Below are 72089 nucleotides of genomic sequence, written 5' to 3'. Positions count from 1 at the left end.
TTCAAACTCTCAGACCTGAATCCGCATGGTCTTTCTATTCAAAGAGACTGACTGGGCTGGCTTTTTTTAAAGTAACTCTTTAAAAATTAAAACTGGAACACTAATTGTTGACAGAGAGGAAAGAGGGAGTGGAGAAGACTTAAGCAGGTGGTGCAATTATCATGAAGCCCTAGAAATTAGCAGTAAAAAGGATAATTTTGCTGCACATAACTTGCCTGTCGCTGGGACTGTAAGAGGCCAAACCATCGTGGATGGCCGTGATGCAACTCAGACTTCTCCTTCAAGGAGCTTTACTCAGTGATTTTGCAGCTCAGCACTGAACTTCCTCATACCGGGCCTTTTCACAGCTGAAGAGGTGGATTTTTTGGGGGCGTTTCATTGTTCTTCTTATAGTGTAAGCTAGTCGGTACCTTAGTGGTTTGCCTCTTTCTGTTTTTCCCCCTCCCTGCCCTTTTCCTGGTCAAGGTGTCAAGAGGAGACTTGCTGTAAGTGTTAAATATGGAATACCTATTTGAATTGAAAGTGGAAGAAGGACATCAGACGTGAATTAGCCCCAAACTGCTTTTGCCTTGCGCTTCTGCGGTAGCAGATTTAAGAAAGCTGCTGCTACGCTAGGCACTGAAGGTGGACATGCATGACGTGTGCGTGTGTAAAAACGAAAGAGACAAAAACCGAAAAAGGACAGAGCCAAACGCACATTTTTACGATGAGCGTTTTGCATGGGGAGCGGTTTGGCGGGGAGCCCCTCAGGGGGTGGTTACTGCCTGCTGGTGGTGTCGAGGTGCTCAGTGCGAGGAGGACACCGTCTCTTTGGCGGCCCGGCTCAGTTTCCGCGCGTAGTTAAAGGAGCAGCGTGAGTTAGAAGTGCAGCAAGGGCACGAGAAGAAACAAGGCGATGCCCCCTCTTGTTCCGGTAACTTAATCCCTGACTGAGGCATCGCCTTTCCTTTGGGATAGAGGCCAGGTCTCGCACGCTGCGCACGTCGATGTGAACGCGGTCGCTTTGGGCCGGCGGCCCCTGAGCGTTGGCCGAGGGCCGCTCGTATCCCCCCGGCCACGGCAGCTCGTGCCTGCGGCCCCGGGCTTGCGTCGGTGTCCCAGGGAAGCGCCGTTCTGCAGCCTTCAAATTTAGCCCTGGAGCGACCTGTGCTTTCCCCTAGTAACTAACTGCAAGGAGAAATGTGACACTTGTGTCGTTAGGGGCCACAGTCTACTCGGTTTTTGTCGAAGGTCATTTGATATACTGCTAGAGCATGTTGTTAGTCGTTCACGTTTCATCAAACGTGGTAAAGCTTGCTTTTTGATTAAATGTTAATTTTTACTGAAAGTTTTCTTAATTATGAAAAAACTAAAGCTTTTTTTTGGTTTTAAGCCCTGCATTTTAAACTTGTTCTTGTGATGAATTTTGACTGCCTTAATGGCAACAAAAATATACTCTTGATATTGTTTGTGGAAAATTGTTTTTCTACCGCTTCTGGTGACTGCGTTTTAGTCCGAACAGTCTGCTGCGAGCAGCCAAGGCGCTCTGCAAGCAGTGAGAATCACAAGTTCTGCCTGTATCTGCTTACTCCTTTTTTTCTCTCTCACAAAATCATCTTTGATCGAACTATCTTTTGGAAAAACAGCCTCCCAGCCCATCTTTTCTTTAATGCCTCTCGTGCTAAACCACCGCATAAAAACAGCTTTGCGACTAGAGAACCAGCCTTGGTCGTCCAACCACCGCTACCATGTTGTTTAACCATTATCAGGAACGCAGAAAATACGACGTCGGTGGTTTGTTTTTAACAAGCGAACGGCACAAGCTCGGAAGTTACCCCTAATCCCGCTCAGACCGCGCAGCCCAGGTGCTCTGCCAGCCCAGAGCTAGGTAAGCCTGAAGGCAGAGGGAGCCGATGCCGAATGCTTGGAGCAGCACAACGCTGTGGCACTCGAGGCCGGACAGGCTGATGTTGCTGTAGGTAGAGTCACCTTTGCCACCACCACCAACTCAACCAGGTTGTCCAGATATGAAAAGGCGACCTTCTGTAGCTTACGTTTAAAGACAGCTGCAACAAATGCCCGTACTTTGAACCAGGCACAGCCAGGGATGCGTGGCGCGCTCAGATAGCAGTGTGTTACAGATGCTTAGATTTGTATTCATAAACAGGCCCCAGCCGGGCTTCTGAAGTTACAGTCCCCGGCCGGTGTCTGCTAACAGCCGTCCTGCTACAAAGTGTAAGTGCAGTGCACAAATGTGACACCGGCCTGCCTGGGTCACCAGTTTGCAGACATTACCAGCACTGGGTTGGAAACTGTATGCGAATTCAGGGTTCCCTTCTCAAAAATGAGGAGATGGATATTAAAACAGTATTTTGCATGTTATAATTATCAAGATCAATACATATGCATTATGTATAATAGCAAAAGCAGGTTGTAACAGCAGATGGCAACTGGCATCCTCTGTCACATCGGTCACATTTTGTTTTTGCTGTACGTTTGGGCTGATATATTTTCTAGATAACCAGGACACACTTTTTTAGCTAGGATGTAATTTTTGCAATACCTTTCTCAGTATGATCTGTGTATGGTGCCCTTTTTATCTTTACCTTCATCATGGTTCTTCTCTCCAGAAGTGCTCTCTAAGGTTTGTATTTACACATGATACAAGATCAATGGGCTAATAATTAAAGCAGTAGTGTGATGCTATTTCTGGGCTATTGCCTGTTTATCTCAAACAGTTATATGTGGATGCAAACTGCATGATACAGAGGTTGCCATGGTTAAAAACCCTGTTTACTGAGTGCTCGGTAAATAGTTGCACAACTTTCTATGTAAATGCCAGATAGCACATTAGAGTTTCTCCTGGGCAGTTTCACTCAGGCGCAAGCCTTTTCCCCAGTTCCTATAACCATACTGATTTTGTTGGCTTGTGTGTAGTCACACGGAGTGAGATGGGGAAAGAAATGCGCCACTGAGAAAGGACTGAATTTGTGTTTGGTTCAGAGAGATGAAGACTGAGAGGGTATGTGAGACCAGTCTTCACAGACACAAAAGGCCACGGCAAAGGGGCTGGGAATAATCTCTTACTCACATCTCTGGTGGCTGGGAGAGGAAGCAGTGGTCTTAAATTGCCGCCAGGAGGAATCAAGTTAGGTGTTAAGGAAAAACTTTGTAATGATAATGATGGTGAGGCAGCAGCCTGCGTAGGTTGTCAAACCTCATTTGCTGAGGATCCCTAAGAGCAGATTAGATAAATCTCTGGCAGAGATGATATACTATAACTAATCCAGTCTTAAATCAAGGAAACGGGCTAGATGACCTCTTGAAGTGTTTCATAGCCTGTAAGTCTATTTATTCCACTAGTATTTGGGAGCAGAGTCTGATTAAATCATGGACTAGGCCAAGGACTGCAGCAACTTCTGTTTCCTTCATCTTTAATTTTGTAAGAGGAGACTTATCGGAACGATGTGTGAAATGGCTTGGCCCCGAGGAGGGCAACATCGCTGCGCAGGTCTTGACTGCGCTCTTCAGAAGTGGCTGACGGCCAGAGGGGGCCGCTTGTCTCTCCCCTCGCGGCCTTCGGTGCCCAGTGAGGGATCTCGCCGGCTTCACGCGGAGCGTACAGAAATCACGGGGCTGCGCTAAACCCCTTTACGGGGCTCTGGGTCCTGGCCGGTGCCAACAGCGCGGTCGTGCTCTTGCCCTCTCGGGTGGCTTTCGGAGGGCCCTTCGTCCTGCTTCACGTCCTCACCTCCTGCACGCCTAAGGAGGAGTCAGTGAAAAGCTGGCATGCCTCATGCCTGTTCTTCCCCATGCCCAGATGTGGGGATTTATTTTAAATAACAAAATATCAGCAATAACACGTTAAAAAATAAGTCTTTCTCCCATTCCCAGCAGCATGTGCTTTCACTTCCAGGCGTGTCTCGCTTGCGCTCGGGTCTCCAGATGTAAAGGAGACCCATGGGGTCAGGCAGTACAGGTTTTCTATTTTTCACATCACTGCACCCACAGAATGGCAGAATTCCTATATCATTAACATTATGTGGGGGGAAAAAGCCCTGCTATTCATTCAATTTTCAAGCGTGTAGACTTTTCTTGCAGTAATACTAAGGAAAAAAATCTTTTCTGCTGTAGGCCGAGATGCCACAGTGGATTATGAATGAACACACTTCCTAGTAACGTGTTCTCCTCTGTAAAACAGAGGAAACATGTGAAAGACAAAAGCAATCTGGAAAGAGTGCATGCTGTAAAGTAGATTAGCAGATATATGACTTCTTGAAATGGAAAGTGCTCGTTTTTCACTGGGGCCTGGATTTGCTTATCTGCCGTGCAACTGCTTGCATAATAATAGCTAATCTGTACATGATAAACGAATAAAACAGATTTAAGTGTGGAGGAAGTAAAAAAAAAAAAAAAAAATCTAGATATTCAGGCTACTTTTATCCACCTAGGTTGAAAACATTTGTGGGGGATCTGCGAAGAAGTTAATAAAATTTACCGGAAGAGAGGTTTGTGCATGGGTGACGGATTCCCAAATTCTTTCTGCAGCAGATGCATTTTACCTATGTATTTCCTGAGACGAGAGACAGTCCTGCTCGCGGTGCTTTGCAGAGCTGGCTTTCTGTGCAGCCTCCTTCCTTTCAAAATAATAATCCCAAGCTTACATAGCTGCAAATAAAAATGCAACCAGCGTAAGCCAGGGGAGAAATTTTTACTGAGTCCACAGATGACCAAAATGATAGCGGTGGGGAGGATTATTTCAGCTCGTTCCAGTCAGCAGTTAGTCTAATGCTTAATTACTGCAGCGTGAAAGAGTTTGGGAAGACGGGCCCAGGGAGAGGGATGAGCCGACTGACGCCGGGGGTGAGCGGGGCGCTGGGGCAGCCGGCGGCGGCTGGGGAAGCTCCCGCGCGGTTTTGTGTCCGTGCCTTCCCCGCTCTTGATATGGCAGCCGCTGCTGCCAGGTCGAGCTTTTAATATCGCCGGCCTGTGCCCCCGCCCTCACGCTAGCTACCGCAGCAACCGGCGGTAGTGCCGGGTCGCTTCCCAGGTGCCTTCCCCCCTCCTCCAGTGGGTTTTGGAGCCCTTTTGGGGGGGGTCCTGGCCGCCGTGCCTGCCGGGGCTGCCAAGAGCATCGCTGCTCCCTGAGCTGGCGGGGTGCATCCGCCGCGGAGACGGCCGGGGAGGGCGCGCAGCCGGCTCGTTTCAAGAGGGCGCGAGCCGCCGCGCTTTGCACCAGGTCTCCCGCCGTCGAGAAAAACGCGTCAAAATGTGAGTCTTTCATCGGCAGATCTCGAAAGAGGTAACATTAATTACGTAGCCTTCGCATCAGCCCTGTGCAGCCTTGCCTTTGTAGCAAAACAGAACGGAAGCACAAAGAAGCGAGGGCTTGCTTTTCTTCCTCTTCTTCCTTTTCTTCCTGTTTTTCTCTTTTCTTTTCCTCCTCCTTCTTCCAGAGTCATACCGCTAGTACGTGTCCCAGGCTGGCCTGATGGCCCTGACTGAGAACGAGGTTTTGTTGTGAGAGGCTGAGAAGCTCTAGCTCAGGCGACGAAGGTCTGGGAAGTCAAGCAGAGAGAGGCAAGCACGCAGCACAGGGGGGAAAAAGTCCTAGCAATTAATTCTTGCTGTAAATATCTGTACTTGAAAAAGCTAGGCTTATCCAGTCGAGGAACTGACAAATCGGGCGAACTCTGTGCCCAAGGAAAAACCAGCTCCGTTTTTAATATCAAATACTCCAAGCGGTAATCACAGGGAGCAGCTCGCCAGCAGCTCAGTCTGGAATATGTTTGCATTGCCTGTCAGATGATTTTGAGCGGTGGACACATTCGTGGAAACAGCGATCTGTTTTGGGACAGTTCGCAAGCAGGAAAAAAGGACCAAATTCAATTAACTGATTCTTCGCTGTGAACAGTTCACCCAGAACAAGTTCCTCCTGATAAAGCACAACGCGTTTCTCACTGCAAACCCCGACAAAAACTTGCTGCTGTGTGAGTGCAGTGTTTGTCGCCGAGCATTTTGGCTTCATAAATACTGAACCGCGGAACTGAGGTTACGTACAACTTTCTGCACGCGGGAAAACGAATCCTTCAAGCCCTGGCGCTGCCGTTGCCCTTGGGCGGCACGCTGCCCGGGCTGCCTGCATCGAGGTGGCTGCTGCCCTGAGTTTCCCCTTCGCTGTAACGCCGTGCCACAATTATATTTTTTTGCAAATTCACAGCGTTTTGAAAGGCGCAGGGGCAGAGCAGGGTGGGATTTCTGCCCCAGGGTGCCCACTGCCTCCATCATGTCATCGTTGGCACCCCAGCGTTACCAGACAGCAGCTGTTAGCCACACGCTTGGTCTGGGTTAGTCTTTCCCCAAGTCTAGAAGCAAAAATGTGTTTCACAGAAGTGGTTATGCGCGTAGCGGCTCTTCTCGTTGGGGTCACCTGGTACGTAGTGACTTGCGTCCCTGTGAACCCAGTGGGCTTTCCTGTTTACCCTGGCGTTTGGGCTTCAATTTACGGAGTAAGATCATTTATTAGAGGGGAGCCAAGGCGTATTTGCAATGGGCGAGAGGCAGCACGTGGATTTTTGGGAAAGTGTTGCTGGGCTCAGTTGGGTCTGGCCAAAAGTGTGAAGAACAGCTGTTTCCAGCAGCTTCCTTTCCGGTAGAGCTCGACGAGGGCAAAAGACAAAGCCACTGAAAGCATGTCGCTGCGAAGGGGGGAGAGCGAGCTCCAAACTCAGCAGTCGAAAGAAACTGGTACGTCCCTGACTCTTCCCTCCTTTGCAGACTGTGACATCCCGGAGGCCCCTTCCGAACCCCAGTGCCACTTTTGAAAGCGCTCACATATCTCCGCAATCATTGCTGGGGCCTGGGTTTTTTTCTTTTCTTTCTTGGCTCTTGGAATGTACTGAAGTGTCATTAAGACAAATGGCAAGCATTTCTCCTGTTCTTACATCTGTCAAAACTTCAAAATCTACTTTCATGGCATTTCACACAGGATTTTTTTTGCGCGCCATTCAAAGGACATAGCATCCTAATGAGCCTTGCTTTCCTGGTTTTAATCTGCGGTGTGCTGCTGCCCTTGTAAAATAAATTAACCAAAGGGAAGGGGGGGGGGGGAACAAGCGATATCAAGAGATATGGGGTGGGAGGAGAGGGGAGGAAAATGAGGTCGGTACCCACACAGGAGTTGGCGACACTCTTTGAATGAGGAATCAACCTCTTACAGAGGGGGTGTTTGTGCCGGCGCACCTCCGCGGCGCGCTTTTGCAACCTGCGCCCCACGGGCAACGCCACTGAGCTTCTTGATGGTAAATAAACTGGAATTGCCAAGGGAAAACCCCGTAAGACTTGCGTCTAGCTTGGTATTTCCAGTGTGAGCCACGTGTCAGAAATCAAAAACAAAAAAAACAAAAAAACCCCAAACCCTTCATTTTTGGCCTTTCATTTTAAAACTAATTTGTTTTTTGTACAGTCACAGACTTGGCCAGAAAAATGTTAACTGACGTGCTTACTTTTACTGCCTGTAAATGTATTCTCTGCTATGTAATAGTTTCTAGTAGGAGAATGAGAACGCTATTTTTTCTCGTCAAAAACAGAAGGAAAATGTACCAAAAATTGCTTAAGTGCATCCTTTATGGAGGAAAAAAGCGGGCAGCCATTTCTCTTAATCCCAGGCTAGGAAGCTGCTGGTGCTGCTTGCTCAGGTTCTCCCCTGTTAGCTATTACAGGACAAAGAGCAGCTCCTTCCTCGCCACCGCCCGAGCAGGGAAAAGGGATGCTCAAACGGCCTGGCCTGGAGCAGGCTCGCTGGCAGCAGGGTGGTTGCCAGGCGGACGCTGGGCAAACCCCAACCAGTTTGTTAAGCCAGGGTGTCCCTAAGCAAAAGCCCTGGTTTCCTCAAGAGCGACGCTGAGGAACGGCGCTGGCAGCAGCTGTCTGGAAGCGCCCCAGAATTAGGTAGCCCTCCGCCACCGGGAGGGAGTATTTTTGCCTTGACTACAGGATCCCAGCAGCTACGGTCGCGGTGGCACGCTTGGTTTTCCATCTTCAGGACACTAGCCTTTCTGCCTGGAGATCTTCTGTGCGGAGCAGGGTGCGTGGGGTTGATGCTACGCAAATAAACAAAAATAAACAAGGTGGTAGCGGTTATTGTCAGGAGAGAGCGCAGGATCATGGAAATGCCTGAGGATTTGGGCCTTAGGCATTGGTAGGACGCGCAGAGCTTCTGGTTTAGAGCAGAAGTGCTCTCAGAAAAACTAGAAATACCCCCACTGTCCCTGTCTCGCATATACGACAGTGCTACCACCGTGGCCAGTAAAGAAAACGAGCTTTCTGACGTTCGTTCCAACCGATTTTAGTTTCAACCTGGCGCGTCGGACCCCAGAGGCGGGAGCTGGTTTGTCTGGTCCCACCACGGACCACGGGAAGACGCGGGACCATGGGGAGGAGCGTCCCAGAAGTGGAAAGTGCGTTCTGGAGGAAGCTCCGGCTTTCTGAAAGAGGTTGACGCGCCGGCGTGTCTCTGCGCGTGCGTAGGCGTAGGAAGGAGCATGGGCGGGTGGCGGTGTACGCGCGCGGACGCGTGCTTTGGGCTCGGCTGTGGCCGGCGGGGGCTGATGTGACGGGGCCCTGGCTGTTGCCGGGCGCGAGAAAAGGGCGCGACGGAAACTGCCGTCGGGAGACGCGGCGCGGCGCGCGGAGCGAGTTGCCTGCCCCGATGCCCGAGGGCAGGTTTCTCCAGCAGCGTCGGCCGCCGGGGCCCCAGCTACGACAGCCTGGCGCAGCACAGGTCGACGCAGCGAAACGCCCGCGTGCCTCGATACGACGCCCGGCACGATTTTCTCCCATAGCTGGTCGAAAATTCGACTTCCCCTGGAGTAGGGGGCAGCGAAGAGGAAGGTGGGTTAATACGCGTCTGAGCAGAAGATCCTTGAGGAGGAGGGTTTATAGGCCATCGTCTGCCCTACTTCTGCCTTGCGCGTTTGGCGTCACCTTTTACTAAACTGCCCAGATTTTCATTCACATTAACAGGACCGTCAGAGCACTCAAACTTCAGGAAATCAGCATGTGTTCGGGGGCCTAAATCTGAATTTAGGAGAATACTTTTGTCTTTTTTTTCATAATACTGGCAAAATGTAAATCTCATTGGTGCAATGTTCAGTCATTATCACTGAATCAAAGAACAGTCTAAAATAGGATAAAAAAAAGATAAGAAAAAAATGTCTTCCTGTTACAGACATACCTTGCTATATGAATGGGTGATGTTGCCTCGATGCTCATGTCCCACATTCGTGTGGATTCACTGCCCCGTTTTAGGACTGCTTATATTAAGCAGTTTGTTAGTAAAATCATTAGCGTGCATACAAAAGTAGAGCTTTACCTCAAGAGCTAAACATACAAAACGTATGATTCAAACCATAAAGGTTTACAGAGATGGGGAAACCCATATGAAATAGGAGAGACACCATAGTGTGAGGCAGAGGAGCTTCACTGGGGGTAAACTGCAGGGCTGAAGTGCTTAAGTAAAAATAATCAGAAGTCCTGTGTTAAGTGACACTGGTTTATTCTGGCTGCCCCATTAGGCCACGCAGGGCTATGCTTCTTCTGAGAAAGCTCTTTAATTGTAGTTGCTTGAGCCTAAAAATCACAGAAGTCGATTGTGATAGAGGCGGGTGCCGTCTGAGCAACGCGCACCATGTTGCCGAAGACGCGGTAGAAGCTGGAAGTTCACATACTCGATAATTTAGCGAGACTTATCGTGATATCAAATTGCCTATCGGTCTATCTAAGCCCAACAGTGGGAAGATCTAAAGGGGGTCTGATAATTGAAGTTGTTATCCGTTATTTTTCTTTTCTCATGCTTGTGTGGTAACTCGCTTTTGTTTTTGCCGAGGAGGCAGGGGTGAGGGTCGCCGGGAGGTTTGGCCGGGAGTGGGATGGACCCATGTCAGACGTCCGCCGCGGTTTAACACGTGAAGATGAGCGTGGCCGTTTCCTCCTCTCCCTGTCGCAGCCGTCAGAAAGCGGCTCCATCCCTTCAGGCCGATTCTCCAGGGACGGGCTGCGTTAGAGACACCCCGCGCTCAGATACGGCTGAACGGGGAAAGTTAGCAAGCCGAAACTTCCTTCCTGATTGGAGTTAGAAAATTTTGCCTGCAGCTGTCTGAGAGTCCTGGAGACCCATGTCCTCGCTTGCGTTGCAAGCTGCTAGCCTAGCTATTTAAGCTAAAAATACTTCTTTCCTTGAGAGCTTTTCTCCCACCGCTTTCTTTTCAGGAGCTGGCACTGAATAAAGTAGCTTAAGAAAAAATACAAAATGGGGCAGAGCTCCGAGCAGCAAAACCGCGAAGCCCTCCTGCGCCGCGGCCACGTGCCGCCGCGGGCTCTCGGCTGCCCCGCGGCTCCTCTTGCCCTAGCTTTGCTGCTTGTTTTACTGTAGGTATTTCTTTCCTTTAAACAGGACTGATCCATTCGCCCATAGATCTTTGAAGAATGAATTTAGTGCCGATATCATCTCAGCCAGTAGTTTTATTTTATTTTTTTAATACCCTTTTATGCGCTTTTCCTGTGCCAGATGTTACTGAGGGTTTATTGGTGTAAGGCTAGGAGCGGCTCCCTGTTTGCCAAAAGTGCTTTGGTCGCTCACAGCCCTCTGCAGAAATCCCCTGGCCACACGGCCCTCCTCGGCTGCCTCCGTAATTGTCACTTAATTATTTTAGTTCCACCATTTTTCTTTGAAAATACAGAAGAGCTGACTGACCTCTGTGTAGCGGAGCGCTAAAAATTCACTGCGGTTTCAGAGAATACCCAAATTACCCCAGTCTTTGGCAAAGCTTGTAGTCTGCTGAGGAAAGTTCAAGGGCTGGATGGCTGGATTTAGAACTGAGATAAGTTTAGCAATTATGACAAAATCTATAAACATCACACAATTGATGATTTGGCAAGCAAAAAAAAAAAAAAAAAGGCAGCCATGTTTCTCAGATAAGAGATTAACAACAAAAATCTGTGGTCAACTCAAATATTTATTAAGGGAAAACCATGAATTAAAAAATGAAAAATTGCCAAACTAAAATGTTTTCTTGACAGATCTGCATGAAGAGTTTTAAAAAATGGTGACATTAGTGCCAAAGTATTAGAAATGAAAAAAATTTTTTTAACCAGAAATAAGATATTGAAAAATATGTGAAGGGAAAATGCTTTTCAGGATCCCAGTGCCCGACCACATTCCCTGCAAGCACAGGATGTTTGTCAAAGGCCTTGACTTTAAGTTCTCAGTAAGAGCTGGATATCTCTGCCATAATTTACTATTAAGGAAGAAGAATGTGGTATTTCAAGTGTGTTATGATAAGTGGATGTAGATATTTGAAAACTGCATTGCAGCTATTTGAAATAAAAGGAATGACCCCCTCCGTCACCACCCGAAAGGTAGTGTAACTTAACTACTCGTCCCTATTTGGTTTATTCCTTACCATTACGTTAATACCCGCTTCTTTGTGGTTTCAGATTTTCAGATGAGGCACTTCTTGTGTGGATAGGGAAAAAGCCAATGCTCTTCCCTAAATGTATGCTCTCATAAAGTTTATGCTTTGCTTGTCACCCGGTGAGAGCTGTCAAAAATCCAGGAGAACTATTTGTGGATGATCGGCATCCCGGGATCCACCTACACGAGGGGCTCTGTGATCAACGTAGGCTGGTTTTTAGGTGTAAACCTTCTCTGTGTCCGCACTCGGAGTCGTGTGCAGCAGAGAAAAGCACATGAATGGCGTCTCTCCTGGAAAACCAACAGTTCATTTTAGCTGGGAAAACTGGAGCCTTGCAGAAGGGCTTGTGCTTGCTTGGTCGGTCTCTCTCTCTCTCTCTTTCTCTCTCTCTTTTTCTTTTTTTTTTTTTAATATCTTTTGCTTGGATAGTGCCAAAGAAAAATGGAAAAATTCAGTCAGAGCAGAGTCTCTGCACGAAATACAAGTGGTTTTCTCGAGGCCCCTGCTGTGCAGGAGAGAAGCATCAGCTGATTGATCCACCATGTCGCTTTACCTTTTCCCAAGATTTCACAGCGTTGAACGTCTTTGTCTGTAAAGATCCCAAAGCAGGTGTAAATATGATTGAGGCTTTACAGTGGAAAAGAAAATCAAATGTAAGCTTTAAGGGGGGAGAAGGAGGGGGAGGGCAATAGCTGGATTCATAGTTGTTGTTTCTGAATCTAAGAACATACTTGCACTTTGGGATTTTGGAGACCTGGGAGCAGAAATCTTTGAACATGCTCCCTTCTCCTCCTAATGAGTCTCAATTTACCGAGTTTATATCATTTTTATTTGGAGGAAAGCTCGCTGCTGTGTGCCGCGTGCTAGTACCACACCGGATCATTAGAGCAGCAGTCCTTTGTGCTCGGTGTTTTCCGATGGATGGCTTTGTCCATCGTGCATCACTGCCGTGACAGCCGACGGATGATCTACAGCTCGGAGCACGGTAACTCTGATGGCATGGCTGTGGCTAGAGCAATAACGTGGGCCTACTCCAGGGAGAGCAAGGCTGCATGGGTTTTTTTAAAGGTGAAGCGAAAGGCTTAAATCCCCTCTCGTTTCCTGTCTCCCTCCCTCCCCAAAGCTGCTTCAGGTCCCAGATTGGGAGGGGAAAAAGAGATTAGTCTATCTTTGACAGAAACATCTGAAGGGGCGACAGAGATCATTGACTTTAGATGCTAGATGGGATATCAAAAAATCAAGCTTTGTAAATGAAGAGTTTCCAGATATGCAAAGGGACATCCAACTTTCAGATCTTTAACATGGAAATATTGTGATAACGGGAGCAGCATGAATTTGTCTTCCATACAGCTTCAGTTTGATCGATTCTTAGGGTCGTCTTTACCTCTTTCTAAAGCAGTGGCACCGGCCCCGGCTGGAGGCCTCCGGCAGCTTACGCCATTCGGGCTCCCTCCAGCATCTCTTGGTGCGCGCACGCACACTGGCGTTTTGGATTACAGCAAAGCCACACAGATGAGTAAAGGTCCTCAGTTACGTGTTTGACTCCCAGTTGCACGTACGGCAGCAGGGAACAGACCTACCCTGGTCAGTAGGCACCACTTATATGAGAAGGTTGCTCTTATGCCCCGTGCATGAGCCTGCTTGCTAAATTGCTATACTAATGTAGTGCAGAAAAAGCAGAGGATGGGGTTTATTAATACATGGGATGCAAACTGCCTCTTGTTGTAATAACTTATTATTTTAACAGATAGGGAGCATTCGCCAAACGCCTCTTGCTTTGCCAGGTTACTTATGGTCAAGAGGAAAAATGCCCTGTTGTGTGCTGGACCCCAAGGGGTCGGCTTGCCTCTGATCCAGCTGTTTTGCAGTCCCAAGACTGCCTCCCTGTTCCTCGCAGCTGGCAGACACCAAGCCTTGTCCCAAATGTCCTAAGAGAATAACTGGCAGCTATGGTGGTGCCTGCTGCTTGGGATTTACAGAGGTCTTTTTATTCCCTGGCTCGTTTCCCTGTGTCATTCTTGGACAGCCCAAAAGGGCTGGGAAGTGCCTGTATCTAGGCTGGCAGACGGTCCCCTCATAGGCAAGGTAGAGCAGTCCCAAGGCTATCCCTGTCCATCCCTGGAGAGGAAACCCAGTGCAGACCCCAGCACAGAGAAGCTTGATGGTTCCCATCGCTGCTGACCCAGCTGTAGCAAAACTCTGCCCCATCGCTGAGAGCATCTTATCTCAATAGTTTCTAGCCTTCGCACCTAGTCTGCTCTCTCTGGGGTGTCTTCTCCTGCCCGCGAAGCTTTGGGGTCAGGAGAGACCCCCAGCGGGTCAGCCACGACCTCCGATGCAGCCGCTAGCGCATTGCTCTGCTCATTTCCCCGCCATCCCTGGGAGCCTGATTTCTGGTCTCTCCGAGCATCTCGGCAGTGACAGCCACTTCCCAGTCTCCCTTGACAGGTTGCTCCATTACCTACTTGATCTTGGAGTTATGTTTTCCCTAATATTCAACCTAATTTTCCCTCCTGCAGTTTAAACCTATTAGTTCTTGTTCTGTCCTCACCGACTAATGAGAATGGGTCCCAATCCTCTTTATAATGTCCCTTAACATGTTTGTAGACAGTTACATGTCCCTCCAGTCCTCTCTTCTCCAGACTGAACGTGCCCAGTTCTCTTTGCCTTTTCCTCGCCGGTCTTATTTCCAAATCTTTAATCCCTTCTGTTACGTTCCTGTGAGCTCTTCCCGATTTATCGTTTAAGAAACGTGCCGCCCCACGCTGCACGCGGTGCTCCGTTGCCTGTTACTGAGGAAGAGCAGCACAGTTATCTTGCCTGGTTTTCCCACGGCGCTGCTATTAGCTGTGTTACTTCGGGGGCATCCTCTCTCGCTCGCATACGAATCCAGCGCGTGCAAACCTCCCTTGCGCAAGCTGGCTTGGCTTTTGAGCGGCCGGTAACTCTGCAGGGGGTTACGTGCCCGGCAGCGCGCGCTGTTGAATATTGCATCTAGCCCGCAGCGGCGCTGCTGACCCGCATCGCTTTTACGATTTTGGCTGTGACCTCCAGATCCTGTAGCGAAATAATACCGTTCCCAGCATTTTCTGTTACCACGTTACAGTTGTGCATTTCATTACTTTCTGTTCTGCAGACCCCTTTGCTTGAGTTGGCTGAATCTCAGTACGTTTCCTTAATTTGTCTGCCAAACGCCGCAGTGTACCGTCATCCCGTCCTTCGAGGTATTTGCGTATCCCCCCGGTTTATGTGGTATCTAAGCATGGGCTTGCTCTTAAAGGCGCCGACGGCTAGATCTGCACGCCTGGCTGTGCCGAGAGCTCCCAGCGCCGGCAACGGTGAGCGCCGGGGAATAAACTCACCACCTGTGGAGCCTTGTTTGCCGTCCTCGTTCAGCCTAATAAGGAATCGTTCCTGTTTAATCGCTACATTTGATTGTTTAATTACAGTTATTTTACATGCTGTCTTGTAGTTCTGTCTTGGCTTCAGACACTATCTGCTACCTTACCCTTTCTGAATAGCGAATTATGCTATAATAGGAAATTATGTTAGCAAAAGAATTAGAACCAGGCCTTTAAATTGTAATCAGGATTATTTTTTTAAAGTCTGTTCATAAAACCCTTTTTACTTGACATTGCTGTATAAATTCAAATCCAGACTTTTTTCTGGGTAAGAAGAATTATGTGAATAACTCCCTCAAATGCCCTTGTAAGGCCAAGATATGGGTAGCCTCATCGTGTCTCACTGAAATTTTAGCAAATTAAGTTTACTTTGTTTAAATTCCAATTTATTTTAACCACAGCAAGATTTTTTGTAGACGCTTAACTTGGCATAAAATTAGTTTATTGCAGGTTCACTTAGTTTGGTAACGTGCCGACTTTAAATCAATACAAATCTGTCTTAAACATCCGTGTGACGGTCTGCTTGCAAACCTGGCACCTGTTTAACTAAACGGGTTGAGAGCAAGCCAGGAAAGCTCCCGTTTTTCTTTAACTGGGCCCTTTTCGGTGTTCCCTGCCTGCAATTGCGGAGGGGAGGCGCTGCCTCCAGGGCAGCGCTCTTGCCTTGGTTTCCCTTTGCGGACAGGCTTCCCGGGGCCTGAGTGCTGGGGCAGAGCGGCATAATTTTTTTATCCCCAAACCCCACATATTTGTGCCGTGCTCACCTCCCTTCTGTGTCCAAAAACAAAATACCAGGGGGGCGGTTAAGTACCACGCCTGGTATCTTGCTTTGCCTGTGGCTGCCTCACCAGGAAGCAAACTTTTGGGGGCTTGGCACCCCTCTTAGAAGAGTAGAGACAAGCTTACGTACCGGAGCGTCGGCGACGGCAAGGGCTGCGCCGCGCGTCGCGGGGTTTCTCGGCTCAGGCGGGAAAGGCGTGCGGCGGCGCGGGGGAACGCGCCTCGCGGAGGTGGCGGCTCTGCATTTCTGCAGTTCGGCCTCCTAACTTCGGGCGCCGGAGCAACTCCTCTACTTGCGCCGTTTCTGTGTGAGCAGTATAGTTAGAGGAAGAGGAGGAAGGCCTCCGTTTTATCCCTGTTTCTGCTTCCCTCATGCCTCCATCTGTCTCCGAGCTGGTTGCCCAGGTGCCCTGCGCACCCAGAAGAGAGGTGACTTTCTGAGACCTGTCTCTAACTAAGTTTTTTTAATATGAGAAAGCTTTAGGGTGCCTAGAACTGGTGCCTAGAATTTAGAGAAAAAGAATATGGAAAGGGCGTTTATCAAATAATATGAAGAATGAATAAATTCAGGTCGCTGCAGCCTGTGCAAGGGTTTTCCATAAGAAAGAAAGAAAAGTCAGCTGAAGGACAGTTTAGTGCTAGTTATTTACCTTCTTGGAAGCCCTAAGGGACTCCCCCCGGGACCTATCTTGAGCTCATTCCCAGCAAATTCTTTCTTTGCCTTTACCGCTGTCTTGCTTTTCCCCTTTCCACCTCTCACTGCCAAGAAATGACCTACTACCCAGGTGCATTTTTTCAGGATGATTTCAGCTACTTCTTGCTCACTTAAGATTTTTGAGATCAGACTTGTGTACTCAAATCAGTTTAAGGTGCTTTGAAGGAATATGGCACAAGAATACTAAATCATTATTCATCATTTGACCAGATATAAAAATAATCTGCGCTCATGACTAGTTTCTTAAAATGGCCAGTGTAGGTTTTTTATATGTAGAATAACAAAGTAGGAAGCTACTAGTATTTCTGCAGACAAGGTGCATCTTACTGAGACAAAGATACAGTGACAGCAGGCAATTTTCAGCTCTTTTTCAGTAAGCTTTCTATATCCTTTCTTGCCTTTGCACTCACAGAAAGCCAATTTTCCATGTCCCCACCATGCAGAAAATGGGGCAAGATTTTAAAAATACAGCTCCACTCCATTTGGCTGCAACCGACTAAAAGAAAAATGAAGTTCAGCACTTAACTGATCCCTTTACAATATCTAAGGCTAAATTAAAAATCAAAATGTCAAGAGGTTTGATATGTCAGTGGGCCTTTTGACAGACCAGCCACTTTGAAGCCTAAATGGGAGCCGTGCTCTTTTTAAAAACCAAAACCAACCGTGTGTGGCTGCTGCTCTATTTTGAAATTCTGGCCCTTCATCTTTGTATTTTTTACGTAATAAGATCAGTAAAATATTCTGGATGCTGTTCCTCTCGTTCTCCGAGCGGAAAGCCTCCATTTCATAGCATAGTTATCTATTTATTAGGATAGCTATTTTTCATTATCTGCATTAAGGTAAAGCCCAGGAATCTCGCAGTCTGCCTTCTCCTGCCGCACAAGCCCCATGTTTGCTGCCGCCAGTGCGTTTATCTTGCCTGGCCCTCAGCAAATCATTTTTTGCTTTGCATCTCAGTTAGTGTTTGTAAAACAGGGGCGATAATAAATGGGGGCATTACTTACCTTTTCCGCAGAGATGCGGGGAAGATTAATTAGCGTGTGTTTGTACACAGATTGGCAGCAGCAATGTGCCGGTTTGCACAGCCCCACACTGACGGCGATCGCTGCCGCCGCCGCGCTCGACGAAGGAGCGCAATCAAGGACAGGAGCTGCTGCCGCTGCGGCCACTTACGGATGGATGATGCACGTGGCCTTGAAGAAAATCCCCCCAAAACCTTGTGCATCTTGCGCCTAGGAAATGAAGACAGCTCTGAATTTACGCTGGCGAGGCTGAGCAACCTGAATTGCTTGTTCAGTACCCTCCCAGCCAGCGTTAAATCGTTTCCTCCGAAACTTTGCCCTGGATGCAATGATGGGATTAACCTCTCCTGCTCGCAGCCGTCTCCAGCGCGAGCTGTTGCATGCGTGTGTTGTGCTGCAGCAAATTGGCACCTTCCGCGAGCCGCCTGCCACGTTGGTTAGATACGCGCAGGTTGTCCCACCAGCAGGTCAGACGATTTTCACAGCGGCGCTGCCGCGGCGAAAGGTGTTTTTCCCCGCAGCTGCCCAATTTGTCCTCGCGGAGGCTTTGAACGCTGCCGGCTCTCGGAGGCTTCCCGCAATGCGCGGGAGACGTGACGTGCTGAGACGGGGTGACGCAGCGCATGGCAAACTGCCCGCCAGCAAGGCGAGCGGAGCGGTCCCGCAGCGCGCCCGCCGGGCCCGGGCAAGCCGTCCGGTCATTGCCGGCTCCCGGGTCGGGTGCTCGGTCCGTCCTCGGGCGATGGGGGATCACAGGGTCCCTTCCTTGCCCTGAACGCAAAGATCTTCATCTGCGCCGCTTTTGCTCCTAACCCCGACTGCCTTGCTACGTGATGCCCTTCAGCAGTCTGCTTGCTGCTCTGTTAGCCTTGGGTCTTGACTCCGACGAGCATGTCACCAGGTCCCGACTAGAGCGGTTTAGCGGAAAACCCAGCTGGAAACCAGCACTTCTCAAACTGCCTCGTTTTGTAAAGATATAATTTTCCAGCAAACTTTTTTAACAGCAAAGGCTCAGTGACGGCAGCAGACATTTATGCCATTAAGGCCGAGCTCTACAGAGGGCAGAGAGGCGTGGGTAAGCGTGAGTGTGCATTTGCTAGAAACCTCTGTGAATTTTCTCGCCAGTTTTGCAGGCGGGATTGTGCATGGCCAGTTCAGGCCATGTGATTTCAGGCTGTTGACATCCATTTAGTCGTGTGAGCTTAAAGGAAGGCTGAATTTGGTCCAATTTGCATTGCAAAGTGCACACAGGTGACAGTGCAATATGACAAGAGATTGCTATTACCGAGATGAGATTTTACACTTACAGCCTAAATTGGGATCTTATTTGTCTGAGAAATGACGGTGCAATGAAAAAAATTACTAAACAGCCAATAATTTAATATTGATTGTGTCTGGTAAATATCTCTTTAGTTTCCTATTTCCAGTTAAGATTAATTTTCTGATCAAACTGCACAGACGGTGTGATAGCCACGGTGTTACATGGCTTGAGGATGTGTGTGTTATATCTTTAAATCTCTACAGTAAAGCCAGTCGGGAGGGGAAGGTGATGGCTTTTGGTAGAAGCTCTATAAGAAATAATAACCCTTCTTTTGTTTTGGAAAAGTTATTTTTACGTAATTCTCTACCACTGTCAATCAGAGAAGTTCTTTCCTCATTTTTAAAGTACAGGCGGTATTTTGTGTCTCTAAAACCCTCAGGATGCTTTTGGTTGAATTCTAGGCTAATTACAACTATTACTGTCTTGATTTCTTAACGAAGTCCAGTAGAGACACTGCCACATCAGCTGCTTTAACAAGATTAATCTCTGTCCCGCCACGTCGCTGCCTTGATCATCCTCTTCTCCTTCCTCCTGCAACTTCCACCGATTCCCACTGCAGCAGCTTTTCTCACAGGGCTGGCGGGGAAGGAGAGGGCCGGCGTCGGCGGGGCCGCCCGCGGGGACGGGGACGGGGACGGGGACGGGGTGGCCCCGCGGAGGGGCCCGGCAGCCAGGCTCGGTGGCCAAGGTGGCTCCCAACCACGCCAGGCCTCCAGGCTGGCAATGGGAAGGGGGATCTATCTGCTGGGGACAGGGAGGAATTTCCTGCCGATAGTCCTTAAAACACCTCGAGCGGGCTCAGCAGCAGGCGCTGAGCGTCTCGTCCATGCAAGCCCTTCATGCTCTCTGCCCAGCCCGTCGCTGCTCATTCTGCAATATTGCTGTTCCTCGCCCTTCTTCTGCCATCGTATGAAATAGTCACTGCTTCCCAGGGTCCCCTAACTGGGTGGTTTGTTGCTCTGCCTGGAGACATCTTACGCCGAGTATCCCCAGCACCATCTGCCGCCTTTCTTTATTTGAATTTCTAGAAAGGGTTTTGCTGATATCCAGGAAGCAGGGGAGGAATCTGGACAGAGTTGACACAGATCCCAGAAAACATGTGTCTGTTTGTCCCACGCGTTGATTAGTGTAGGCTTGGTCAAAAGTGTTCTGAACTTTTATTTATTTATTTTACTCATTTCTATAGCATCTATCACCATGACAGCGACGTGCTACAATTACAGGAAATTAAAACACATAGCGCAAGCAGCTAATCAAATGCAGAAGCAAACAGGGGAATCCTGCACAGAGCCCCCAGTGTCACTGTGGTCCTGCTTTGACGGGCACTAGAGTTTCTCTTTCTGCAGGAAAAAAAAATAAAAAGCTTGTATGATCGTGGCACTGTTTTGGGCTTCTGGTGTTTAGATAAGTGCATGGTTTAGAATTACTGTTTTAAAAGAAAGGTCTACTGGAAAAAGTACTAAAAAAAAAAAATTCAAATAAGCAATGCAGAGAACCTGGAAAAGTAGTAATGAGATTATTTGGGGCTCCTTTTAACCTTGACAATGATTTAAGCTCTTTCCATAAGGTATTGAATATGTCAGTCACAGTTTCAGCCCTTTTTATTCAATTAGAGACCTGCTAACTTCCCTTGAACTCTTTCATCAAATCATCATCTTGTACTAGAGTCTTTAGAAGATTTTTTTTTTTTTCTGAGTGCCAGAATTTGCCAAAAATAACATTTGTAGTATTCTCTTTGCACCTAAATTTGTTTTCATTTATCTTCTTCGGGTCAGCAGCTCAAACACCTATGCACACCTACTGAAGAGCATCCTGAAATGCAGCAGTGGACTGCTTTCCTATTCAGCTTTCGTTAGTATCGAAAACTGGAATGCATTTTTCTCGATTAGCACTGATAAAACGCCTGCCACATGAGTAAGGGATCGCACAAAGCAGGATACCTTCCCCGAGTCCGGCGGGTCTGTGCGGACGGGGAGAGCTTTTCTGGTTTGCTCCCGCAAGCTGCACCTGGATTGCACTGAGTCACTGAGGAACTCATCTCATAAACCCATACAGTAACATTAGCACCCTCACTCCTCTTAAAATAGTTATTCCTTCCACCTCCAACCGTAAACTTCGGTGTGTTGTTAAACAGCTGTTGTGCTCCGCTCTCAAAACGCCCAGACTGATTCAGGGTGCGAAGCAACCTGGTCTTCTCCCGGGTGAACCACACGCCACCAACCTAAGATACTCATTATTTGCTCATCCGTCTAGATATGTATGTATAGGATAAATTCATTCGCAGCAAGTAATTTATTTGTGGGGATTTTTCGTCAATAAGTTACACTAATGAATGCATTAGTCTCTTTTAGCTCTCTATCCAGCTGTTTAAGTTATTTATTTGGTATTAATTACTGAAAAGCACACACTGTTTTGTGGAGCCCTTGTAAACAAGCAGTGTTTTTCTTGCCATAAGAGCGCAGCAAGGGTAATATAAGGAGCTCACCTTGATGCGATTTTGCAGAGATTTTGGCCATGTGGAGGCACGGAAGGGTCTGAGGCTGTTGGAAACGGTAATCAGAAGGGTGAGCTGCTTGTCTCTGCTTGTCGCGTCTCTGCCTTTGAGTAGCAACTCTACCAGCTGTTTCATCCAGTAATGTCTTGGCAAAACTTTCGTTTTGTCTGTGTAACTAGGCAGTCTCTGCTTGCTTTGAAAACTGATTTTATTTCATGGCCTTCTTCTCTGCTTTGTTTCCCATACTTTGTAGATGCCAATCTAGAGGCTGCTATTTTTAGATTTTCTTTTTTCCTTGCTTGCTTGTTTTAAAACAATTTGTCGGTCTTGAGTATGATGTGTTTTAAATGGCTAAAATAGAGCACACGGTGTGTAGATTCAATATAAAATGATTTGAGACTGCAGCAACCCTGGGCCCTTCATATACTAAAAAGAGGAGATAGCGCATGTTAGCACCTGAGTAAAACTCCCTACATGCCAGGTTCAGAATACAGCCTATTTCGAGTTTTTAAAAATATGTTGTAAGCTGTTCTCTGAGCTGCAGATATTTAGTTTTCTGTGCTTGGAAACAAACCTGAGTTTGTTTTCCAGTCATCTGAGGAGACTAACTTTGCAAACCCCATAGTGAATATTGTTTTGAACCTGCATGACCATAATTGCACAGCACTTTTGAAAAAGGAAACTAACCCCAAAAAGGCTTTTGCTGCATCAGGAATGGGTGGAGCTGACAAGTGCCTGCTAAGGGTAATAGGCTCTAAATGTCAGCGCTGTTCTCCGATCCACAGGGGCAATTCCTCTTAACCTGATCCCAAAGTCTGCAGCAAACTATTGTAGTTAAGAGCCCTTGGGAGAGTATTTCATAGAATGGAGATTAGAAAGCAAGAACTGAAAACTGAAAAGTGCTTCATGGTGTCTCTTTAACAGCTTAGGATTGATTCATTTTAGTATTTGTGTCTGGGTCTTATTCACTGCTGCCTCATAGATCAATGGCACAACGGAGTCCCCGCTCTTGTTGATGCAGCGTATGGGAGCGGGATCCATTATCTTTAGTTCCCAGGACTATAAAACGTCTAATAAACTCGGCAGCGAGAGCGCCAGGTTTGTGCGGCACTGCCAGCTGCTGTAGCCTTGTTGTCTGTTAAGCCGTGTTTTTAGTTTCATTATTGACGGGGAATGTCGATAGTCTAGCCAATAATGTTGCTTGCAGATTTGAGGCCCTTTTCTAAAGCGCCTGGGAGGTTGGCGGGTTGAAAGGGGACGATGGCTGCGAGCGGTGAAAGAAAACCGGGGAGAAAACAGCCCCCGGCCCGCACGGCATGAAGGCATGCTTCGTCTGGTTTAGCGCTCCTTCGGAAAGCGGGAGGCCTCCGGAAGCGTACCTGTGGGATTTGTGTGCGAGCGCTGGCTCAGGAGACGAGGGAAAACAGCCGCTGTGCCCACCAGAGCAAGGAGCAGAGCTGGCTCCGCAAGCCCAGCGCTCCCGGCAGGAGCGGATCCCTACGGAGAAACCCTGCCGGCCCCGGCGCTCCCCCGGCCGGGCTCTGTCTTGCCTCCTCCTCCTCTTTTCTCTTCCGCCACGCAGGCTCTGCGTCCAAAAACCAGGGAGACCCCCAGCTTACCCCCAGCTAACGCAGACCCGCTCTTTATCTCATAGGCTGCCTCTCCCGCGGCAGCACGGCTCGTGGAGGGACTTCAGCTCCCAGCCCGCCTCTCGCGGTGAGGGAGGGAGGGAGGGAACGATTCCCGCTGCCGTGGGAAATCAGTTCAAATTAACACGGGCACAGCCAGTCCTTCGTCGTGTCAGGAAACCCCCTGGCTGGCTACAGGAATCTGAGTAGGAAGCTCAAACGCCTCATCCTCAAGTATCCGTCACGTAACGCCGAACCCTGAACAGGGTTTCCTTGAGTGTCAGCTTGCTGGTCCGGCCGTTTTTTCAGTGTCTTCCCTAGCTGACTCCACTATGATTTGACTCCCTGCTGTTTTCCCACCCAGAGCTCTGTGGTTCTGGCTGCACCTTGGGAATAAACTCCATAACTGCTCTGAAAATAGTGCAAAACATGACCTTGCATATTGAAGTTGCTATGGGGTGGGGGGAGCAGCTTCCCACTCCATTTTACTTGTTCCCTGTGCGTTGCCACTGGAGGTACTTTGCAGTCCCTGTCCCGTCTTGGGTTTTAGTGCTTCCTTCATTCCTCTGGGATGTGAAGCTCAAGCACAGCTATGGGAAGTCAGGCAACATTTTCTATCATCTCCAGTGTCTTTAGTTTCGGCACTTCAAAATCCGTAGCCCGCACTCAAATGGAAGTAAGTCAGTACGAGCCAGCATCCACACCGCCCATTTAATCCACTGCGTATTGATGCCTTTGAACAATCCCCGGGTGTGATTTAGGTGCTTGCACATTTGGATTCATACTGAACCATAGGCGTCTGCTCTTGAAAAGAGACTCCTAAATCCCAAGAGCAGGATCTGTTTCTGTTCTCGGACATCTATGCAGCTTCTTTGGACTAGACAAACGAAGACAAAATTTGGAGTATTAATGCTGATATAAATGCAGAAGGAAATATTCCCTTGGGTCTCACCTGGGCTAAGGTCTGCAAGGGTGGTGATCAGAGTAGCTCTTACCTGCATTTGTAGTTAGACTTCTCCCAGTTCTTAAGTCTGCTGTCACTGCCCAGTGCCCACTGGCTCTGGACAGCCTTCCCGGGGAATTTCCAGTCTCTCAGTCTTTGCCATCAATAGCAGCAGCACTGGAAAAAATCTGTTAAATGTTGGTCTGTCTCTGCCAGCTTTTCTCCAAGGAGCAGAAAGAAAGAAGCTTATGTTCTAGGAGGAGTTTCTTTCAAAGAACATGGATCAGAGGCTTGGGGCAAATGACCTTTAAAAATTATTTAAAATCTGCTAAAATATCAGAATATTCTTCTATTTTTCACTTACCTTTAGCTCCATATAGATTCCCTACCATTATAAATTCTAAATGCCGACATTCATGAAGTAAGGGAGATGGCAATGACTTGTTTGACAAAAACATGACTTCTGCTTCGTGAAGTTGTATATCTTGATTAGAAGACACCAAGAGACAGAGGGTTCATTACTTCCATTGATAATTTGTTCAGAGCTTTTCACCCTTCTTCTTAAAAACGTATTCCTACCATCTCAAATTCGTCTGTCTCTCAGCTTCCAGCTACTGGTTCCTGTTATCTACCGCATTAAAGAACTTTATAGTTCCGACTATTTTCTTTCCGTGAAGGTAATAGTACATCGTAATCAAGCCACCTCTAAATCTTCTTTTTGATAAGCTAAACAGATTGTGCTCTTTATGGTTCTCACTGTAAAGCACTTTCTTCAGCTCTTAAATCATTTCTGTGGCTCTTTTCTGTGCAGTCACCAATTTTGTTACATCCTTATAGAAAAATGAACCCTAGAGCTGAGCACATTGTCAGGCACTGGCCTCATCCAGCCTGTATACACCCTAAAAAGTCTGTGCCTAAATCTGCTCGCATTCCTCTCTTTCTATATACAGGGATTATTTTACCTCTTTTGGGGATGGCTTTGCCCCGGCACCTTATGTTCAGTGGCTTGTCCAGGAGGACGTGAAACCCTTTGCAGTTATTGCAGGTTTTCCCACTGCCCGTTTCCAGGACGTGGCTTGCATCCCACAGGCCTAGGCTTCACGTCTGCCTGTGTTTAAATGCAATTTGTTCGAGCAAGCCTGTCTAACCGAACGTGGCACCGTCCTCCACCTGATTCACAGCTCCGCTGACGGCTTTGTGGTAGGACCGCTTGGCACCTCACGTGGCCGGTGATCTGGTGCCGCCGTCCCAGCTCCACAGTAGCCGTGCCATAGAAAAGGCCCATGGTCCATGGGAGATCGTGCAACGAATCTCCCAGGCCGGTCCCCTTCAGGCAATAAAAAGGGGGGGGGGGAAGAAGTCCAGGGACATATCTGATGCTGTCTGTTGCCGTTCATGCTACAGCCCTGTTGTTACCTGTCACATCCCCAAATTGGCAGAGTTTTAGATTTCATCAATAGTCCTGAGTGCAAAATGTTTCCTGCAGGAGAAACATCTCTGAATTCCCACTGAAAAATAGTGCGTGAAATCCATCAGTTCTTCATCCGTTTAATGGGTTCTTTACTGATATTTGTTAATCACCAGGTGGCACTGAGTCAAGAGGCCGACAAATGGAAGGAGGCTATCACCAAATCTGCAGTCAAAAAGAGAGAGGGTTTGGGGCTTTTTTTGAGACAAGGTTTCTATTTATAATAATCCTGACTGACGTTAATCATCACGTAAAATCTATATCAGCGCTCCCATTTGGCACAGGAACGATGCCAGGAAGCTGCTCCAGCAGGAAGAAAAACGTCCCGCGTCCGAGGTAGGTCCCCAGCAGGCGTCACATTGCCCGCGGCTACCTGCTGGTGTTGCTCCAGGCGGGAAACAGAGGGTATTTTGGACTTCCTTGTTTTGCCCCTTGCGTTTGCAGTCTCAGGGCTTGGCTTTGCTGCTCTGCTCCACTTTTGGGGTGTGGAAGGGTGATTTATTACCGACCCCAGGCTGGAGATGCAAGGGCTGGAGCAAGCTGGGCAGCCCCCGGCCGCCACGAAGCAGCTATTTGTACCGCGCGTGCCGGCAGGGCGTGCAGGAAGGCGCTCATCCATTAAAATGCTTTCAGCGCTTGTCCTTATGACTTTAAAAAAAAAAAAAAAAAAGGGCTTTTGGTTTTCCAGGCGACGGCTTTAGAGATGTCCATCTCTTCATTGGTTTTTTGTCCTTTGCGTGTTGTTATCGTTTCCATTTCTCGAAGCTCGGCAGATCGTAAGTCTGGCTCGCCGTGCTGGCATGCTGTTAAATGATTTATAGAGGGTCCTGCAAATCATGCTGCAGAGAGCGCAGCCCCTTCCCCCACGGCAACAGTCATCGTTTTAAAGCAGCGCAGTCTTCAAGGGAGCTAAGCTGGCCTTTCCCTGCTGAGATTTAGGGAGCCAGAGAGCAAAATGCAGCTAAAAGTGAGCATAAACACGCCTCAATAACAATCTGGCATTTGAGTTTCAGCAGGGCTTAAAGTGGCCTCGGAGAAGCTCTTGTTTATCACTGGGACTATGCTATAACATTAACTGGCCTCTGCATATTGTTTTAATGGTTTTTTTCAGATGCAAAAAACCAACCAACCAAACAAAAGAGGAACACGTAAGGGTGTCAGCAAGGCGTTACAATGACTCCGAGGATTAAAAGGCGGGCAGAAGGAGGGCTTTGAGTATGTCTGAGGATGGAGATGCCGCAGCCTCCGTGGGCTCCTGTTCTGGCGCTAGACTGCGCTTACTGGGGGGAAAAAAATGTGCCAGTATCTAATGAGATTTCCTGCACACCAGCATGGGGCCGCCGTCCCTCCGCACCGCTGCTGAGTCCGGCTCAGGCTTTTCTTTGCCTTCCCCTTAGGTAGTTGGTTCAGGACAAAAAAACGCAGAGCCCCCACACCTTAGCAGCTTTACTGATTTTAGAGCTAAAGGCTGCTCTCCAAAGAGTTAGGGCAGTAAAGTGGTACAAGGAACCGAGCTCTCGTGCCTAGGGAGGAGCAATTTGCCGGGCAGCAAAACAGCTGGATTGACAGATTGTGATTTCGACAAAATATTTTACCAAGGAAGTTGCCAAACCGTAGAATTGAAAAGATTTTTGGTTTTTGCTAAATTAAAAGCCCCTCTGAGGCTGAGAGGAGGCCGATTATCAATGAGCTACGACGTCTTAAAAACGCTGAAAACATCGCTGGGGCTAGGGGCTCATGTCTCGGCAAGCTGCACGGTGTCCTTAACGGAAAAGTGACTTCCAGCCGCCGTGCTGCCCCCCAGTGAGCTGTGATGGGGTGGAATAAAGTGGTTTATTGCACTGAAGTGAACCACACTGTGAGTGTTGGCGACATGGTTAATGCCAGTACAGGGCAATTACACAGTGTCTGTTTTGACTTTGCGATTTCCTCTCACGGACGCGCAGCCGACAGCCCGGACGCTCGCCCAGTTTTATTCCCTTCCATTTTCTCAAATTGTTAGCTACGCTTTTTTCCACTAAAGTAGCTGGCAGCCGCAGGCTCATTCACAAACCCGGCGTTTACGGCTGGGAATTTAAAGGGCCAGTACCGCGAGCTTGTCGTCCTTGACTTCAGCCTCTCTTTTTTTTTAAACCCCACGTTAGCCCTTTTAACCTGCTAACTGGTGTCACCTGCGCTCTGGAAAACTGCGGGAAACCCAGCAAAACGGGCGCCTCCACGCGTCGTCCTGTGCGAGCGTTCCGTTGCTTCGGCGCTCGTCCTCTGCCTGCTGCTGCCGCCGCTGCTCTTCTCTCCCTCTCAGGTAGCTCCCTGCGCGGGTGCCTCATTGGTACCCGCCGCGCGTCGCACCAGCGCCGGCACCGGCTCCTGGCAGCGCTTCTGCTGGGGGAGAGCCGGGGCAGCGCCGGGCGGAAAGGCTGCTGCGGGCGGGGGGCCAGGAAAATCCCTGCAGGGAAGCGCCGCCCCGGGGGGATTCGATTAGAGGGCCCGCGAGTAGTGCTTTAGACGAACGCTGTTCTATTTGGGTACTGCCGTGTCTGATCTGGCGTGCGATTCCCTTTCTTGTTTGCTTTTCCAGTGGGCTACCTGGGACAAACATGTCCGAGGGGGTAGGGGGCTATCGGGGTAAACCCTTGGGTCCAAGTGAAATGCTTGCAAATTTTACATATTGTGTAAAAGTTACTTGTATATAAACATACAATATACATCCATGTTTGCACACATATATCTCCACATATCTTTCCAAAGGGACTGCTTTGTAGCAGAGCCTCTTTTCCTGCCACCCGTCGCGTTTCGCCCCACGGACCCTCCCGTCTCTGCCGGTTTATTTATTTGGAGAATTATTTATTGTGCTGAATTCGGAGCCGGTGCGAGATACTCCACTCTGCCATAGAAATCTCTCTTCGTCAGCCGGGACTGTTTTCCCCCCCACTGCTGCTCAGCTGGGCTTGTTGTGCTGAGCTGAGTTATCGTAACGCTCCGACTTCACGTTTGCCTCGGTCTCGTCCAGGCAACGAAGAACCGCATGCAAAAACAGTCTCCAAGGAAAACTGACCGTGGAAAATTCAGCTCGAGGAGCAATGACAGAATTTGCCGCTGCTGCTGCCGCCGCCACACAGGAGCCAGCAGGAGGATTTCCGTCCCTCGCGGGAAGCCCCCTCTGAGGAGCGTCCATCCCGGGCAGCGGGGAGCGCGGCTCTGCGCAGGCCAGCCGTGAGCCTCCCCGCGGTACGGCAGGCGCTGCCCGACGCGGCCCCGGCCCCGGCCCCGGCCCCGGCCCCGGCCCCAGCCCCAGCCCCGGCCCCGGCCCCAGCCCCAGCCGAGGTCCCGGCTTGGCGCGCGCCCGGGAGTTAGGCAGGTGAGCTGGGCTGGCGCGGCAGCGGGGAGGGCTACCGGTGGGGTTTTTCGGGAGAAGCTTTCCCGAGAAGGTTAAGTGCATATGCACCGCTCTGAGAGTCTCGGGCGTTTATAAAGCGCTTGGAGAGCTGGGCAAGGGCAGGAAGCCGCGCGCAGTGCTAAATAGTTATCGCTTGTTATTGCTGGGACGAAGGCACTCCAGGGCCTTGACAGGTTTGCAAACCAGCACCTTTTCCTGAGAGCCGTTTCTCCAAAGTCTTTGTAATTTTTGTTTCGGGCTTTTTTTTTTTTTTTAATCTCGCGTTCTTTTTCCTGCTTCACGTCATGCTTTCCATTTTAGAGATGTCAGACGATCTGTGATAAACTGACAGTATGTGCAGGAGCAGAGAGGAGACGAGGTCCATTTTAATGAGACTGGCTCTGCCGGGTAGTGAAAACTGCGCCTTGACAAACGCCTAGATCTTGTTTCTCTTTGCAAAGCATCTTAATGTCGTAAAACGGATTTTTTGCACAAATTGGGAAATGCAATTCCCAAAGCAGATTTCCTTCCGTAGCCACTGAAATGGAAACCTACCACTGAGGATTATACGGTCCCCTGACGAGGGAAGCATGGCCGGAAACCAGCGTTCTCCTGGCTCCTGAAAACCGATTGAAATTTGTCTGAATAAAAAGTTTGTTTGGAGTTCACCATCCACGCAGCAGTCCCTGCAAGCACCATGCTTTTTCTCAGCGGTGATCTCTAGGAGTTTGGTTGACCGAAAGGAGAGGGGTGGGGGGAGAGCAAGAGCAGAAGAGGGCACGAGGGAGGACCAAGCAGTAAGGGGAACCTTGCAAATAGGTAGAGAAATAAGCGTTCGTTATTACCATGCATTTATCATGCACGTGCACTGTTGCTACATCTCTTGAGACGGTTACTCGTACAACTCCTGCCCACGGGAATAGAGATTTAATCCCACGTATGGACAGTCTTACCCAGCGCTGGCTAAAGATGACTCGTTCCTTCAGTGAAACAGGAGTTTGGATGCTCGCAAGGTCATTAGTGAGGCAGTAAGAGGGGAGATGCACAGCAGAGCTCAAGGTAAACCGCCCTCCACTCCTTTGCCGTTTCTGAAAAGGACTTAGGTGCCTTTCATCACCTACGCAGCATCTTTATTCTTTGTGGACAACCAAGATGAAAGCTTTCTGTGCTGTTGCCATTTTATAACTAGCATGCTGGTAGGCAACTGAATGCAAAGGCAATCTGACATGCGTTTCAATGCCATATTCATTTTCTGACTCCCCGTGGAAATTTCTGGTCGTTCTTACCGCTAAGGTAGACTCGTGCACCACTGCACTGATGCTAATCTCCACGGCTAACTCGCTAGTCTTTCAGGCAGGCTGGGCTCGTACTTCATGCTGGTTGCTAACACAGTCTGGGTGGATTTTGGAGAGGTAATCATAGTTCAGATAGCATCAGCTGTACAAGGCCAAGGCATCTTGATGGGTTTTCTGCTGTTTGCTGTGGCCAGGAATGCTTGCGACATCTATTTTGATTCAGATTCCTGAAAGAACCAGAAAGCCATCTTTACTTAGGCAGATCTTTACTCAGGGGATTCCTTAACATAGAATAGAGGCTTGAACTGCAACATGGTTATGTGCAACCCTTCAGCGGTTCAGTAATATGAAAAAGCATCTAGACATACCAGCACCAACAAAATGCAAAAATACAGCTAGTCCTGGTCAGAGTTGCAAATAAAAGCTTTCTTTCAAAGGTTATCTATTTTTAACCTAGGCACCATTAGCTTAATATGCTCTGAAGCATCTACAAAGAATATTTTTATGGAAGATATATTTTTTAATCTTGCTTTCTGGGGAAGTACTTTTTTATCCAGTACTCTTCATAAGCTATTTTTAGACTCCAAGGCATGAGTTCTAACATTTTCTGGGCAACTAAGGGAAAAAGAGAATAGATGAACAGAGGATGCAAAATACTCCAGACTTTATAAGAGTTATGCAGTCCAGTTTGGCTGTTCTCTACTGAAATGTGGTATTTTGTGATGATTTGTTCAAGCCTGCAGGAATTTTAATTTAGCTATGTATTTTAAAAAAAAGATCTAGTGTTCTGATGTTAAGTTGTACCTCTGACTACAAATGACTCTTGTATTTTTTCAGGTAGGTCTGCAATATGTTGCCAGTAGAACAAAGATCTAGTCTTGAGTTTGCCCTTTATTTGTAAAAATCAGATTTATTTAAATAGATTTGGGAAATTCCATGTAACCAGTGATGAATGATGTTAACCAATTTTTAAAGGCCTGGTCAGAACAGCTACAGAAAAGAGGTCAATATAAACTTGACTGTTGTTCCAAGTGTTAATTTTGTCTTCAGTAATGTTAGATACTGAAATGGGTTTCCAGGTAAGAATTGTAAATCTTACATTTAGGAGAAAAGAAAGCATGATCCTAGAAAACAGATGCAGAGTTCTCCAGATCTCTGTGAGTGTCCAATCTTTACACATCTGATCAATGGCTTTAGCAGTGGGGCATACATGTGATTTAGTCCCTTTCAGATCTTTCTAAAGAAGGCAACAAAACAATATTAAAATCTCCTGGTGCCAGTCAGCGAGTAGATGGTATTCACAGCAGGAAGAGCAGTGACGCTGGCTTGCAAAACGCCCAGATGGCTGTGGCTGCAGGTATCTTTTTAGGGTAAGGTGAACGGAGGAAGATGACAAAGAAAGCTTTGATTTCCATCAACCACGGCGGCAAACAAACCAAACAGTTGGAGCAGGTGAATGCCCAGAACTGAAGCCAAAACGCACAGGGGGAATATCAGCCGCTATAACGCTGGCCTCACACAGCGTTAAAGACCTACCCGGGGTAATGGAAGAGGGATAGACCATTACTGAGGTGCTCCACCAGTGCCTATAGACCTTGCCCTCTTCTCTCCTGACAGCCAGTGTAGGTAGCTGTGATTAGTGTTTTTGCTGCACTAAGGGATCTCTTAGTGCTTCTTCCAGGGATCCTAACCATTGCTAGCAGCAGCTTGGGGGCAAAAAAGCCCAGGGCCGTTGGGTACTGCACATCTCATCTACAGCCTTGAAACAGCAAGGAAATGCCAGAGGCCGTGTGGAATATAGTCTATAGCAATTACTGTCTGGTCCCCTAAAAATGACTCTAAAAAAAGAGCTAACAGGATCCCAGCAAATGCCTGCTTGTGCTTTCTCTGTCTCATTGCGAGGCCACTGCATCTGTCTTTTTGCTGCTTTTTACAACTAGGCATCAGAAGCTACGGTAAAAAGTTACTTGTGACCCTCTTGAAGCCAATGTGCCAGTGCCCTGTCTCGCCTCCGCAGCACCACAGGTAGGTCCCAGCTCCCCGGGCTTTCCTCCCCATCTCGAGGGAGCCTACACCCTGGGGCCCCACACTGATGAGGTATACAAAAAACTCTAGGAGCATAAAGATTACAAAGATGCATCAAAAAGCTTCCCTGTCTGTCTATCTGTACTATGGACGTGGTGAATCTTTGATGGGTTTGAAGCCCTAAAAGGAGCTCTCTGTGTTCCAGTATTGCTTGAGCTTCTACAAAGGAGATGAAAAGGAGAAATAAAACATCTGAACAGCCCAATCTGGTCTGAACTGCATGCATTCATTACTGCAAAGATGGATTTCTCCTGGTTCCTCCTCCGTATCCTCCTCCTCAGTGATGGCAGCAAGAATCTTGACACTCCAATTACAGGATATTCATGTTAAACAGAAAAGAAGGACAGCAAGTCTGTGGCAAACGTTCAGGATATGGCATCCAAGGATCCATGCAGCTAGCAGAAACCTGGAGGAACAGATTGTCATATAGGCTTAAACTACTCTAATGGCCCCGTTCCTCACAGTTCTTCAGGATATGCTTAAATTAGCTTGCAGAAGTCAATGTTACCCATGAATTAAATCAGGCCCCAAATGTAGTGATTACATTCACCAAAGCTCCTGTGAAATGAGGCCGGTGTCCTGGGGCCAGAACGGATCCCCTCTCACTGGGTTGCTCTTGCGGCACCATTTGTTCAACTCGGCTGCACCACAACGAAGCGTTTGCCATGTCTTTTACCACCTTCTTTGCCCCAGGTTTGTTGCTTGGTTGTACCCTGGCTCTGAGCCTCGGCGCCCAGTGGCAATGGCCTGAAGTGTTGCTTGCTCCCTTTACAAAGCAGCACAGCTGAAATCTGGTCAAACGCTTGTGCAAAAGTATGTGATGTTTGTGGCTTAGACACCACTTTGCCCTGTCAAACTTCCAGAAGCTTTGTCTTTTTTTTTTATTTCCTCAAATGGAAATGATAGCGTAGCCTAAGACTAATGTCATTAATAATACAAGCTGGGGGCCTTTGGGAGAAAATTCTGGTTTTGAAAAGTGACTGTCATGCATGAATATGTCATGCTCTCAGAAGTTTAGCTGAACGTTCTTGACTCTTCACGTATGCATATAATCTCTCTTCTGTCACCTGGTCCTTTTCCTTTAATTAATTAGGGTATGATTATAAGTGTATACCTAAAGCAGAAGAAAAAAAAAGAGAGATTCATCCATTCAGTAGGCATTTTTCTTGGAAAAGAAATGTTCTTCTTCAGATTTTGGTTGTCCTCTTTTTTTTTTTTTTTTTTTTGTCTCTCTTTTTAATTTAAAGATACTTATCTTATGTTTTATTCACTTGTTTTCATTAGGTAAAGGAATGCTGTGGCATGAGAACCTGTCCTGAATCCACTGCCTGCCTGACAAATACAAACAAAGACTTGACACATGAGAGGAAAAGGAGATGGTTGCAAAAAGCCCACAAAACAAAAACCCCTCTAAACAAAAGAATTAGATCCAGCATATTGGCATGTATTAATACCGTGCAACTGTCATTCCACGCGTTGATTCCTCAGAGTGATGCACAACATCTTGCTTGGCAGGATAAAACTGACAGACCTCAAATATGAATCTCTCCTGCCTTCTAAAAAGGTAGGACTGGCCTTTTTATCTCTAGATTGATCATGACCGGTTTACTGCAAGTAGCTACTGCTTGAATTTCAAATACTGAGTGCTGGTACCTGCGATTGGTCATACCCTGTAAATCACATGCTAATGCTCCTCTGTCTTGACTGGATGAGAATAAACTTAATAATCAGGAGAAGGCCTTGAAGAAGCCACTGTGGCTTTAAATCTCTCAGGGAGCCGCAGCAGTTTAGGGAGAAGCGACCGATAAAGCAGATTAGGGAATTCTAGAAAATTGAAAGCCTGTTCCTTCCTGGGCCACACAGGCACTGCCCAAGGCGTCTTTCCTAGGAAAATTAGGCTGCTGTGAAATTTATTGCCCGGGGGCAGAATTTATATTTCACTTTCTCTTGCCAGGGTCCTGTCTGGCCGTGGGCCAAGGCGGTGGGTGCGCCCGGGTCCCGCTGGGTGCCGCAACGGCGTCTGCGTAGCCCTGCAGGCAGAGAGGTGCTGGGCACCGATCCCCAGCCCTGGCCGGCGCCCCGCTCAGCTCCCCGCCTGCTCCCCCGCTTCACCTCTGCTTTCGAGGCCGTGCTAAGACGATTGAAAACTGGTCTTTGTCCGTGAGATTTTACAGGGGTTATTTATTGCCTTTTGTTATAGTGTTGCCCTCATGGCCAAGCAAGAGCTTATGTTCTGTTCCTTACAAACTCCTTTCAGGAGCAGAAATGTGAGATGCAGTTGAATATTTTTCTTTATCAGTAAATTCTTCCCAGTGGTCCACCTGAGCAGAGGCAGGCGCAAGCTAAGGCCAGGCGATGGCCTTCTGTGAATTTGTGGGAAAGGAACCGTTTTCCTTTTGCAGGACTCAGCTGGGCTCCGCTCTTCTCTCCGGCCACATGCGCCGTCCTGGCCAAGGCAACGCTGAGCTGCGTCCCCGACTAGAGGGAAAACTTGCTGTTCCCACCCCTTCGCGCCTTGTTGATATTGCCCTCCTTGCCAGTGGGGTCACTAGCAGGAAGGCTGGCAGAAATGATGATCAGTAGGTCAGTATTCATAAGCAGCAATAGTTGTTTCGGACATGATTTCCAGAGCCCTGCTGGTTGCAGGGCAGGAACAGGCTGTATTAACTCGAGCCTGAACAGAACCAGCCAAAAGAGTTTGCAACCTGCAGTGTGAGCCTTTGTGGAAGAATCTAAGACCTAACATTAATGTTGTGACTAGCTGAAATTGTGCTTAAATTTGGGGGAGAAAAAGAAAAAAAGACTTCTTCAGAGGTGTTTTGCAACTAGAAATGCAGCATAACTTGGACAATCTATGAACTATGATGAACTGTTAATAGCATTTTAGTTATGCTTGCTTGAGAAAGTCAGGGGGGCTCTAGCCCCCGATTAGCTAGGGTTATTCTATCTATATTGATATTTTTATTGTTATTTGGGGTTTATTCTATTTTGTCCTGCACAAACAGAAGGTAAGAAAGTCTCTGAAAACTAACATGATAGGCAAATAACATTATTAGGATTACTTCACAGGGGATCCGAGGCACAGAAATATTAAACAATCTGTCAGTGTTGCACTTGTCAGTTAATAACAGAATCAGGTGTGAGCTCCTTCCCCTTGAAACTGCCCCTCCTGAAACTTAAATAGGAACTGCATATGGAAATAGAGTTGTCCATGGTGTCATCACTTTGAGGTGAGTGATAACTTGGGGTGGAAGGGTGGAGAATAAATGTTACTGCAGGAAAAGCTGCTGAATTTCCTTTCGAGAGACTAATAATCCCACAAGCTTCTGCAGAAGCAGCTTTTGATTATCATTGCTGATGATATTAGAAGCCATCTCTGGAGCCCGTCCTTTAAAAAATGTTTCCCTAGTGCTACTTGAAAACATATGGGTTGGGAACTGAAGTGAAAAAATGATGTTTTACTAACTCTCTTGGCATGACGGAGTCTTAGAAAATGATGTGCCTGATATTGGAGATGCATTTTTAACAGTAAATGAAAGCAGACTGCATAAAAATTCAAAATACTAGACTGGTAAATGTGGATGAGAAAAAAGGTTGGAACAAGAAAAATGGGCTGGTTAAAGAACCAGATGAGGAAAGATGGATCAGACCTACAGCTGGGGTGAACCGGAGCAGCTCCACTAGCTTTAGTGGATCTACTCTAGCTCATACACTAGCAATTTACTCACTGGGTTTGAATAAAGCAAGCCTAACAGGGCAATTTCAAACCGAGCGATTTCCTGAGGGATTTATCAGGTAATAGCGGAAACAATTTGGAGGGGAAAGGGACGGAAAGATGGGAGAATGCCACCCCGAATGAGGGCAGGTGTTAGCGGAGAAGGCAGTGCCCGCATTTGTGCTCAGCCCTGGCCAGGGCACCAGCAAGGCCTGTTGAAGAAGCAGCCTCCTGACTTCATGAAGCCCATGTGCACGGGTCGCTGACAGCCAACGTGATCCCAGGGGGAAGAGTCAACACCTTGAGTTGTCCTATGCTTCTTCAGTCTAGTATCTTGTCCATCTGGAAAATCAGGTAATAGTTACAGTATCTAGGACAGATATAACACTCAGAAGAGAAGTTTGTGTCCCACTTTCAGTGGCTCTTATCCATATAACTGAAACTGCTTTCCAAACAACATGCACTAACCCCCAGAAGATGTTCTGTATCAGAATAAACATGTCCTATACTGGAACGGGATCAGGTTAGTTCTCTGGTTTAATAGCTTATACCAAAAAGAAAACAGCATTATGCTGATATCACTTTAATGTCTTCACTGGGCAAAATGTTGGCCTTCAACGAGAGAGAAAGCAGGGTAGACTTAGCCCCACCAGCTCCGCCAGCTGTTGACTGCTTAACACAGTGAGGTGGCTGCAGATGAGCTTTTGGGAACAAGCTACTTTGGCAAAGTGCAGAATCATTGCATCTCTTGACTGGTCACGCAGTATCTGGGTCCCAGCCAGCAATTACCAGTTTTGTAAACTCACTAAAGAAAAAGTATAAAAGATTTCCTTTTCAGTGACTTTCTGCTCCATCTCTTTGTTCCTTCTAGACCCACTAGTCATCACACACACCCACATGACAAGTCAGGTGACCAGCAGACTTTTTGTTGTCAGTATGCTATAAAATTCTTGCCTCTTCCAAGATACTAGATGACGAACTTCAGGAGGTTTGCATACAGTCCAAAAAAAAAAAAAAAAAGCAAGCTGCTGATTAGGTTGAACCCTTCTGCCCCAGCATGGGGAAGTTCTTGATCTGCTCCATTTCTGGGATTTTTGCCCCACAGGAAATGATTTTTAAAAGGCTGGAACTTACAGTTCTGCTATATGGTGGTTACAGTTGTTGTAAGGTTGTTACAGTGCAGTATCCTAACGAAATGGTAGATCCTAAAGATAGCTTTCATCATGAGCCACAATCAATTAACGTAATCTATTTTTCAATTTTCCCAGGCCCTTTTTTACAATTTCTAACTAGGAGCTTAACCTTTTTTCCAAAAACCAACAGAGCTAAAATACACTTAATATTGCTCACAGTTCTTGTAGAAATCAGAATGGGTTTTGCATTTGACTACACCACAATGAAGTTTTATTTCAGTGACTTTAGGTACTAGTTTTTTTTCCAGATGTGACTCAAGCCATGATTTGCCATTGAAATAAGCTTTTATCCTTTATCCAAGAGATAAATCATGTTATGAGAAAATTCAAATGATTTTATTCTAGCCTATGTCTAATTAAATCGAACAATAGAAATCGTTATCCTTTATGACCTCCAACCAATTAACTGACCTGGTGATAGGGAATTAAGTCAGTCTTCTTCCTTTGAAATGACAGCTGAAATAACAGCGGTACCGCTCTTTGTCTACTGTACGTGTGCTGGAGAGGAGGCGGGGGGAAAGGACAGGAGCATGATGCTAGGCAATCGGAAAAATCCTACCCTGCTGCAGTTGTTGAAATGTTTCCCATTAACTCTCCTAAGGGCAGGATTTCCCCCATTCTGTCACACCTTCTAGGAAGGCTTCATAAGAAATAGCTTGCTTCTGCTATGATTTATAATTTTCCCCAAATTGTTTATTGAAAAAGCTCTCTGAGTATATTTTGCTGCCTTTCTCTTTCTTTCTCTTTGACATCATCCCTCAGTGTAAATGACAATGGAGCGAGACGAGCACACACCAGCTCACTGAAGGTGCCAATGAACTTAAATTTAAACATGACACAGTGGGAACTGGATTAGGGACCTTTGGATCTCAAACATCTAAAGTGCCAGGGCTGTGGCAAATTCACCAGTGAGGTAGACTGCAGCCTCTCCATCAAAGTTGGGACATACAGCCTCAGACCCAGGTGACAGCTTGTCCGCGTAAAAAGTTTTGCCTTTTGCACCACTACCGTTAATTTTGTTATAGTAACTTAATTCTATTGACATAAAGTTGCTTTCATTCAGGGATGAGAGTATGCAAGGTGACACAACTTAAGACAAAAAAGGCACATTTATATGTAAATAAGTGAGTCTGTATGGGGCATTATAATGGCATAGCTATTTGGGTTTAAAATCATGCCCCATCTAATGTATTTTCCAGAGCAGCGTAGCTTTGAGTGGCTGTTGATTAGACAGCACTGCGATAGCAGCACCTCTATAGGCATCACTGTGTATTTGCCTCTTCTGTAAAACCATATACAAAAATCACCTTTATACAAATGATCTCAGTAAAGCAGCTGAAAGATTGTAAGACAGTAACAAATGAACAAAAAGAGATGTATCTGTTTTTGTGCCATTTGCCAGTTGCTGCCATTGTCGGTTATTTTTCAGCAGACATCTGACTTGCGATGACGAACCACTGTGTTTTCCTTCTTTCTCCCCAAACTGCCATAACCTTGATACCACCATTGGATGCCCTTTGAAAGGGAAAAAGTCCTTATCAACTGTCCCTCACCACATGGCAGAGTCCATGTGGAACAAAGCTTCTGTTAGCCTGCACAGATTTGGTCTAGGTGGTAATTACTGTCATTAATTAACTTCCATGGATGGAGAATGATGAAAACAAAAAAGCAAAAGAGCAAACAGCCTCATGTACAAGCTATTTCAACAACAGCTGAATACTCCTTGATTTCACTCAACAGTTGTGAAAGTGCCCATTTTGGGCTTCTAGTTTTCCTTGATGATGGTGGCATTAATAATTACCAACAGGGATAGACTTTATAGTGTTAAAAGAATTACGGCTGTAGTGGCAGAAAATAGGGACATAAGCCATGCAGTTTTTTTAAAGCATTTAGATTTTAAATCCTTTTAAGGGATAGTATTGCAGGCTTTAAGTGCCCTAGCAAATCATTAATGATAATAAGAAATCCCAGCAGAATTATAGTAGCTGTTTCACCAGGAACTTGGCCACCCAGCTGTGTAAAGAGAGTCCCTTCCACCTCTAAGTAATTATGAAAAAAGTCATCTTTCCACCAAAATAGCATGTAGCCTGATCAAAGACTAAGAGTAGAAAAGAGGAGTGACACATATTGGTTGTATTTCTTATGCAATGTAGAGTTAAAAAAAAAAAAAGACGACATACTCATATGCAGAAAATTCCTCAAGGGGTAATAAATCCAATGACAATAGCTGAAGAAGATGGTGGGCTGTAAATTGTTGCAGGCTGAAAAAGCCCCTCCATGCCTGTCTCATACTCCCCTAGTCATCCACACTTGGCTACTGTCGGTCGCTTCTAGACCTGTGTTCAAGACAGCAACTTCAGCGGCAGCTCATAATTATTGGGCTATCTTTAGAGGCTCTAATTTTGGCAGCAGCCAAAAGTTGTCACAAAAAAAGCTTTCATATTATCTGTCATCTCCAGACATGGAAAAGGGCCATATATGGAGTACAGGGGTAGATAATACATATATATATATATATATAAAAGAATGTATTATATTTATGCTGTTATCTATTGAAGTTTCATTTTTATTGCATGGCAAAGGTCAACTCCTTTTGGTAGTTCTGAGATCCCAAAGGATAAAAAATTACCAAGAATTCATCTACTCAACACATATATGAAGCCATCATAAAAGAGTACCAGTGAGCTAATGCACCGACATTGTGTTAGCACTCTCTGATCTACATTATATCTTTGCTTTGCCAGAGATTTGTCTACCGTTGATGGTGAACAGATATTAGTTGGATGAAAATTAATACAGGCAAGATGAAAGTAAGGTGGCACCTTATTGTTCTTCAGCTGAAAGGTAGCTCGTGTTAACAAGATTCACAGGTCTATGATGCCTACTGGACACTGAGCTGTGCTTGTACTTGGGAAATTGCAATACTTACAGATTTCAGAATGTTTAGCTGTTATTTTTAGGAAAACCAGATCCACTTGGGCTTCTTTTTCCAATCAAAAATAGGGAGAAACTGGAATGAAAATATCCATCAATATGTATATGAAGAAAAAATGGGATATTTCTTCCATGGCTCACTCTCACAGGACACCACAGTCTCAGCTGGATGAGACTGCACCGAGGCCCTTACTTAGTGATGCTTTAGTGAGCAAACCAGTCTACTCTTCCCTCAATGCCTTGGCTTTTGGTTTATCTCCAGGTCTAATTAAAGCCTTTTCAATCTGATCTAGAAGAACCTGCATCTTCTGGATTCTAGATAAGTTTGAAGACACTCACATTCTGGGAAAACAGGAAAGGCTGTTCTAGATCAAACTAAGAGTTCAAATAATGACAGCATTTTCAGAGAAAGGTGTAAAAATTCTGTTGGTTTAGCCCTTAAATTTCACTCTGATCAGAGTAATGTTATATTATCTCATTAGTCTCATAACTGTCTGGTCTTTTACTCCTCATAAGGTTCTGGCCTCAACGGTACCCTATTAGAGCAAGCTCCTCAGATTAGTTATCCACTCTGCAAAAGACTTCTTGAAGTTTGTCACCTTCCAAATATAGTGCAGCTTCCTTGCTATTGTAGGATGAGAATTGGTGGCTAGAAATGCCCAGCTGACCTTCTCTCTTGCCTCTCTTGCTTCCCCTCCAATTCGTTTTCCACATTGGTCTGACAGAGCCTGAGACTGTTGCACTTCAGGCCACATTGCAAGACCCGTCCATTATTCTGTCTTTTGCCAAAGAGACTGATTTGAAGGGGTGTGAATTTTTGTGAGGCTTAGGAAGTGTCGAATTGACTTTTCTGTCACTTTCATTATTTTTCACTTTCTGTGGGCTACAGCACTGATGGAAATGTCCTTATAGTCTCTGATAGGTACATTCTATAAATAGCGTGTTAAAGAAATAGAAACGTTTTGAAAAATTAAGACTCATCCAAAAGTTTTAAAAATATAGACACTGTATATAATCAACTAAAAATAACCACTACATTTTTATTTTTGGCAAAAGACATATAGTAAGAAGGAAAACTATGCAGTTTAATTTGCTCCTTGGTATTACTTCTCATAGTATTTGCCAGTAATGGCAACATTATAATTTGTAGAATTAATTAATGATCTGGCATCTGATTGTGATTCATTAATGCTTAAGCCAGCTAAGTCTCAATTATCCTCTGGACTATTTATTCCTTAACAAGCATTTAGCTAATGTGATTTTAAAAATATGAAAATAGGTCTTAACTTGCCTTTAAGAAGTGGCAATATTTTAACACTCTGCTTTAAAATAAAAGACCCTTCATATTTTTCATTCTATTATAGTTATATTCAAAATTAGACTTGGGGGTTTTCAATGTATTCACTAAATATATATTATATTTATATGTATCTGTAACCTGACTTCAATTTAGTCTTGATTAAAAAATGTACTGAATTGGAAACTGTGTAATAAAGGATGCCTAAATCATACTGACCCAGAATAGCTCACTCACTCAGACAGTTAGCAAATAAGTGCACAAGCAAGCAAATGATACGAGAATTTAAAATTAATTTTATTCTCAGAGGATGCATAGACTAGGAGATAGCATCTGCCTCTATCTGCAGTGGTGTAAATCCAGAGTAACACCTTGGCTTGAGTCTCGTTACCCTGAATTTGATTGCTTATCCTGCAAATGATCAGAATTGGACTCTTCTATGCCCAAGGCTAGGTTAGAGTAGCTGAAATATCCAGTATTACTTCATGACATTTTTGTGATGCAACTGAAAATCTCTACCAATTTCCATGTATTTATTATTTATAACTCATCCATTTACCAAAGTAATTTAAAGTCTTCTGAAATTTTCTCCAAATGACTGGTATTTTTAAAAGTTCAATCACCACATACTTTAGGAAAACCTGCCCATTGGAGTTATCCCTTGTGCTGCAATTGTATTGTGATAGCGGACATTCAGAAACAGCATAGGTTTGATCTGGGATTGTCAGGCAACAGTTTAAGAGCGGATGGGAACTGATCTTGGGAAGATGCTTCTATTGCTGGGCTCTAATGTGACATTTGTGCCTGCCACCCTGGTACCTTGTTGCTGCTCACATCAAAACAGAAATGCATAATTATAAAGACAAGAAAACAAATGACTCATGGATGTTTTAACCAAAGAAACAATCTTAGTTAATCACTTTAGTTACTGAGATTTGTTTTGAAAGTACTGTCCAAAAGCTTTCAGGCATTACAGAAATGGTAGAAAATACAAAACTAAGCCATCAGTGTTGCAGTACATGAAATAACTCCTCGCAAAACCATGCTTTCTTCTCCTAAGTCATTCAGGGGCCTCCCAAGACCTGCATTTCGGTGTAATCCCATTGGTGCCCATGTTGTTATTTTCAGTTCATGCAGCTGTGATGTCAATTAGAGCCTTTCCCACCTTTCTCATCAAGCAAAATCTGAGATGAGCATCTGAGACTATCGCCCTTCCCATTTTTACATCACTAAATCTAACTTCTGTCAGTCCAAGAGGGGAACTCAGTCCACAACTGTAGGACTTTTAACAGACTGAGCTGTGACACCAGCTTCTCTTTAAACAGAAGGAACTGTTAGCTCAGACCGGTCCCAATCAGCTAAGTTGGACAAGTGCTCAAGTCCCAAGCCATCGATGGCTTTAAAAGTCAAAAGTCTAAGTAGCTGAGTCAGATTCTCTGGCCCATCAAATGTGCTCTGCGCTGCTCTGGGGCCATACTGCAGCGCTGAACCCAGCTTACAGGGCCAGTGTGGGACTCCTGGGTCGTCAGAAAACCTCCTATCAGGACACAGATCTGAGGCAAGGAATTAATCTCCAATTACTGAAACATTAAGAAACATAGGAGTTATCTGTGTCGTTATGGCAAGAGTACCTTTGGACTAAGAGGTAAAGGGAGGTGGCTGAGTTCCTCTAAAGCTAGAGTTGCACTGTTGGAAGCACAAGTTTTCTTGGGAGCTGTTCAGAGAAAAGGATCAGGTTGAGAAATCACAGCATCCCTGATAGCTTTTAATCAACTGAATAATAGAAAAGGAGGGGAAGTGGAGGACTGGCAACAAAAATATGCAAACCTTAAAAAGTTCCAGCTGCTATTCTCTAATGGAGTCTTGGTTCCTCATGACTGGTGGAATAGTTAGGCCACCTGGTGGTAAACAGCAAACCAACAAGTTTGCAATTTCGAAGCCACAATAAATATCCCGAGGACTACATAGCTCAAGGGAACGGTCATGGGCAGGAGGAGCCTTTCATTTCCAGGTGACTGGTGTGCAGTCACCTCTGGGAGACAGCAGCCAGGACTGGTTTCCATCCAAGTACTACGCAATTGCCTGTGCAGGATTGAAATGTTGATCTGGTGTCTGGCCGATTTCTATTAGACAGGTGTCTGCATCACAAAATCCTCCACCTCAACCAGCAACTTCATGAGGGAGGCAAAGCAGAAAGTAGACCAGGAACAGCTGAACTTAGGCAGCTTGTGAAGTAGGATCTTGACGTGCTGTTTGCTACATGGCTGAATGAAGACCTCTGCCCATAAATTCAGCATTGTCTCCATTCAGCTAAATAAAATAATGAGAATGGTGTGAATAGATTACATCATGACTGCACAACTGGAATTTGTCTTTTAATGAACAGTCTACAACATAGTTTTCATTTCTGTTTCTGCAACTTGTTTCTTCCAGCAAATCTACTGACCAGAAGAACTGCAAAGTAACAAATGCAAATGGGGAGTGAATGGAAGATGTCAGTCCTATCAGTGAAATACCTCCTCAGCAGAGCTTGTAAGTACTAATCTTTAATATCTAAGAACTTACCTGAATTGGGACAGTAGTATATCACCAGAAGGCGTTCACAGATGGGCTGAGCACAGGAAAATGAATATAAAAGGAAATTTGTTTGAAAATCTGATTCTTCTTAGATAATAGTCAGTGTTTTGTCCAAATGTGTCCACTGGAGTGTTTAGCTGATTCTAGTGAAAATAAGTCACCTTGTCCACCCAATGCTGTTCCACTGGGCATTGCTCCTTGCTGTTCTTGCCTGATTCCCTCACCACATTCTCTAACACTTGAAAATTCACCAGACTTGTGACTCACATTTTAATCTTATCCAAGTTACAATGTTTATTTCACAGGATGCCCAATTAAACGGTAATTCAATCTGCTCTGGAGTTGTTTCCTTCCCCTCTGGTGATTAGTATAACCTGAATAATGTAGGAAGCCCAGAAAAAAAGGCAGTAAACAACTTCAGTGACATCGGGAGAGCAAGCTGCAACTTTTCACACTGAAGGGGGGGAAACTGCATGCACAAAAATGTTAACAAGGGTAATAATTTCAGAATAATTTCTCTGACTCTCAATTCTCTCAAGCATAGAAAGGGATATGATGCTATCTCAGTCTGTCTTATGGACTCACTTTAGGCCTGGGGAAACAGGAGTAAGTGTGGGCTTGTGCAAGCCACGCAATGTGAAAGAAAAGCTGTGGCCCCATTTTCCCTGTCCTTTTTAGTGCCTGCTGTTTCCCTTCACTGAAGCTTGTGCAAGTGTGCCAGTTCCTTGCATCCTGCTTCCAGTGCGAGTGCTGGAGCTCTGCACTCTCAAGGCAAAGGAGCAGGTTCCTGCATGGCACTTGCTGTATGCTGGCATCCAGGAGCTCTAAAAACCCATCAGCTATCAGCTTTCTGATTGACTGAAGGGAGTTTTGACCATGGCAAACATTTGCCTATTTCTTGGGGCTTTCTTTTCATCATCACATGGGCATGTCAAGTGCCATGTGATGCACACAGATGTGCTCCTCTTGGTATCTGCCCCTACAAGTGCTGCCTGAGGTAGCCTTCTGCAACATTGCAGGCTTACTTTGGAGGCAGGGAAATAAGAGCTAGCTCACCAAAAAAAAAAGGAGCTATTTTTCAAAATAAGAAAGAAAATTTAAATAGTTAAATGTCACCCAGCCTTAAAAAACAAACAAAAACCTCTTGGAAAGCCCTGGGTGAGAGAAGCATAGGTGTGGGCAACTTAGCTTAGAGTTCCCTTCCCTCTCCAACTTGCATACCTGCTAATGCAAACCCAGCTCAGAGCTGAGCTTTGAGTTACTCAGGAGAAATATCCTGGTTTCAGAATGGCACCTTGCTCAATGGCACAAATTCAACTCTGACACAGGCACAGGCAGCTCTGCTGAAGACATCTCCTGTTTATTCAAGTGCTTAAAACAAAATGGGCCACTAGTTCCTTACTTCACCAAAGCATCATGTGATAGTCACTGAGTTGAGGCCAGGTTGTGCCTTTGGGCTTTCTGCGTGTGCCCTGAAGATAAACTATGACAGAGGCAGGCAGTGAAAGGGTGCTGGGAGTGCGGCAGAGCCAGCTGCGCAGAGGGGCTGTTCCCCAGCAGCACCTGAGGACTGCCCCAGCCCCAACAGGTGGCGGGTCCTGGCCAAACGCCCCTCCATGCAGCCAGCTGCCGGGGTATGCGGTGGAGCGTCCCTCGCTAAAACAGCAGGCTTTCACTCTGACTTGCAAAAGAAGCAATTTTGTGACTTAGGGAAGAAGTATTTCCTTTTGAGTTCCTGCTGTGGCGGTGCTTGCTACCCTAGGCCATGCCTAAGTGGCATTACTGAGTTCTTCATGCAAAACATCCTGCGCCTTCCTTTCTTCTCCTCCGAGGTGGGAGAAGTTTGGCACTTGACTTGTTTGGTTATAATATTGTAAAATTCTTCCAAAAGAAATTTTCAGTGTGCTTTGCTGAGACTTTCTAAAAAAATATAGATTAATTGTGATAATTAAATTTCCCTCTGAGTGATTTCTTTGATAAATGGGTCTAGTTAGGACTTTCAATTAAGCACCAGGCCCTGCTGTGAAGTCAGACTGAAGCTTCGTGTTGCAGGCATTTATTGCCTCATTTACAGAGACAATGTGAATTATTTTCCATTATACTGTTTTCTTTATCTGTCTTTTTTTACACAGGTATTAGAATTCCTATTAACCCTTCTATAGGGAGCCAATTAAAAAGGTATGGTCAAGCAATTTTTAATTATTTTGTTATGGTTTAAATAAACCTCCTGGAAGCATGGTACTTGAAAGCTTTCTCATGTCCATACTGCAGTCTTTTGCTGCATAAACTCACCCGTTCGTTTGTTATTGTGCAGATTCTCACAAACTCCAAGTTGGTGATAAAAGAATATGAAAATAATATAACGTGGAGAAGAAAAGACACTGACCACAAAGACAACCTTATGATGAGTGGTGGTAATATGCAACAATACTGCAACTGACAGCTTTTATGTTTTCACGTTGTCCAAAACTGTGAGTAAATGGTAACTACTGCTTGGAGAATTTCAGTTATTGGTGGTGCACTCCACCTTTAGATATTAACATTGCTGTATTTTAAAGTTATATCCATGTGCTTGACCATGGTCATTTTAAGTGTGGAATGAAATATTTAAGATATATGATTTCTACCTTTTCTTACAAAATTACAACTGTTTGTTTGGTTTTTGAGTTACTGGTATAGATAGTTACAAACATAAAATGTTCATGTGAGTGTAATTCATTGCTTTTACCCACGAAGAGCAAGACGTTCACTAATTTAATAAAAAAGCAAAGTTCATACAAGAGTGTTTTTTTTAATACATAATCTGCATTTAGACACCAGAATTCCCTGCTTTGATAACAGAGAAGAAAAAGTCTACTAGACTTAGAAAACAATTTTAATTTTTTATGAGTTTTCTCTAAAACCATCCACAGCTACTCTAGCTAAGATGAAATTGTAAGGTTTACCAACTGATGTGCTTTGAGATATAAATCAGAAACTAATTGTCTGACATTAGGGGAAAACATGTTTTTTCTCTCCTCCCACACTACCTAAAAAAAAGAAAAAAACTATTTCTTTCATACTATGTAGTAAGTGTGAATGTATGCAGTAAGATTATATAAATTTCTGATCTATAGTTTTAGCTTGATTTTGATGCAGCCAATGAAACTGATATGCTGCCCTTATAAAAAATAATGCAAAAGCATACGCTCATTCATATTAAAGCGCCCCCCCCTTTTTTAAGATTTCAAGGGAATTTCTGCCTTATAAAGAAATCATGCTGTCTTTCATATATGAAGCTACACAGAGTCAAACCTCAGATTGTCTGCATGGAGCAAGAGATATTAAATGAGTTGTGACAATGGAGAGTTTGAATAATTGACGGAAATTTCAATGCAATTAATGTAAGGCAAAGGACATGAACTCATTGCTGATAAATTAGGGTTTGTAGATTATTGAGGTTGGATGGTAAATCCAAATGTCAGCGCCCCCCCCCTTTTTTTTCTCCAACATAAAACAGCAAACCCCATGCTTTTAATGCAGATTTGTTATGCTCTGGCATAGCTAATTTCTTAAACCGGTAAGACAAAGATGACTGATACCAAACAATATAAATGTGGATTTTAAAATCCAAATGCTATTTTAAATGAAAGTTAAAATAAGAACATTGTGTGGTTAATATTTATCTAGCATCCTCTGTTTTTGAGGCACAGCTTGTCATATAGGACTGTGCTGTTAAAGTGGTTCCTGGGAATGATGTGCATGACTCCTTCTTTTGCTAATGGGAGCTGTGTGCATAGAACAATTTAGCTGTTAGTGCTCTGAGAAGAAGAGAACTTGAATAGCAGCGGTTTGGAGAGCAAAATAAAAAGAAAGCTGCTAAGGGCATTTGGAAATACACTTGCTATTCTTTTGCTTCCTAAGCATTGCTGCAGTAAACAACCGCTTCAAGATTCCTCTTTAAATAAGTGACACAGAAAGGAAAATAGCATGGCTTTATATCAACAGCCTTTCAAAATGTACTGCAGGACCCAAACTAACCTTGGTTTTCAGGGAAGGAAAGGTTTTTGGGGGGGCAGGAGGGGTTTGGTTTAGTTTGTATCTTTGCTGGCCAGTGGTTTAAATAACTTGTTCCTAGTGGGAGCATTTTGACCCAAATATCAGGGACAGCATGTTTCTTACGGGGAATGTGTTTAGGCCTAGATTTAAAAAAAGCAATTGTCTAAAAGTAGACTCTCAAATACATATAAAGAGCTAAAGAAAGGGCCTGATTTTTTCAAAAGAATCAAATGCCCACTGACTCCAGGTCAGAGTCCTGACCCAGCAAAGCACACGAATATCCCTACCCCCCACCCCTCCAATCCCAAGGCAATGTGATTGCTCATGCATTTAAGGCTGAAGTGCTTAAGTGCTCCCTTAGGTGGGGTGAGGGAGCTTAAACGTGGGCGTAGAATCTAATGTCAGGCAGCCACGCTTTTAGATCTTGGCCAGAGGGATTTTTTTTTTTTTTGGTTTAACTTCTTTTTTTAATCACTTGTTTAGAATTTTCTCAACCAAACTGTATGCAGCAAAGTGCTTTTAAACACATTGCAAAACTTGGTCCTAAACCCTTCCGGAACAATTGCCCTTGTGGCGTGAGGTGCAAATACACAAGTTGTTGTAGGGTTGTGTACATCTCCTAGGTCAGGGGCAAATGTATACCAGACTGGGGAGCAGCTTGTTTTAAATGCCAAGTTATTTGCAAACTTCTTCTTGCTGTTTGGTCAGGATTGGAAGAACTTGGGCTATCAAAAAAAGGCCAAAGAACATAATGTAGTGTAGAGCCCTTCCTAAATGTTACGATGCACAGCTCTTAATGGGTAGAAAGGTGGCATAAGGTATTGGACCAGGATACAGAAAATCTGACTTCAATCCCCACTTCTGCCAGAAGATTTATATATGTCCCTGGGCAAGTTACTGACTCTGCTCAGTTCTAAGTCTAAAATGGCGATACACTTTTCTGCCTTTACAGTGAAGGGAGAGTAAAATCCATTAGTGATTGTGAGGTACTCAGATATTAAATTCTTAAGTGCTTAGATACATCAATAGAGGAATTTTCTGAAGATATGTTATTGAACAGATCTGTGCATGTTTTTTGGTAATATTCATCATAATGTGTTGTCATACATCTTTATTCCTGATGTTTTATTTATTACAAAATATTAAAGGTTGGGTCTCCTTGTAGGGATGGATTGACTGGGAGGAGTTCCACAGGAAAAGAAAATGTGTTCTAAGACTAATAACATAATAGGAAAAAGAAAAAGCTTAGGTTGCCATTTGATTGAGACAATAAATAAATGCCTTCACTTTGGCCTATAGTGTACCATCTAACTTATATGTTCTTATGCCTGTTCAGTCTCATTCTTAGCTGCTTTGCTCTCCACTTATTGTGGCTTCTTCTATTTCTAGAACTGATACAATAAATGCTGCAAAAAAAAAAACCACCCTCCAAAAGACATTCAAGCCATAACAAATACCATTCCGTATTTTCTGAATTGAATCTTCCTGTTGGACAGTCCCTGTGACATCAACAGAAATGCCATATTACTACTTAATTGCCAAGCCCTGCCTAAGTCTGGCCATTAGTGATACAGGACAGAAAAGGAGCCAGGTTATGGATACCTGGATCAGCTTAAAGCTGAGGAACTGCTGGCATGAGACAGGAAAAAGAATATAAAACAGTGACTTCAGGGAACCTGAATATTTCTCATACTTAAACCAAGACTACACCTAAATGTTATACTTAAGCTCTCATGGAAAGATTTTTGCTGCATTTCTCTGTTTTCCCATGCTTCTGTGTTCTTTTGGGTATGTAACTTTTGGTCATATTTTAGCTATTAACATAAACCTGATGATCTCCCTAGTTCAGAACAGTTCACAGAGACTGCACTGCTTTAAGGTCTTTACTAATTTGGATTCTCTTTCTCAAGATGTGATTTTCCTTGGACTGCTGGATCTGCAGGGGCTCAGTACCACTGAGCAATGCATTCCCATTGAGGATGAGTCTGACTTTGCGTTCCAGTATCTTGTACAGCTGTTTCTTGCATCTCACCATCCATCCCTTTACTCATCCTAGTTTCCCTTATGCTCACTGATGGTTGCTTCCTACACTCTTCTTTTGGGACTCTTTTTGTCTTTTGTTAAGAATCTCTTTGGGAAATTAAACTCAACAACTGGTTCTATATCTTGCTTTTACACAGGTGGTAATGCTATGGGTTTTTTTTCATATTATCAGTGACTATGTTCTGTAACACTCATAATAGAGATTTCTTCATTTGCTTAACCACTATTGTGTTTGGGGATCTTTCATATTAAAAGGCACTATATAAAATGCAGGATTCTATTGTCATTCTAGGTATGGATAAGACTAAAACTTTGTCTTTATCCTTCTGAGGTTTCCATACTGTGCTTTATATCCCATTTGAACCTTGTCCTATTTATCCAATACTTTGGTATGCAATTTGGAACTCTGCACTCTGCTCTATTACTATCACTAATTCCTTTCTGTCAGCTAGTACTCTAAACCACATAGATTGAGGTTCTGTGTTGTACTGGTATTGCTAAGGTACTTTAACTCACTTCTGCATAATTTGGATTCTGGTCTGATCCCAAAGATTGCTCACACTATGACTTATGTCAGTCTACAGAAAGGTCTCTATGGATAACTCTGCAATTCAGAGCCACAGAGAATCCTTTTTGAGTGTTTTGCGATATAGCCAGATCCCCTTTTCTCTCTGGCAGAGACCTAGCACTGGTGGAGGTTGGTCAGAAGAATCCTACAAATAAATTTTAAACTCCTTGTGCTAATAAAACTGAACTCAAGTATAGCAAAATAATAATTCACTACACATCTCTGTCAATCTTCAAAGAACTTGACAAAAAAAAAAAAAAAGGTTACAGCATCTGTGTTAGCTAAAGCAAGAGATGCTCAATTTACAGATTAGGAAACTAAGGCAAAGACTCACTACACTGCTGGCTACCAAAATAGCTAAGGATTAGGCTTTTAAAGTAGTCCTCTACCAAGTACAAAGGGCAAAAGTTGAGGCATAAGGATCTTCAAATGGCTGTTTTTTCTTTCTCCTGCTGTTTATAGCCCTTCTGTTACATTCTTCAGAAAGAGACTAAAGCCCATAAACTTTTGCCTTTTTCCCCCCTTTCCTGCAAGAAAATGACACGAAGCTAAAAGGTTTAAAAGGTTGCCCCAGGAGCCACTCTATACTGCTTGACAGAAAAAAAAAAAAAAAAGGGATCTTGATTAAAAGCATTTTGGCCAACATTTAGAATTGAACACACAGTATCGCTCATGTATTTCTGTATTTTGCTCAGTCACCAACTAGACTAAAGCCACATTTGTGCAATTTGTTCTGCCCACAGCTTGAAATCAATGAGGTCTATGCAAGAGGAGAGCACCTGCCACAGGCTGTTATTGTTTTTATTTACTGTCTGTATTATTAGACAATGCAGGAACCCTAACAACAAATATTGTCTAAAGTATTGTGTAAACACTGAACAAAATGATGGCCCTATCCCAAGGTGATTACAAACTAAATAGAGGACAAGAGACCACAGAGAGATACAAACAGACAGAGGGAGAATAAAGGAAATGAGAATGCTCAGTGTGGCTGACAGCAGTATTACCTCACTAGCAGTATAAACATTGTCAAATCTTTTGCAGACGTCATGGCAAGGGAAAGCTTTAGAGAGAGTCTAGAGAGCTACAAACTTAAGTCTGAGGGAATTTATGCAGGGTACCTTCTAAATACAAGAGAGACCGCATGGGAGAAAATGAGAAAGGGCTTGCATTTTGGATGAACACAAGAGGATGGCTCATTGGACAAAAGGAGATGGTATATTTCAAGGTTTTAACAGTAAATACATGTTGTACTTGTCTGCATTCCTGAGTACATTTAACAGTGACACCCTTGTCTGTGCCTGACCAATCCTGTTAACCCACATCCTACTCTAAAAAGGTATTTTAAGGCCCAAGCAGGCCAAACTGTAAGCCTGCTCAATGCAGGCTGTTAGTGGAGCTGCTCTGTTCCCTGTTCATGCCTCCTGACAATGTGAGATGATAGGTAGGGTCCCAGGGGGGCTTCAAAATGAAGATAGGCAGCTTATGTTGATGTGATAGGGAGGGGAAGCTAGTGCAGAGGTGCCAAGAGAGGCATGACATGCTCAAAGTGACAGGCTAGGAAAAGGATCTGCTTCAAAGCAACAGCAGCAGCATTCAGTATGGACAGGGCAAAGGCCAGACTGCATGTGTCAAGGCCAGAGAAAAAGATGTTGCAGCAACTGAGCTGTTCAGTAGTGAAAACTTGAGCAAGAATTTTAACTGCAAGGGAAACTGGGAAAAGATGCATCTTAAAAGCTGGAAGATTTAGGAATTGGGGGGCAGCGGGGGGGAGTATAAGCAGCTGAAAGATTGAGGCATTATCTGTATGTAAGAGAGGTCAGAGCGGATGCCCCAATGCAGTCATGAGTGACAGCCAGGATGGTTTGTTGCCCACACGTCTAGGAAAACAAGGTGGGTGGAGAGCTTGGGGGCACAGAGAATAGTAGCAGGCTGAAGAAGTCTAAGCATTTGCTTCGTCCCACCTCCTGTTCAGCTTTTCTCTCTGCAGCTGTTAAATACAAACAACTATAGAGTAGCTACCTAGGATAAGCCAAGAATTCAGCAAAGAATTTTAAGTGCAGTCACAATAATAATTCTTTTCTCACATGGTCTAGAGCCTAATCACTTATACCCATGAGATTGTCTCTCATCTAACTTAGAAAATATGAATCCTTTCCTCCCTACTCAATAATAAACTGTACAGACGTTGTGCAGTTTTCTACTGTATTCCTGAAATACAACTACCAGTAAGATTAAGGCCTCTGGTTGGGAGAAGGAGATTTCACAGGATTAAATGTTATCCAGTCTACTTCTGAAAGAGAGGATAAAATACAAGAAAGGACAATGAATTATATTACTGAAAATATCACAGAGTATGGTGGTGGTGGAGGGGATAATGAAAAACTTAAAATTTAAATTATATACAGAAATAAAAATCAACAGGGAAAAGTACTGTAGAGCCTCCAGTTCTCACTTGTTGCCAGAAGAGGGCACTCGTGGCTTTTTTATGACTTAAAAGATTTAAATCAAGATTTCCCTTGGTAGCATTTCCCAGGCATAAATCAAGCACAAATGAATAACCTTTGATTTATCATTCCTAATGGAGATGTACATCATATTGGCGTGTCATCACATTTCAACATTGGCCATTATGATGCCAATCATATAGTAATTTTCTTCCGTGTCATAATCAGCGATGAAGATGTACATTTCCATTCAGTACAATTAGATTTTCATGTTTCTTAATGGTAGCTGAGGGCATTAGGCAGAATACCTGCTTTTGCTGCCTCTAATGCTTTTGTGCTCATATTTTTCTGAAATTGTATCCAAACCATTACCCAATCACCACTTTCCTATAGTTAAACACCACCTCTGCTCATATGGGAGAAGGTGAGAAAGATTTAAACCATTATTCCAAGCTGCAGAGGTACAGGCATCAAAATCCTAGTCATTCGCACACTGCTAGAAAACATCTGATCTTAACTGTTTAAAAGCTCTTTGGTGGGTTTCATGAAATCAGCTTACGCTCGTCAGTCTGGTCACTAGTGAACTAACCCACAGCCCGAACCACACCGTGGCTGTCCATTGGGGCCTGCTGGCTGGCTTGCCAGCCTTGGCGAGAGCCTTAGGAACAACCTCGTAGGAGAAACCCGAGCTACTGCTGGCAGTAATGAAACATTCCTGTGACCAAAGAGCTTCTACCGGCTCGCTGGCTGAGATGCTGTACTGGCATGGAGAACATACAGCTCCCGGCTCTCCTACAGAGCTGCTGTTCAGGGCCAGCATACCGTAGGTTTGTACAGACTAAACAAGTAAAACACAAGCAGTGACGTTTTCAAAAGCATGTCCGAGAATCCCATCGGGCATCTATTCTGCATCCTTTGGTGCTCAAATTACTTGCTTTCCTAAGTGGGTGCCTTACTTTTTCGGTGCCTTCAGCCTCTGTCAAGCTGGACTAGCTCACAGGGAGCCAGGAAGATAAACGGATACTCTACGAATGGAGGACAGAGAAACAGAGCAGCGCAGCCAGAGCCTTCTAACTAAATTCATAAACTTAACAACAACAACAACAACAACAAAACCAAGCAAACAAGCAGCACAAATCCTGAACTTTAACAATGGCTGTGTGCTTTCAGAGAGGGGAGCGAGCCACGAAAGGCCTTTGGCGCCGGTGCTGCTGCCAAGGCGCGGGATGTCTCTGAAGCATGCCCCTTCCCCGGCCCTGGAGCGAGGTGATGCGCAGGCCACCGGAGCGGGCGTCCATCAGCGGCATCACCCGGTAAACAAACACGCGGCTTACAGGTCGCTTGCCTCCTCCCGTTTCAGGCTGTACGTGAACGGGTCAGCAGCCTCGAAGGCCCGTACGCTACCTGCGCCCCCGGCCCCAGCAGGGTGCCGTTTCGGGCAAGCCGGGGCCGCCCCTACGCGCGGTGACCGCAGGTGCCCCGCCGCGGGGCAGCTGCTGCCGCCGGGAGCAGTCGCGCTGCCCCCCCTCGCTCCCCCGGCTGCAGCCGCGGCGGGCCGCGAGCGCCGTTGCGCGGCCGTTAGGCACCGCCCCGGCCATGGAGCGGCGGCTAATGGCGGGCACCCGGCCGCGGGGCGCCCCCGCCTCGCCGCGCCTGGGAGCGCTGAGGAGAAGATGGCTCCCGCCGGGGCCGCGGCTGGGGCCGAGCCTGCCGTCTGCAGGGGCGCTGCGGCACGGCAAACCTGAAGGAAGAGCAAAAAGATCCACCGAAGGGAAAAGAGGGGAGTGCTCGTATAAGAGAGGCACTAAGTTTCCTACAGATTACAGGGTGTTAAAATTGAGGCAGGAGCACGTGAAGCAGACCCTGGCACCTACCTTCGCAAATAATGAGCACCCTCAGCAAGGTGCTTACTGACGATGAAGCGGGCAGAATATGAGGGTGTCAGGGGGGTAACAGTTGGCACAGCTGCATGCACTTTTTTGTTGGGGGCATTAGCTGAGAACTAGTGGGAGAAAAACCTCACAAGGAAGGCCTGAAAAGGAAGGTTAGATTGGCAAGCAAAGACACTGCTGCTTGTTTTTCCCTCCGGTCTTCTGTGAAAAAAGGCTTTAAAAACAAATGGAACTGCAGCAATGAGCTGCACTTTACCTATTTTATTTCTCCTCCAAATGAAAGCCATACACTCTGGCTAAGGACTCAGTCCAAGGTCTAACCGTATGGATAGACCTGCTGAAAAAAGTAATACAGATGCAAACATAACCACTTACTATGGATGGGTCGCCTTTTTTCTCTCTTGTGGGTGTGACTTTTTCTTTTTTTTCCCAATAAAAGTTAAGGGCAAATAATTTTCTGAGCTCAACATCAGTCAACAAAGGTCTCACCTCTAAACTTGGGCTGCAGAAAGACCAAGAAGCCCTTTTCAGCTGCAGCGTTCAGCTTCTATGCGCACTAGAGTAAGTCCTTTGTCCTCCTTGAGGTCAACTTAATATTGCCATCAGATGCATTGAACATGGCACTCTGCAAAGACAACAGCACATATAGTGTGTAGTGCTATAATGATGGAAGTGTTGCCTTTAGATTGATAACACTAGTGTGTTTCTTCACGTACAAAAATGAATTCCCATCAAGGAGACAAGTTTACTTCTTAGCAAGACAAAACACGAGTTTTCTGCTTGATTTGGGAAAAACTTCCCAATTATATTGTTAACAAGCAAGTGTGGAGGTTACATCTATTTATAAATGCAGAGAACTACATTCTTCCCATATGTAGCAGAATTAAGCTGTTAAGTTGAACTGAAAAGCTACTGGTTTGTGACAGGATTTAAATGACTGTTTTTATATATATCTATCAATGTCAATATAGCAAATGGGTTGACCTTTTCTGCCTCTGTGTCCATTAACTTTTAAGTTTGTAGTCTGCTTTTTTGCACTGGGCAGGCAAAAGCATCCTGTCTGTAAATCCACTTACCTAGGTCAGATGACATCAGGAATTGATGTGGCCCTTTTAGCTGCCCTTGCACCATGTCTGTCTGCGGAGTCAAACTTGACCTGTTTACTGATAAAACAAGTTTATTAGTGAACTTTAAAATGTACTCGGGTTCAAACTGAATCAAGACAATGCCTAAAAAGTCTAATGCCAATCCCAATTCTTTTCCCAGGAAAACATGTTCTACAAGAACAAAACAGAAAATTTACTCAGCAACCAAAAGCCCAGTCCTCACTCGGATTGACTGAAGCAGTGAATTACTTAAAAATAAAACCTGCGAAGAAATAAAAAATGTTGTTTTTCTTTTGTCAAAGAACAGACCAGAAGTGAACTAATGTTGTTTACATAAGACTATGTTGACTCTGTATGAGTCTTGAAGACGGACTCTTCTTCCACTTGTACTAGGGTGAACTAGGGATAATTCCACTGAAATTAGTAGTCACAAGAGTGCAGAAGTAGAGTGAGAAAAAAATTAGGTTCCTTTCAATGCTTACTTAATATGATATGTTACTAATGAATGACACTAGTTGCAAATGTCACTCTCAGCTTCCTATTTTCACTTTCAGATTTGCTGTTGGTGTCCTGATTAAAATTGTACAGTTCTGTAGGTGAGGCTTGCATTTAGTTAAAATTATTAGGATTTATTTAAAATTACTAGGATTAGAAATGGTGCAAAACCAGAACCTCAAATCTGATCCTCTTTGAATTTCTATGGGAAGGAGTTTGGATTCAAATCCTCAGATGTGAACCTGCTTGCATGGTTTAATTCTGGGTCAGTTCAACAAGCAGTAGGAACCTAAATTCCTGTCCTGGTTTTGTGTGGGCGTAATCCTGCAAGAGCATTTGATTGTGTGATTTGTGAATGATTGAAAGAGAAAGCAGGCATTTCACAAATGTTGATTAGACTAGCTTCCTCTTAATAGAGTATGAAGGAACAAAAGATAGATATTACACTATTTTTTATAAATCATTGGGAATAGAAGAAGAAGTGGGAGGAACAGTGCCAAAGATTATTCAGAGGGCTAGAGGTTCAGAATGACGACTATTTTTGTAGTGTCTGGCACAATGAAACTTCATTTTTGGTTAGCTTATAGGTATTATTATAATAAACAAACAATGAGTAATAATATTAAAAATGGAAGCCTAAGTTTTGTAGGTTGACTGTGGTCTTTAGTTGCCCCCATATATATCTAAAGAAAAAACACCAAAGTAAATGAATTCACACTCTGTTACTTCGATTAAGTCCAGAATTTTGGCTACTACAGAAATTGAATTGAATTGAATTCAGATGGAGAAAATAAAGAGTACAGAGACACAGCTGGTGTGTTGGGACAGAGAGCAAGAAGAGGAAGGAAATCATATTTGGCTAAAGATAAAAAGCATACTGGGTGGAAAAATGTCAGACAGGAAGGTAGAGGATGAAAAGTCAGAGACTTTGAGAGGAGTTCCTGACATGTAAACCACAATTTGCTAGTGGTAATAGACCTGTAGCTGCTTTAGTTTGCTATAGTTCATTGAAAGTCCAGGCTTTTTCATCTGTTTACACTAGCAAAGTATCTGATCTGCAGTTATAAACCTAGGAAGCTATTTGGGGTGAAAAGGTATTATCCTGTGCAGCCTACTGTTACTGTGTTCAACATGTCAGCTGGTCCTAAATTACTAAATCCTTAGTCAGTTTTGTCTTCCTGCACGTAAAATTGCTTTTTCAAGAAATGAAGTCATAGATTTCTTATTCGATACTGTAATTAATTCATATGATTCTAAAAGAACATCTCTATTGTGTGGCTGGTAAAATTATTATGCATTCTCATTTTCTTTTTCAGCAGTTTGGAAAAATGGGTTTTCTCCTTACTGTGCTAAAGCATCTATAAGCTTTCCCTTTTCCTCACTGCATCTCCCATCATTGACTAAGGTATCGCCATTATCCTGGAACACGAGGAGTCTTGGATTGGATCACCCATTTCACTGCATGTGTGCGTCTGTGAGATAAGGAAACAGTATTCAATCTTTGAAAAGAAAAGATGTGCTTCTGAGCAGCTTCTCTGTGTTTCCCTGCGCCTTTCATTTATTAACTTTCACATGTGACACATATGTCCCCAAAAGCCAATATACATATTAGGGTTCAATCCCACACTACTGACATCAGTGAGAGCTTTATCAATTACTTTAACGAGCACAGGATTAGGCCGTCGTGATTATATGAAGAACCAATTACTGGTTCTTTCTATGAACCTACATTAAAATCCTTCTCACAAAAAAGCTTGCGCAGAAAACATTGCTTTTCTGTATTAGTACTAAACTTGACTATTATATTTAGATTTGGAAAAGCAGTGCCTTGGCAGAATCGGGCATATTTTGCCCTCTACTCCAGCTCCCAGTAATAAGGCATTGCATGGTTTAATCTCTTCATGGGCACTTCTTGCTTAAGGACCTAGTACACAGCATCTGTATTAACAAGGACTTTCAGCATTGTGCAGGATGAGACCCACTGATATGTTCTGTGTGACAGATGGTCTTTACGCAAAACCACTGTCAAACAAGCAAACAACAACAAAAAAAGACAACCAAGCTAGGAAGAAGCCCAAGTTTGTGTGATTTACTGTTATTTATTTTTCCTGTCTTTATTCAGTCTTGCAACTATGACAGCTGTGATGTAATGACCTGGCCTACGTATTGCATAGCACAATGCTGCAGATCTTCTTCTTTTCCTATTCTTCCTAATCATTATTTATTATTTGAAATGATTATCAATCATTTCTTATACAGCTCCGAAGAGAGCAAGAACATCTTCCAAGCCACATGGATTTTTATAATTGAAGCTCAAAGAGTGGCTGAGTTCAGTTTAGCTTTCTGAAAGTCATTAATCCACAGTGCAGGTGAGTGTAATTTCAATGTAAATATAGTCTCTGCTGCAGTAATTTATGCTTAAAATCATAACCACTAACAGTGAACAGCTGCCTTTCAGACACAACCTGTGATGGGGCTGATGTAGAGCTACTGTTGAATCCAACAATTCACTCTAGTATTTTATTCTGTTCCCGTACATCCAAATAAAAAGGTGTTTTTATATAATCATTATTTGTGTTTTGCCTTTAGGAATCTTCTACAGGAGCTAGAGATAAGGAGATAAGATGCATCATATTTTGTCTTGGAATAAAAGTTTATGACCTTATTATGGTAGGGTGATTGGAGCTGAACTTTACTAGGCCAGATTATTTTTTATTTATTGGCATGATAGGAGAATATTGCATACAAGTTATAAAATCATTAAAAGATATAATAAGAAAATTCTGTTGTATGACACATACAAACTAGAAATACTATTGTGTTGACTGTGGCTAAAAACACTGTTTCGTAGAACAGATATTTAGTGCTTGTGTAGGAACATACAAATCTTATTTTGAGCTGAGGAAACATTAAATAAGGGCGTTATATTTTGGGTCATTAGGATTCAGTATAAAGCCCCGATGTAATCTCATGAAAATAGCAGTGTGATCTAGTGGAGAGACACCAGTTTAGGAATGAGGGGCTTGTGTTTTATTTCCAGCTGTTCTGCTTGCTGGTCCTGGCCTCCTCCCGTCAGCTTGCAGTGATGTCATTTTCCACTGGTTGCCTATCTTGACTATTTAAATGGTAAAATTGTTGTGACCTGCATTATTCTTCTGTATGTATTTACAGTGCTTACTGCAGTAGAGCTCTGTGGACTAGTTCAGGATCCATTTTCAGATCTGTTATAGCACAAATACAAAGAATCTCCCCCATTAACTGTACAAAAGTAATAACATGATGATGTCAGAAAAATAAAGCAGGGAACTCATGTCTGGATTTCTGATATGAAATCTTAAATAGAGCAGAGCTTTCTTTATTATGCTATATGGTTTAAATGGAGGAATTAACCAGAAATTATTCATGAAGTGAATGAAGCCTATTTATCATCACTCAGAATATCTGTAAGTAGATCTGTGCTTCTCTCTAGTTGCTGAAATATTTTACTCAGATTTATACTAGAAATATTCACCTATGGATTAATGACAAATATGCCAAAATGGACCAAGATGGTTTAGCTGCAATAGGTCAAATAAGTTGCATGATATTGCCTCTGTTTTCTTCAGCGAGCGCGCTTACACCTGTGGTGTCAGTATGTCGATCTTCACATACGTAATCTGGTACTGCAAGCTACCTCAAGGTGCAGTTTCAAAAATTGTTTTTCCATTCTCTTTTCCAAAAGTAAAGTTTGATCAAGCAAATACTTATGACTAACAAACATAAACTGGGGCACAAACTTGGCTGGAGGTGATTAATTTAAAACTGTGACTATCCAAATGAAACATTTTGCTACCTGTAGAATAAAGCCAGAGATATCAAAAAATATTTCTTGAGGATCTTGTACTATTGACAGACAGGTATAGTTATTGCATATTGCTGTGCACTCTCCTTAATGATTTTGCCTTCCTTTTCTTTAACTTTCAGCTTTTTTTTTTCCTTTAATTATCTTGCAGTACTTCTGTCTTTTTGCCATTTCCATCATAACATCCACCTGTGCATTTATAAATTTCAGTGTTAATCCCTGCTCTTAGGACATCATTCTTTTCCCTTCCAGGGCTAGGGCTAGATTTACCTGTGGCTTTAGCTACTTTGTGCTATTCAGCTGATGCAAAGCATCTATAAACCCATCATAATCAGTCAAGCCTGATTTAAGGCCGCTTTACTTTGCCAGAGCAGTGCTAAGAAACCAGAATGGGAACTTGGCCTTTATGCTTCTTTTCTTGTTCCCCCTCTTTTTACTATTCTTTGCTCTGTTCTTCTTGAAGTGCATTCTCTTATTCTTCCATAAAATACAGATAAGTGATTGAAGAAAATTCAGGAGTTGGAAAAAATTCAGTTAATCAAATAATGTATTCAATTAATATTTCTTTTCATTATTTAAACTGCCCTATTACCACTGTATTCTGTTCTCCACAGTTCTCTTCTATTTCACAACTTCCTTTTCTCACTCTGACTCTTTATACCCACTAACTTAGAAGCAAAGACTATGACAATCATCATCATCAAAGCAGAATAAAGCAATATAAATGTTCCATTTGCCAAATTAATAATTAATTTCTTACTATTTGCAATATAAAAATATTTACGCCAGATATCTTTGCTTAGTATTTAATAGTCAGTGCTCGATAAATCCGAAACGTAGATTCTCAGAGCTGATGCTTAATCTTGGAAGTGCCTGAACTTGTCTCAAATTTTTGCTAATAAAATTGCTGGTGAGTGAGTGCGTGTGTGTGTGTGTTTGTCTGTCTGTCTGTCTCCATTTTGTGGGAACTCAAGCTAGCAGGCATACTCAAAGCACACCTGGCCCACCAAACTTCGCACAGCACGCATCTAGTGGTGATGGCATCACCACCAATTGAAGATATCCCAGTGATGCCCTCACTACCAGTTTCACAGCCCATAGAGCATTTAACCAACGTTGGGGAGATATGTAGTGAGTGCTCTGAGCCGATCTGGAAAATGCAGCAAAGGCATTCAGGCTTCAGAATAATTATGTATTGTCACTGATGCCAGTAAAAGCCTAACACATTGAATACTTAACTGGGAGAAGGCAATATGGAGTGCCAGCACTGTTCTACTGAGCATTTTTGTACTAAATACTCGATAGTGCAAGGACTGGAATCCAACCATTTCCTCCCTAGTCAAGCACTCCAACTATTGAGCTATAGCATCTTTCTCTCTCTGCATATATAATCAGCCAATGCAAAGTGGAATACTTTCAACACGAATATTAAAGGTAATCCTTTTCTAAACCTAGAATAACAGCCATATAGGAAGGATATGCTTGTGCAAGCTGTATAATTCAGCACAGGTCTGCTATATCTTGCACTCATACTCTTACCCCTTACTTTAAGAACTACTGATTTTTAAGAAGAAAAGAACTTAGCTATAGGCTATTCTCTGGATATAGGAACCTCAGCAAAGAATCATCCTACTGCTCCTTATAACTAAGTCTCACTTCTTCCAGATGACAAAGACTATAGGTGTCTCTAGCTCAGTGAACATTAGTAGCTCATGAATTATCACTTCCTCAGATGTTTTCCTTAGTGGGCAATGCTGGATTCAAATAGGATTTATTTTTCAGCAACTTTCTGAAAATGGGAATCTTTTCCATAGTGCACTGATAATTAATATCCCTCTCTGTATGGATAACAGATGTCAGCATAGTGACAATGCCCCCACCACGCTAGGTCTTTCTGCCACACTGTCAGCTCTGATATCTTCTCAGACACAGTTTATCAGTCTCTTCACGCCAAGTCAATGATCTATATCTGGAGCTACCTGTATGTTTCTTTTTATATCATCTCTTTCTCATCTTGAATCATAAAATATCACCATTACCACTTCTTTCATTATCCACCTGTGCTGCACAGCTTGCACACAAGCTTTTGATGTACAGTGCAACCTTTTCTCATTTTTCCTTTGTCCCTTCTGTGCAGATTGCACCCATCAATATTACCATTTCAGCTCTCTGATTTATCTCATTACATTTCTGTATTACCAGCCAAGTCATAATTTCCTTCCTGTAATGTCACTTTGAGCTCATTTCCCATACACTCTGCATTTGTATGTAGACAATTATTAGGTTTATTGCTTGCTTCCTTCCTACTGGCCTTAGCTTTTCTCCTTTGTCTTTATCTTCCAACATTTAATATTTATGAAAAGAACTCTGCATTGAATTGTAACATCCTAGTCTAAGTTAACAGCTGCCTAAAACAGCATCACAGTACTAGCCTATTACATTTTCTTGTTTCCAGGTGGCCAGTTTTTAAATAGGAGCTGTCCACCTTTCCCACAAAGAGCAGAATTTGGTCATGTTTCCATTCCTGTCTGCTGTGCAAGGGACCCTGACAGAGCACTGGGGGTTTCGCATGTGAGAGAAACTGCATAGAAGCCAATGAAACCGTCACCCCCCAGTTATGGGCTGCTCATACTGCAAGACAAGAGCGAGGGGGGCTGCACTAGCTTTGTACTAATAGTTCATGAGAGAACACTCTTCACAAACATTGACTTTCTGGCTTTTTGAAAGGAACCGGGCTGCAATGAAAAGGGACTCCTTTTGCCAGGGTCAGCAAACGCTCCTCTCTCACAAGGCTGCAAGCACCACAAAGGCTCCACATAGGGAACCATGTGAACCTTCATGATATAGGGAACAGTCCAGTCCCTTGCACCTTACGGCTACAGGTGCAAACATGGCAAACGAGAACATTTGGAAGCAATGCTTAACAACTTTCTAGTGCCCGGAGCCCAGTCGTAGGTGACCACTTGCGGGGAGGGCCCAGCTATACCGGACAACTCGTGCCGTCTCTCTCCTGCCTGGAGCCAGCTCCAGCCATACAACTGGAGTCAGGCCCACAGAGCTCCCTGCTGCCCTGGCGAGGACATGCTTTTAAACCTTGTCTCGAGACTTTCTCTCCATGCTCATCTAAAACTTTAAGCTGAGTACTTGGGCCTCTTCATAGAGGCCTGTGAAAGTCCTCTATCCTCAGGTGATTTTTTCCTCCCAAATTTCAATGCCACAGCTCCACTCAGTGAAAATAAGGGTTCGATGCTCTCTTGCAGCCTCCTTTCAAAAAAAGTGAAGATACTTGTATTTATTTCATTGCTCACTAGAGGGCAACCCTTGCTTAAAAATGAGTTCCTTTACCATCGGTAACACCGAAAAGGTGAGATAACTTGAGGTCAGACAAAGAGAAAACACACAAGAAATGCCCAATATGCTGCTCCAAGGGCAGAAAAAATACAGATGTCTTGCAGTGCTAAGGAAGTATTTCAGACTGTAACAGAAATCAGTGACTACAGAGTGTGGATGAAACAAACTGTTTGGTAGAAACTAAGGTCCTCATTCAGTGAGGTATGTAAATGTGCTTTATTAATCTGAAGTAGCGGTTTAGCTCTGTTGTCCTCAATGAGACTAGACATATTATTTGGATACTATTTTACATGTATAATCTAAAATACTTTTCTGAAGGTTAGGGACCTAGGAATGCTTGCCAACCTGGGAAAAGCCATTAAAATCAGGAGGAGACCATCGAGGGACTTCTCTGGTTTTGGGTGGGCTTCTGAAAGAGTGGAAGGATACTGCTGACACTGAATCATGAAGATTTGAAGCTCCGCTACTTGACCCAGATGATTCTTTTCCAGGTCAACAGCTTCATAGTTTCTAGGTTTCACTTCTCCTGGATGATGCAAATTAACGATGAGGAAACTTGCCACTGGCTATTGAATCACTTTACAACATCAGACTTTTAGGTATCAAGTAGACACCAGGAGTTTTTTTTTTTTTTTAAGTAGAAATTCAAGTTTAACAAACATTTAAGTTCCTAAAGTCTTGTAGAATCTTGTGAGAAAAGGAAGTAGCTCAAGAAAAAAAATGAAAGACCTACTGTAATGTCATACTTTGTCCCTTTGAAGGCACCTTCATACTTTAGGCTAGACCCCTAACATACTGTGACCTCAGGAAATTTAGCAGAGCAGCAAGCAACAGACAAGCTGAAAAGGGAGATGAAAATGAGGAAGGCAAGGGGAAATGACACCCCTCGCACAGCTTCATAAAGCACAGCTGGGACAGGGCAACCCAAGGCCTGGGGCTCTGTGTGCCTCTCCTTACAACAGCCTCCAGGGTAGTAACCACTACTGCCTGCATCCAGGTGGTAGAAAGACACAGGCTGAGGGACTTGTGCAGTGTGTGTGCTAAAAAGACCTCAGCAAATGGCCTTTTGGAGAGGCTTAAATACTTCTGTGTGGCAAACCACATATTCTAGGGGAGACCAAGAGGGAAACAAGGGATGTGGGCTAGGCCTGAAGAGGCAGACTCTTGGGACAGGAACTTACCACACAAAGAAATAATTTACAGAGAAATGGCATAAAGAACAGTAGCTAATGTGGTGAGACAACTGCAAATCTGGTCCATGAAGAGCTGGGCAAAAGTTTGTTCCTAAGGAAGAAAGTCACCTGTGTGAGCAGAGCCAGCTCTGCGATCAAGAGTTCTTGTTAGACTAGTGCAGTGAGACAGGCACAGAAGGGAATTTCTCCTGCCCTCATCCATCAGTTTTTACTTGTCTTTTATCCCTGCTGAGGGAGACAGCTGCTCTTGCTTATTACTCTGCTGCCAAAGTAGCTTTGTTATCCCTTCTCCCTGTTATTGTCGTGTGAAGGGAGGGAAAGGGATAATCAACTTTGCCTGCCAGAGCCCTCCTCAAAAGGACTTTCACTGAGTCAGGTTCATAAAGCTGAACAATAATTTGGTAGTCAACTTTGCCTGCCAGAGCCCTCCTCAAAAGGACTTTCACTGGATCAGTTTTGCAAAGTTGATCAACTTAAACAATTTATTAAAGTGACAGATCAACAGGTTCAGGAGTGCGAGTGATAAATGCACTTACTGCAACAAATTCTACTTTTTCTGAGCTCAAACTGATAATTAAGCACTTTCAACAATGGTATTTTTCCCGGGGTAACGTCTGACGTTGTCGGAGGCACAAACCTTACCTACCAAAAAGGCGTCCCTGTTTTGGGGAGGAGAGAGGTCCAGGCCTGTCGACCCCTCCGTAGGTTGGTGTTCTCACCCTCGAAATGGAGGATCGTTTATGCACTGAATTTATACTCTTGGCGAGGTGGGGCTGAGTCAAACACTGTGGGATGTTTGGTCCTTGTCGAGCTCAGCAGCAGGTGTCAATGGCTGCTGGCCTTTATTTTCTTCTGCCCCTATCAACAACAGCAGGCTGCAAGACTCCCGCCTCGCCCCAGGTGTCGTTTTGGGTAGAGCAATGTCAAGTGGCGAGACCTCCGCCTCGCCCTGGGCGCTGCCTCACCCCTCACCGGCATGGGCGTCAGGCCGCAAATCACCCTTTGTATCCGCTGTTTACCCCACGGCAGGGAGGATCGCAGGTAATCACAGACCATTACCCCACACTCCCTCCTAACACTGATGTAATTACGTCCCCAGAGAGCCCTGCCTGTGGGCCGCACTGCGGGCCTGCTGCGCCTCGCACAGCCAGGCCACATGCTCCTGCAGCTGTGAATTGCAGCGGTGCCCACCCACTACTGATTTTAAATAGGCCTGCTGGGCCCACGGGGACAAACAAGCGGCTGTACGCCTACTTAGCTGCATGCTGGAAAATGAATTGGTATTAGAAGTATATGAAGACCCTTTTGCTAACAATAATGTGGCTTGTTGGAGGTAAATAATGCAGTTTTATAATTTGATTTGAAGCAAGAGGCTAGATTCACACACACTGCTGTGGGAAACATCTCTCCATGCTAGTGTGGATCCCTGAAGAGACGCAGGGGTGGGCTGGAGGCGCAAGAGCTGCATGCGCCCCGGTAAGGGTGGCATCAGCTAGCTGTGGCTGGTTAGATAAGCAACAGTTGTGCCTCACCTGCAGTCTCACTGACTGCCTGGCTGCAGCGCTGTAGTGGCTGTGACAAGCACTGCTCCAGTGCCCAGAAACAAAGCAAGTCTCATATATCCAGTGTGAAACTCTGCACTTGGCCTCTGCCTCGCTGCACTTCTCCATCTTGCAGTTTCTCTCCTCTGCTAGCACCTGCAAGGCTGGGTGCAACTGCTCAGGTCTTTCCCAGGGGCCGCTACGCACACAGTGCAAGCCCTGTGCGCACGGAGGCCTCGTAGTCCCTGCCTCTCTGGCTGCTGCTTCCCCTTTACGTGGCCCAACACGCGTGCCTATCTGTCACACAGCGCATAGCCATATGCCTGAAACACCTCCCCTCCTCCTGCAAGTCACCCGGCACTCACAAAAGTTCAGAATAGGGTGAAATTATCAAAAATGATTACTGTGATACTGGCTTAACTGCTGCCACTAGTGGTAACGTTTCCATTCACTCTCACTAAAGAGCCCTAATACCAGAAACACCAAACCTAAGTCACTCTCCCTCCTTAAAACTATCTGGCCTTGCACCCTTTCACAAACAGCTCAGAAATCTAGTGTTAGCCAGTTTTTCATAGCCAAAGCTTGCCTAGTCCTAGGTAGAAACCAGAAAAGCTCTCCGACATAATATAAATCAATTTATATCAATTTATCAAAGTCTGACTAGACTCTTTATTAACTCTTGGCTCTGTCTGTACTCCCCTGCATTTTTTATCATTCTTTTTGTGGTTTGGAGAATGTGAAAATATATATCCTAAAGTCAAAAGCTCATACTTTTCCCACTGATTAAGCAGGATCAATCAATAAACGTAATAGCTATCCTGCAATATTTGTTGCTCTAGAATTTGAGAGTGTGTGTGTCCGCTCCTTTCTGCCAAGAAAGGTGCCAGGCTCAAGCTTACGTGAACTGTTACCTGGAATAGTAAAGTAGCTGATGAAAAAATGCAGCAAAGAAACAGTTTTGGGGACACAGAGATGCAGTGCTCTGGAAGGATGAGTCCTCGTTTTGCTTGCCTGCTAGCAATTCACAAACTGTGTAGGATTTTGAATGCTAAGTGCCTGTTTACCATCTCAAGACGGCTTGCAAGATATTCAGACAGTCAATAAACACATCTGAATTTAAATTGCCAATGCATGAGCTTCCCAGAGTAGCCAGCTGGTGGGAGGTTGCTGATCGCTTCAGATCGCAGATCCGTGTGCCTTGTGCTGTGCAGAAATGTCATGTGAAGGGCTACTCTGAAAGACCAGTTTGGCTTCTTATGCAGCCACCAAGAAGGACTAAAGAAGATGCAGATAATGTAGATAGTTCTTTCCTTGTGCTGCTACAGAAAAAGTGTGACTGCTACTGCGCCTCATTAAAATTACAGAGTTTGAGTGACGAATAACAGCTTTGAAAGAAACTGTGAGAAAAAAGATACCTCCTCTGAGGTTTTTTAACACTGTGCAATATTGACGCAGTCCAGGGAGTTCCCCATATCTTGCTTGCAAACCGTATGGTAATATTTAACATACACAGATGATTTATGCTATTTGCTGCAGAACCATTGTGGCTAATCACAAACATTTTCAGAGTATAATTTGCTGATCTGATAGCCTGTGTAATAGCTCGTTAGGATCCATAACGTTTGATCATGTCATCACTGCTTAGAGAGACTAATGCACACGGATTATGCTCCTGGAGCCAGTATATTTGGCTTTTCAGATTTGCATGCATAATAATTCTGTGGGCTAATAACTGTCAGCATACATTTATTCCAATAATACTGACTGTTTACTGTTTTGTAATTCCATAGCGATTGATCAGTTCAACTACTGTGGTGCACTTACTCAAGAATCAGGAGTTTAAAAATGAAGTGTTATCACAGACAGGGCCAGGATTTATGATTTATGGGAGGCTGCTGTGAAAAACTATCTTAATTTATGATAGTTCCCCCGTTCCTTCCTACTCCTACTTTTTACCTCATGGCTGAAGCAAAACCATATCACCAGGGGCTGACATCTGCTCTCTCCCTTCCCTTGAAGGCCAGTGCCCATCAGCTAGTGCTGGTGTGTGTGAAGAGTCACCAGGAAGGTGACTCTTCAGCTGAGGGGCTCGCTGGGCACCGGAGCCTGCACGTCTGGCTGAGGAGGAGGCAGCAGCCCAGGAGAAACCTCCCTCCACCTCCCCTGTTCTCGCCACCTCCATCATCACCCTTCTCCCCCAGCATAACCTTTTCATTTGTTACTTTGGATGTCGCAAAGCTTTGTAGCAGCACTTTCACTCTACTCTTTCAAAGCGGCTCAGGGGGACTGAAGTCAGTAGGGAAGTATAACCCACGGCAGCCAAAGTGACAGCTGCTGGCGCCTTTCATGTCATTGTTTTTCAGGCTCTGGAGAAGAAATGTCTGGTAAAATATAACCATGTATGTATATACCCAGAAGCTTGTGGGGTGTTTGTGTTTTAGGCAATATACTCTCAGCTTCTTTATTAGCAGATAGCTGAAAGACAGGATAGATTCACAGAAGCAATAACGGCAAGCAGTCTAGTGCTTTGCACTGGTGACAAAGAGCATGAGAGGGCCAGTAAGGAACAGCTACACAAGCCCCTGTTACTGAAAAAAGTCAGCTTCAATTAATATTGGTTCTCATTTCAGGTCTACACAACTGCCTCATGAAGTGACATATGTTTCTTTGACTGTGTTACAAATTACATATATAAAACAATTAGATATCATGTCAAAGTTTTGTTTTATGTAAAATGAATAGAAAAAAACCCACTACATCTGCTAAAGCCAAGCAAAGAGTATTTGACTGTCCTCACTAGTATAAAAAAAAGTGTTATAATCAGTATAATCAATTACTATACTTTAAAGAGTAATTCTGCCAACTGAGGTCATGTAAGTATTTGTCAAATATCACACTGAGATGTGCTTTACTAAAGTCTATTTATAAGCCTCAATTTATAAGCACAGATTAGTCTGGGTGAAGTGCTTATATATATATATATATATATATTATCAGTTGTTAATTATTAAAAGCAAGATTTATTAAGAGGATACAACTGATTTATCTTTTCTAACATCCCGTGGCTGTCTTCAGTGAACACAGTGCTGACCTGGAGGATTTTGAATCATTTCTGCAAAACAGACCGCCATGTCCCCAGTAGTGAGGACACCTAATCATTCTTTACAGCTTTCTAAATCTGAATTAGCAACAGCCATTATGCTGGATTTACACAGGTAAACAGGTAGAGCTGGCTTCCACCACCTGCAAGTGGTGGAAGACATTTTCTTTCTCATAATCCCCCACACATTAGAAAACATAGCCCTAAAAATGGAATATAGTTTCAAGCATTTTTACATGCCCGGGTGCACTCTTCTTTATGCAAACTTCAACTGGCATTTCATTCTTCAGGTTAAGGTAGCCAGAAGGAAAGCTTCATGGACAGCACTGTACATGCATGAACACACGGTGTTCCCTCCTTGACTTTCCCTTTTGCTTGTCCTGTAGTTCTTTGCGTGTCTCTCTCTCTTTTGCAACTGAAATAAGATGTATTTGCTTGGGAGAGTGAAAAACAATAGGAGTGAAACCTGGTTTGTGAAGGAGATCCTTCATTTTAAACATGCACTTCTCCAAGAACACAAGAGGAAAGGTGAAACATAAATGCTGATTTATTTTTCTAAAACTGCTCATGTCCAGATACTTTTCACTGTGAAAGCCTCTCCTTAAAAAAGCAATGCTAGGTTACATTCGCATAGCAAGCAAGAGAGTTTGAGCATACTGTTTTCTACTCTCCCTAACAACTTATTTTTCTCTGAAATAATGAGTAGGGTGGTAGATTTTTGAAACGTTTCTGGCTGGCTCCTGCACTTGCCCTGTACCTGAGCCTAGCGCCTTCCCCTAAGGCAACTGAACTGTGCCCTGCGCCCCACAGTCCCCCTGTGACCCCAGCTTTGGCACAGGCCAAAAACTGCAGTGCTCCTCGGCCACGCGGCTGCGACAGGGACGGCCCTGAACCTCCGCCCCGCAGCAAGGTGCAACCTTTGCCACTGCCTGTGGGGTAGGATGGTGGGCAGTACCCAGAGGCAAAACCTCGGCATCTGCTGCCCCAGGACTGCAGTGGGGTTGCATCCCAGGGGCAGATATCGGGTGTTGGGGGGTGCATACGAGCTAGGCGACTCAGTTTGGCCTGAGCTGGAAGGATCCTGTGACAGCAGGAACTGCTTCCTGAAGGGTTTGGGGTGACCACCCTGAGGGACACTGACAGCAGGTAGGGTTTAATGTAGATTTTTTGTTCCACGCTTCATTGCTGAGAGCCGTGCCTGAGATCTGCAGCTGTTGCCGGCAGTGCAGGGGCAACACAGCTCTCCGTTCCATTTGTCTCTTCCCAAATGAGGCAAGTATCTCTAGCTGGTGAAGATGCTAAAAACCATTTACTCTCCTTAGCCATAGCTAGCCTGGAAAATGTTCATGCACATTTTTTCTCTTAGTAACAAAAATCTACACTGACATCTCCAATTCATTCAATAAAACAACTATCTGGTGGAGATAATGTCAGTATAGTTGACATTATCAGCATGGGCCACAGGTAACTGTTACTCTGACTAGCTATTATTAGTTAGGTTTGGTCCCGCAAGGGCCTCAGCGTGAATAAAGCTCTGATTTCTCCCACCTTGCAGGAGCACCTCAGTATCGACGGTATAAATTTACCCTGCATTCTCAGTGGAAGAGCCCTTCTCACCTTTTGAGTTTACACTGCATGGTAAATGCAAGACGAACAGAAGAGCTCCTGCAAATTGCAATGGCTTTCACAGGTAATTAACAAAGTCCATTTCTGATATGTTTTTAAGCACAGTTATTAGAAAAAAGGAACCTCTGAGCTTTACAATGTACCCCCATAATGTGCCACAGGGGATATAAAACCCATAGGACAAGATCAGGAGAACTTCCCTGGAGGAATTTCCCTGGCCCATGCTTTCCTAGGCAGCCACAGGCTGTTGAACCTTCTCTTCAATAGCAACATTACTGGCGCAATGACAAGTCCCTGACAGATCGCTGAGAGCCTGTTGGGACTGTGCTGCTGCCTGTCCTACAGGGCACTCCGGCTCCCCGGTGCTGCTGCTTCTGCAGGGGGACAAGGTTTGCTGGGGCTGCAGCTCAACGAGCATGAAATCACCCACCGAGCTCAGAAAGCAGTAACCAGCAAGACTTTCTGCACCCTAAGCAAAGTTCCCTCAGTCTCTTCATTGTCCAGCAGCTTCTATATGAAGAACGAATTCAGTATTTTTGAAATGGGCTTCATGAACTTGAGCCCACACACAAAATTCATACATATTACAAACCACTACATTGATCTATGTCAACTTACTATGTCCATTTTGTAAAAAGAAAAATCCAGCAGTGGACAGAGGTTTTTCTTTTCATCTCATTATTTAACAATGCAAATATTTTGATTAGGGTAAAATGAAATATAGAGAAAAAGAGTAAAGTGGAATATAGAAATACAGGTTGTGGAAACATAGTGACATTTAGCACTACTAATAATTTTCTGGAAGTTGAATAGTGAGTCTATATGAAGAGATCATTATCTTCCTTTCCTGAGACTGGAGTTTTAAATGACTTGTGTTACGGCTCCCTGAGGAATAACAGACCCTCGGACAGAAGTTGTCGTGAAGCAGACTAATTCTATTCCCTCCAAGGGTAATGCCATGAACTTTGAAATGGATGCTGAAGTTTCAGGACTACCTTCTAAATGGGAGGAAAACTCATGAATTGATTTAACAAAACTGTATTTTCCCAGATGCTTAGCTATCATGGTAGTAGTTAGAATCTTAAAAAAGAAAAAAAAAAGTCTCTTAGTCACTGACTAAATTCTTTTAGTGGTATTAAATCTGAAACTAT

General features: G+C 44.6%; 1 long non-coding RNA gene across 1 annotated transcript; it reads left to right on the top strand.

Moving 5' to 3' along the window:
- The first annotated feature begins 33276 nt into the window (after window positions 1–33276).
- On the top strand, window positions 33277–46434 carry LOC106492036 (uncharacterized). The gene is made up of 4 exons (XR_001293911.2): window positions 33277–33545; window positions 43554–43652; window positions 45830–45875; window positions 46012–46434. It is a non-coding gene; the product is annotated as an uncharacterized lncRNA (long non-coding RNA).
- The last annotated feature ends 25655 nt before the right edge of the window (window positions 46435–72089 follow it).

Source organism: Apteryx mantelli, chromosome 5 (genome assembly GCF_036417845.1).
Source record: "Apteryx mantelli isolate bAptMan1 chromosome 5, bAptMan1.hap1, whole genome shotgun sequence".
Classification (NCBI taxonomy): Eukaryota; Metazoa; Chordata; class Aves; order Apterygiformes; family Apterygidae; genus Apteryx; species Apteryx mantelli.
This window is presented reverse-complemented; position numbering and strand designations above follow the sequence as displayed.